At 45.4% G+C, this 72,089-nt stretch overlaps 1 protein-coding gene and 1 pseudogene across 2 annotated transcripts; one reads left to right on the top strand and one right to left on the bottom strand.

Moving 5' to 3' along the window:
- The first annotated feature begins 12,629 nt into the window (after nt 1-12,629).
- On the top strand, nt 12,630-13,705 carry LOC311135895 (prolactin-releasing peptide receptor-like; annotated as a pseudogene). Its single transcript has one exon. The product of its transcript is annotated as a prolactin-releasing peptide receptor-like (transcript).
- A 17,245-nt stretch (nt 13,706-30,950) lies between these two features.
- Nucleotides 30,951-45,329, bottom strand: LOC311136711 (rho GTPase-activating protein 35-like). The gene is made up of 8 exons (XM_084170957.1): nt 44,985-45,329; nt 44,751-44,803; nt 36,770-40,678; nt 36,124-36,265; nt 35,583-35,660; nt 35,138-35,269; nt 34,154-34,259; nt 30,951-33,962 (listed from the first exon to the last, which is right to left on the bottom strand). The coding sequence occupies exons 3-8, from the start codon at nt 40,481-40,483 to the stop codon at nt 33,533-33,535; spliced, it is 4,602 nt and encodes a 1,533-aa protein (XP_084027083.1). The 5' UTR covers nt 40,484-40,678; nt 44,751-44,803; nt 44,985-45,329; the 3' UTR covers nt 30,951-33,532.
- Nucleotides 45,330-72,089: the final 26,760 nt, after the last annotated feature.

Below are 72,089 nucleotides of genomic sequence, written 5' to 3'. Positions count from 1 at the left end.
ATATATATATATATTATGGCTCTATTCAATCCATATAACAGAAATTCAGCACTACAGCGTGATTGACATTTAAAGGCAACGTTCCCGCGTTAGCAGACCGCATTCAAGGTAAACGCTGCATATGTCTGCTCAATCGGAAATGTCCTTTACATTTCTATAGTGAAATCTGCAAAGCTTCAGCGATACAGATTGTATAGAGCCCTTAATTTCACTGTGACCTGCTGCTGCTGACTATCAGGGAGTGAGGCAGGCTGTTGCTGAGTGAGTGAAAACTCAATGCTTTTCAAAAGAAACAAAAATAGCTTGTTAACAAAGAGCAATTTCTCAAGCAATAATTTTTCTAGGACTGTCGGATTGGTCTGAGTGTGGAGGGGTGAACTGAAAACTAGCTGTCATTGGCAGAGAGGTTTGGAACTCTCTTTCTTATTGGTCTATTAACAAATTTACTGCCTGGTGATGTCACCAGACATGCCAAAACTCCATCCCACCAAAACCAGCTGATATTTCAGGCGGTCTTTTCAAACAGCTCTTACACTAAAAGGGCATTATCTTAATTTGTAAAACTTCACAGTATTATTCCAATCTCATAGGGTGGAAATATATATAAAACACAAGAAAATCACGTTTTTGACAGGAAGTGCAGTCACCCTTTAAAACTAACTAATGACATGTTGCACCTCTACCTTGCTACCATGCAGATTAGCCAAGGAGGAGGACAGATGAGAACAGCAGTTCAGTGGAGCACTTAGAACAGCAGCAGCCAGGAGCAACTGGTAGGGAAGAGGATGATTTAGGTGACACAAAACTAAAGAGACACACCAGACAAGACACAGAGACAGCAACAGAAGAGTAGATGATGGAGAGAGACAACAGACAAGACACAGAGACAGCAACAGAAGAGTAGGATAGGATGGAGACACACCAGACAAGACACAGAGACAGCAACAGAAGAGTAGGATAGGATGGAGACACACCAGACAAGACACAGAGACAGCAACAGAAGAGTAGGATAGGATGGAGACACACCAGACAAGACACAGAGACAGCAACAGAAGAGTAGGATAGGATGGAGACACACCAGACAAGACACAGAGACAGCAACAGAAGAATAGGTGATGGAGAGAGACACACCAGACAAGACACAGTGACCGCTACAGAAAAATAGGTGATTGAGACAAACACACCAGATAAGACACAGAGACAGCAACAGAAGAATAGGATATGATGGAGACAGACACCAGAAGAACAGAACAGGCCACAACAGAAGAGGATAGAAAAAGGAGACAGTAACAAAGAACAACCTGAGACAGCAACAGACAAGACACAGACAGCAACAGACAAGACACAGTGAAAGTGACAGAAGAGGCCAGATGGAGAGAGACTGTAGACTGTATCATGCAGTAGATACAGTAGACTGTTTCACTTCTAGCTGCTCTATAGATTCACAAATTATTACAGGTGAAATACAGACAGTGAAAAAGTAAAACATGGTTTTCAAAGAATTTGAAGGAGAGGTACTTTTTGTATTTTATTAGGATTCCCATTAGCTGTTGTAAAAGCAGCAGCTACTCTTCGTGGGGTCCACACAAAACATAAAACATGACATAATACAGAACATTAATAAACAAGAACAGCTCAAGGACAGAAATACATAAATTAAAAAACGGCACACATAGCCTACATATCAATACATACACATTAAATATCTAGGTCAAATAGGGGAGAGGCGTTGTGCCTTGAGATGTTGCTTTATCTGTCTTTTGAAACCAGGTCTGCTGTTCATTTGAGCAATATGAGATGGGAGGGAGTTCCATGCAATAAGGGCTCTATATAATATTGTACGCTTTCTTGAATTTGTTCTGGATTTGGGTACTGTGAAAAGACCCCTGGTGGCATGTCTGGTGGGGTAAGTGTGTGTGTCAGAGCTGTGTATAAATTGACAATGCGAACAATTAGGAATTTTCAACACATTGTTTCTTATAAAAAGAAGAAGTGATGCAGTCAGTCTCTCCTCAACCCTTAGCCAAGAGAGACTGGTATGCATAGTATTTATATTAGCCCTCTGATTACAATGAAGAGCAAGACTTGTCGCTCTGTTCTGGGCCAGCTGCAGCTTAACTAGGTATTTCTTTGCAGCACTTGACCACATGGTTGGACGATAATCAAGATAAGACAAACATAGAGCCTGCAGGACTTGATTTTTGGAGTGTGGTGTCAAAAAAGCAGAGCATCTCTTTATTATGGACATACCTCTCCCCATCTTTACAACCATTGAATCTATATGTTTTGACTATGACAGTTTACAATCTAAGGCAACAGCAAGTAATTTAGTCTCCTCAACTTGTTCAACAGCCACACCATTCATTACCAGATTCAGCTATGGTCTAGAGCTTAGGGAATGATTTGTCCCAAATACAATGCTCTTTGTTTTACAGATGTTCAGGACCAGTTTATTACTGGCCACGCATTACAAAACTGAGTGCAACTCCTTGTTAAGGGTTTCAGTGACTTCATTAGCTGTGGTTGCTGACACGTACAGTTGAAGTCGGAAGTTTACATACACTTAGGTTGGAGTCATTAAAACTCTTTTTTCAACCACTCCACTAATTTCTTGTTAACAAACTATAGTTTTGGCAAGTCGGTTAGGACATCTACTTTGTGCATGACACAAGTCATTTTTCCAACAATTGTTTACAGACAGATTATTTCACTTATAATTCACTGTATCACAATTCCAGTGGGTCAGAAGTTTACATACACTAAGTTGACTGTGCCTTCAAACAGCTTGGAAAATTCCAGAAAATGATGTCATGGCTTTAGAAGCTTCTGATAGACTAATTGACATAATTTGAGTCAATTGGAGGTGTACCTGTGGATGTATTTCAAGGCCTACCTTCAAACTCAATGCCTCTTTGCTTGACATCATGGGAAAATCAAAAGAAATCAGCCAAGACCTCAGAAAAAAAATTGTAGACCTCCAGAAGTCTGGTTCATCCGTGGGAGCAATTTCCAAACACCTGAAGGTACCACGTTCATCTGTACAAACAATAGTACGCAAGTATAAACACCATGGGACCACGCAGCCGTCATACCGCTTAGGAAGGAGATGCGTTCTGTCTCCTAGAGATGAACGTACTTTGGTGCGAAAAGTGCAAATCAATCCCAGAACAACAGCAAAGGACCTTGTGAAGATGCTGGAGGAAACAGGTACAAAAGTATCTATATCCACAGTAAAACGAGTCCTATGTCGACATAACCTGAAAGGCCGCTCAGCAAGGAAGAAGCCACTGCTCTAAAACCGCCATAAAGAAGCCAGACTACGGTTTGCAACTGCACATGGGGACAAAGATCGTACTTTTTGGAGAAATGTCCTCTGGTCTGATGAAACAAAAATAGAACTGTTTGGCCATCGTTATGTTTGGAGGAAAAAGGTGTTGGCTTGTAAACCAAAGAACACCATCTCAACCGTGAAGAACGGGGGTGGCAGCATCATGCTGTGGGGGTGCTTTGCTGCAGGAGGGACTGGTGCACTTCACAAAATAGATGGCATCATGAGGAAGGAAAATGATGTGGATATATTGAAGCAACATCTCAAGACATCAGTCAGGAAGTTAAAGCTTGTTTGCAAATGGGTCTTCCAAATGGACAATGACCCCAAGCATACTTCCAAAGTTGTGGCAAAATGGCTCAAGGACAACAAAGTCAAGGTATTGGAGAGTGCCATCACAAAGCCCTGACCTCAATCCTATAGACATTTTTTGGGCAGAACTGAAAAAGCGTGTGCAAGCAAGGAGGCCTACAAACCTGACTCAGTTACATCAGCTCTGTCATGAGGAACGGGCCAAAATTCACCCAACATATTGTGAGAAGCTTGTGGAAGGCTACCCGAAACGTTTGACCCAAGTTAAACAATTTAAAGGCAATGCTACCAAATACTAATTGAGTGTATGTAAACTTCTGACCCACTGGGAATGTGATGAAAGAAATAAAAGCTGAAATAAATAATTCTCTCTAATATTATTCTGACATTTCACATTCTTAAAATAAAGTGGTGATCCTAACTGAAACGGAAAAACTGAGTTTAAATGTATTTGGCTAAGGTGTATGTAAACTTCAGAATTTAACTGTATATGGTTGAATCATCAGCATACATGGACACATAGGCTTTGTTTAATGCCAGTGGCAGGTCATTGGTAAAAATAGAAATGAGTAGAGGGCCTAGAGAGCTGCCCTGCGGTACACCACACCCTTCATGTTTGACATTAGAGAGGTTTCCATTAAAGAAGACCTGCGGAGTTCTATTAGATAGAAACAGTAGCTCTGAATCCAAAATATGAAGAGGTTGAAAAGCCATAAAACATAGGTTTTCTCAACAACAGATTATGGTCAATAATATCAAAGGCTGCACTGAAATCTAACAGTACAGCTACCACAACCTTTTTATTATCAATTTATTTCAACCAATCATCAGTCAACTGTGACTCGTTTCAGGAAACTAGGCGTATGTTGCGCATCACTACTTCACAGGAGAGGCATTTGAATGTAAACATATATTTTTTAATCAAAATGTGTTTTCTTTTGCAGAAATGCCTTCTGGAACATGTGAACTTTCATGTGCCTTAATAACACATTAACATGAGCTGCTCAGTATGTGTAGGTAATCCTGTTTCTAATGCTGCTTTTTTGAAAGATATCACAAAGAACTGCATAAGTGTTGCTAATGCTCTCCACTTTCTGGAGGACCGAGTTTTGAAATCAGTGGAATGCCAGGTGGAAGCAGAGTATGATAGCTAAGGAGATGGAGAAAATGCTGGTGTTTTATTGCAAATAATGCGGAGGGAGTCAAAAAGAGAACACACAGAAGAAGGCTGTTGTATAAAACACCTGTCTCCGGATTACATCTTCAAACTAAGGGCAACCATGGCATCTGTGACAGAGAGGGAGAAGCGTTCATCCATGTATACGGGTAAGAGAGTTTAGCTAGCTACATTTTCAGATATTATACATTTTTATTTTGTCCGAAAGTCGATTTCATTGTAAGTTAAACTGTACTGTTAGCTAGCTAGCTAACGTTAGCTGGCTGGCTTGCTAGCTAATGTTATGTGTATGATCTGTGTAGTAATATTATTTGTATCTCAGAGCCATTTGGATTGCTAGTTATAGCCTAATGTTAGCTAGCTAGCTAACATTGAACCTAACTAGCCGGTTAGCTTTAGCTACCAGCAGATTCCTGCAGGGTAGTAATGTTATGAGTTGTGATTATGGTTAATTGTTTAGCTAGCTAGCTAGCTACGTGTCTAAACAAAAGACTCCACTATGCAAGTAACCATTTCACTGTACCATTTATACACCTTCTGTATCCTGTGCATGTGACAAATAAACTTAGATTTTATTGGATATAGTGTTTGTTTACCAGAGACGGTAATGTGAAGAACAACATGACCTGCACCAAAGTCAAATTAGGATATAACGTTAAGCCAATGAGACAGTGTCCAAGTTCTAAAATACTCTGGTAGAATGCCCTGCTTTTATTTCGTGACACTCACAACAGTAAGCTATTTTCTGTAATTAACTTGTAAATAATGATCTCGTTGTGAGTTTATTTTCCTGTAATAACGAATACAAATTAGCTAAAGTTAAGACGTTGTCAACTATATGATATGATCATTATTTGAACTGGCTAGCCAGCTAACTTAACAATAGCTAGCTAGCTAACAAGCTAGAAACGAACCAAAACATTGTTTAGAAAGTTGTTTTTAGTTTCCTGGTTTGCTAGATTGACATATACTAAATTCATTTTTAAACGGATGGGTTTATTGGTGTTAAAATACACCAGGTATGCTATTTTGGACCCCCAGGCTGCTGATGTCATGCAGCTTATCGTTTTTGTGTTCATACTTTATCATAACGACATCGACAAGTTTGATGTCGGAAGACAATAAAATGTTCATGATGTCACTGCAACAACTGTCTACAGACATGTCGATAGACGTAGTATAAACTTGCCTTTAGTCTTGACATCTTTGGTTGTTTAGTACACTCACTCTGTATAGCACATGGCCTCACATGTGAGTCCTTAAAGAGATGGGTGGGGCTTAAGAGGATGTGAACGATGCTGAATGGGTGTAGACAAAGAAGAGCTCTTCAGTACGTGTACCAAAACATTCAAGGGCCATTTTCTCAAAAGTGTGGTTACAAGTTTATCAACTTTCAAAGTATAATTACTTTCCCATTGTTTCTCAACTGTAGTGTATTATATACCATTTTCTAGCTCTGAGTCTCTACTTTTATCCAATGTAAAAAACACAATTTCAAATGTTGCTACATACAACCGAATCGAGCCGGTCGGTCACATTTGTGTCAGTGCAGTACATGTTAAGTGCCCTTCTCTATAAGCATGCTGAAAGTCTGTTGTCTGTTGTGAAAAAAGCCTGTGAATTTATTATTAAAACAATTGTTTACTTTTACACTTTTTACAACCAGGACAGGATGAGAGAGGAGGGTAGACAAGAGAGACAGCAACAGATGACACAGAGAAAGCGATGGTGCGAGGCAGAGGAGGGGTAGACTATATCACTTAAATCTGCTCTATGGATTCTAATTACTGCACAGTGTATGTGTGCATGTGTGTGAGAGAGAGAGTGTTTGGGTACTGTGGAATTCTTTAATCAGTTTGGCTCAATGGACAGGTCAGAGTCTATGTTTGAAGTTGGTGAGTGGTATGGAGGTTTTTGGCAATACACTGTAAATGTACAGTGCATTCGGAAAGTATTCAGACCCCTTGACCTTTTCCATATGTTGTTACGTTACAGCCTTATTCTAAAATTGATTTTTTTCCCTCATCAATCTACACACAATACCCCATAATGACAAAGCAAAAACCAGGTTTAGAAATGTTTGCAAATGTATAAAAAATTAATACATGAAATATGACATTTACATAAGTATTCAGACCCTTTACTCAGTACTTTGTTGAAGCACCTTTGGCAACGATTACAGCCTCGACTCTTCTTGAGTATGATGCTACAAGCTTGGCACACCAGTATTTGGGGAGTTTCTCCCATTCTTCTCTGTAGATCTTCTCAAGCTCTGTTAGGTTGAATGGGGAGCGTCGCTGCACAGTTATTTTCAGGTCTCTCCAGAGATGTTCGATCAGGTTCAAGTCCGGGCTCTGGCTGGGCCACTCAAGGACATTCAGAGACTTGTCCAGAAGCCACTCCTGCGTTGTCTTGGCTGTGTGCTTAGGGTCATTTGCTTTATCTTGGCCAGGTCGCAGTTGTAAATGAGAACTTGTTCTCAACTGGCTTACCTGGTTAAATAAAGGTGCTTTTTTTTTTTTCAAATTGTCCTGTTGGAAGGTGAACCTTCACCCCAGTCTGAGGTCCTGAGCGCTCTGGAGCAGGTTTTCATCAATGATCTCTCTGTACTTTGCTCTGTTCATCTTTCCCTCGATCCTGACTAGTCTTCCAGTCCCTGCCGCTGAAAAACATCCCCACAGCATGATGCTGCCACCACCATGCTTCACTGTAGGGATGGTACCAGGTTTCCTCCAGACGTGATGCTTGGCATTCAGGCCAAATACTTCAATCTTGGTTTCATCAGACAAGAGAATCTTGTTTCTCATGGTCTGAGAGTCTTTAGGTGCCTTTTGGCAAACTCCAAGTGGCTTCTGTCTGACCACTCTTCCATAAAGGCCTGAGTGGTGGAGTGCTGCAGAGATGGTTGTTCTTATGGAAGGTTCTCTCATCTCCACAGAGGAACTCTGGAGCTCTGTCAGAGTGACCATTGGGTTCTTGATCACCTCCCTGACCAGGACCTTCTCTCCAGTTTGCTCAGTTTGGCCGGGCGGCCAGCTCTAGGAAGAGTCTTGGTGGTTCCAAACTTCTTCCATTTAAGAATGATGGAGGCCACTGTGTTCTTGGGGACCTTCAATGCTGCAGAAATGTTTTGGTACCCTTCCCCAGATCTGTGCCTTGACACAATCCTGTCTCGGATCTCTACGTACAATTCCTTCGACCTCATGGCATGGTTTTTTCTCTGACATGCACTGTCAGGTGTGGGACCTTATATAGACAGGTGTGTGCCTTTCCAAATCATGTCCAATCAATTGAATTTACCACATGTGGACTCCAATGAAGTTGTAGAAACATCTCAAGGATGATCAGTGGAAACAGGATGCACCTGAGCTCATTTTTGAGTCTCATAGCAAAGGGTCTGAATACTTATGTAAACCTGTTTTCGCTTTGTCATTATGGGGTATTGTGTGTAGATTGATGAGGGAATGTTTTTATTTAATCAATTTTAGAACAAGGCTATAATGTAACAAAATGTGGAAAAAGTCAAGGGGTCTGAATACTTTCCAAATGCACTGTATGTGTTCCAGAGTAATCAAATCAAATCAAATCAAATTGTATTTGTCACATGCGCTGAATACAACTGGTGTAGATGTTATCATGAAATGCTTGCTTACGAACCCTTCCCAACGATGCAGAGTTAAAAAAATAGTAACACAATAGGAATACAGTACAGACGAATGGAGCTATATACAGGGAGTAGCAGTACCAGATCAATGTGCAGTGGTACGAGGTAGATATGTACATGAAGGCAAGGTAAAGTGACTAGGCATCAGGATAGATAATAATAATAAGTCAATAGCAGTGCATTTGCCATAACAAGCGGTGATGAAGCCAGTCGAGATGCTCTCGATGTTGCAGCTGTAGAATGTTTTGAGGATCTGAGGGCCCATGCCAAATCTTTTCAGTCTCCTGAGGGGGAAGAGGTGCTGCCATGCCCTCTTCACGACTGTGCGGGTGTGTGTGGACCATGTTAAGTCCTTAGTGATGTGGACGCCAAGGAACTTGAAGCTCTCGACCCGCTCCGTAACAGCCCTGTCAATATGGATGGGGCGTGCTTTCCCCTCTTTCTCCTATAGTCCACGATCAGCTCCTTGGTCTTACTGACATTGAGGGAGAGTTGTTGTCCTGGCACCACACTGCTAAGTCACTGACCTCCTCCCTGTAGATTGACTCATCAGTAGAGAGTAGAGAGTGTTCCAGAGTAGAGAGACCCACAGTAGCTACTGTAATTGAGTACTGGCAGTGTCTGCTGTGGCAGGTGGGAAGGTGCAAGTTACCTGAAAAATATCTAATCTCTCATGCATTTAGCTGTTGAAATTCCTTCTTTCTTTTGCCAGGGTAGGATGCCCCCGGACCCCCCTACTGGCTTTGGGCTATGCCACGAATGTCTTCAAATCCTAGAAATGCCCCTGATTTGTGCATTACAATTTCAAAAATATTTAATTCAAATTAAATATCTTAATAAAAATTCAAAATTATGTTATTCAAAAACAATTTCTGTTGGCACTGAAATCACTCCGTGCTCTCTCTTCTGACTTCTTAGGCTAGAGTATGTTTGAATGGTGAAGTCAGGTTTGTTTATAGTTAAAGAGATTGTAATTTTGTTTTGCTGAAAACACTCCAAAAACCACTTTATGTTAGTTCCTTGTGTTCCCATCCTAATCCTACTCATACTGAATACTGCTTTGAGTCTGGCTGTGTCCGTCTTCAGGCTTGGACTGAAGGAGTCTGTGAGAGAATTATAGAAAGTACAGAGCCGTGTTTTGCTTCTATGTTTGTGGTGACTTAGCACTCTCTCTCTCTCTCTCAGCTGAAGGTTTACTGTGGTGTGTAGGTCTGTAGGATTAGCCCCGGTCTTTGGCTCTGATTGCCTCTCCTTAATATCACTACAAGGAGACCCAACAGAGAGATCGACAACAGTGGGGAGCTGTGGGGATTTTCACATTTACATTTACGTCATTTAGCAGACGCTCTTATCCAGAGCGACTTACAGTTAATGAGTGCATACATTATTCTAAATTTAAAAAATCATACTGGACCCCCGTGGGAATTGAACCCACAACCCTGGCGTTGCAAACGCCATGCTCTACATCCCTGCCGGCCATTCCCTCCCCTACCCTGCACCAATTGTGCGCCGCCCCATGGGTCTCCCGGTCGCGGCCGGCTACGACAGAGCCTGGATTCGAACCAGGATCTCTAGTGGCACAGCTAGCACTGCGATGCAGTGCCTTAAACCACTGCGCCACTCGGGAGGTATACACAAGCACACATATTGTGTGCTTGTGTGAATTGAGTGTCTGTCTGTGTGTGTGTGTGTGTGTGTGTGTGTGTGTGTGTGTGTGTGTGTGTGTGTGTGTGTGTGTGTGTGTGTGTGTGTGTGTGTGTGTGTGTGTGTGTGTGTGTGTGTGTGTGTGGTGTGTGTGTGGTGTGTGTGTGTGTGTGTGTGTGTGTGTGTGTGTACATACAGCAAACCAGAAAGACAGAAACCTACCATAACCCTCCATACACAGAAAACCAGAAAGACACTGCATGTACAGACTGACAAGGGCATAGAAAATGGATATAGACATGTGCAGGTAATATAAGGTGTGTGTGTGTAGATAGCACACTGATGAGGTTAGACAGAGAGAGCAGTAAGGGGAGAGCACACAGTTCACACACAGACACCCAATCACACACACAGACACCCACTCACACACACAGACACCCACTCAGAGTGGAGGGAGGCAGCTGCTCCAGGTTTGAGAACACTGTGCAGTTCAAAGCAAATTAGGAGAGAGTGAAGGTCCGACAGGTTGAATGGACAGACTGATGGACGGATGGACGGACGGACAGACGAACAGACAGACAGGCAGGCAGGCAGGCAGGCAGGCAGGCGAACAGGCAGGCAGACAGACAGACAGACAGAGAGGAGCAATCAGGGAGAGAGCTGAGAGAGGAGAACACAGAACACTCATCTCTACACTACAGGATCGCAAACCTCTGCACAGGTACTGTACACTCTCCTTTACTGCAAATACTCTAAACTTCTTATTGTCTCTACAGAAAAACCATCTAATTTCATACATTCATACATCTTATTGTCATGTTTTTTGTTTGATTCTGTATTCACTGATAAAAATAATGATAGATGGAACAGAATATACAGAATTCCAGTCACTGGAATGTAGCATACATTGGGAATGTATTTTAAAGTCTATTTATCAATTAAAATAATAATTCTCAGAAATAGCCAGTGGACAGTTCCACCAGCTATATAATCCCAGAATATCAACTTAAAATCAAATCAAATCAAATGTTATTGGCCACATGCACCGAATACAACAGGTGCAGACATTACAGTGAAATGCTTACTTACAGCCCTTAACCAACAGTGCATTTATTTTTAATAAAAAAGTAAAATAAAACAACAACAAAAAAGTGTTGAGAAAAAAAGAGCAGAAGTAAAATAAAATAACTGTAGGGAGGCTATATATACAGGGGAGTACCGGTGCAGAGTCAATGTGCGGGGGCACCGGCTAGTTGAGGTAGTTGAAGTAATATGTACATTTTAGTCATTTAGCAGACGCTCTTATCCAGAGCGACTTACAGTTAGTGAATACATATTTTCGAACCCACAACCCTGGCGTTGCAAACGCCATGCTCTATCAACTGAGCTACATCCCTGCCGGCCATTCCCTCCCCTACCCTGGACGACGCTGGGCCAATTGTGCGCCGCCCATGAGTCTCCCGGTCGCGGCCCGCGGCGACAGAGCCTGGATTCGAACCAGGATCTCTAGTGGCACAGTTAGCACTGCGATGCAGTGCCTTAGACCACTGCGCCACTCAGGAGTATGTACATGTGGGTAGAGTTAAAGTGACTATGCATAAATCATTAACAGAGTAGCAGCAGCGTAAAAAGATGGGGTGAGGGGGCAGTGCAAATAGTCCGGGTAGCCATGATTAGCTGTTCAGGAGTCTTATGGCTTGGGGGTAGAAGCTGTTAAGAAGCCTTTTGGACCTAGACTTGGCACTCCGGTACCGCTTGCCGTGCGGTAGCAGAGAGAACAGTCTATGACTAGGTGTGGCTGGAGTCTTTGACAATTTTGAGGGCCTTCCTCTGACACCGCCTGGTATAGAGGTCCTGGATGGCAGGAAGCTTGGCCCCAGTGATGTACTGGGCCGTACGCACTACCCTCTGTAGTGCCTTGCGGTCGGAGGCCAAGCAGTTGCCATACCAGGCGGTGATGCAACCAGTCAGGATGCTCTCGATGGTGCAGCTGTAGAATTTTTTGAGGATCTGAGGACCCATGCCGAATCTTTTCAGTCTCCTGAGGGGGAGAATGCCAGCAGTTCTGTTGTATGTTTGATTGGACACAGCTGTTGCTCTACCTGGGATAATCAACAGGAATTCAAATTACCATGTTAAAGAAATGGGCATTTGGCCATATTGCACTTGAGTAATGGGACTGTGTACTGCTGTTTTTATCCAATATTGTTGTATCGCTTTCCTAGGAAATTATCTAATGCTGAATAGTAGGATTTCCATAAAAATTGTCAAACAGTTACTATAGTCTAATGGGGGGATATACATACTGTTCTTTGCCAAAAAAAATTTACATGCATATTTCATTTTGTATAATTTCAGAAAGCTTCAACCCACCTTTAGTTTTTTATTATTGTACTGTAACAAAAACAAAGCTCTCTCAAATTGTCAATCAGTGATTGGCTTATAACACTCACACAGCTGTGTGTATCTCCATTCTATTTACAGTCCACCCGTTCTGGTTAGAGATGGAGCCAGTGTTGGAGAGGTCTGTGGGTGGCTCCTCCAATGCCAGCCTGGTAGTTGCTCCTCTGAACCGCAGTGACCCAGTAGAGTTGTTCTCAGGTCTGCAGTTACTGCTGAGCTACCGCCCTCTGTTCATCCCTCTCTACTGCCTCCTGGTGGCCGTGGCCTGCGTGTGCAATGCCCTCCTACTAGCATGCATCCTGGCTGACAAGAAACTCCACAATGCCACCAACTTCTTCATAGGGAACCTGGCTGCAGGCGACCTGCTCATGTGTCTGAGTTGTGTCCCTCTGACCGCCTCCTATGCCTTCGAGCCCGAGGGCTGGCTGTTTGGCCGGCCGCTCTGCCACCTGGTCCCCCTGCTGCAGACCTCCACCGTCTTTGTCTCTGTGCTGACCCTCACAGCCATCGCTGTGGACCGCTATGTGGTGGTGGTTCACCCTGTGAGGAGGTGGATCTCCCTGAGAGGGTGTGGGGCGCTGGCGGTGGGGGTGTGGCTTCTGTCCCTGCTCCTGGCGACTCCCCCTTCCACTCAGACCACCTGCGGCTGCTCTACTCCTGCTTCATCCTGCTCACCTCCTACCTGCTGCCCCTGCTGTCGGTCAGTGTGGCCTACTGCGGCATTTCAGCCCGGCTCCGTCAGCGCTGTCTCCCTGGGGCGCCCTCCCACAGCCTGCATTGCTGGAACAGGACAAAGAGGAAGACCTTCTCTTTGCTGGTGCTGTCTGTGCTCTCCTTCTGCTGGCTGCCTCTGCAGGTGCTTAACCTGCTGCTGGACCTGGACCAGGACTTCCTGCTGGTGGGCAAACGTCACGTCAACCTGCTGCAGGTGTGCTGCCACCTGCTAGCCATGAGCTCCGCCTGCTACAACCCCTTCATCTACGCCTCGCTGCACAGCAAGGTGCGCTTGCGCCTCCGTGACTACTTGAGACCCCTGACAGGGCGGGGCCGCCAGAGCAGCCTGCTCTCCCAGCATGCATTACAGCACAACACTAACACCTGTCTTAGCATGGTGTCTGAGCAGCCAATCAGAGAGTAGCAGGAAGGGCCACAGACCAGCGCTGACAACTCCTTCTAAAAGATGAGACAACACTCACTCTCCACACTCAGAGAGGACAGGGCTCATGATTAGGTGATGTTACGAGAGGTTACAGGTGGTACTGCTGTTGATTGACTTTAGGTTTTCCTCCACACCCATCTCCCTAATGCTCCTCTCCCTGACCCTCTCCCGGGTTCTCACCTCTCAGTAATTCAGATAGCTACACTCTCTCTAGGCGTTCTGTGAAAAGTCTATAGCACCATAGTACTCAGAGTCCTACCTGAGGCCATGCTTGTTTTAATGTCCCCCAGCTCCCCTGAAGGCACACACTACCAATCCCTCAAATGAGACTATGGCCAATGGATGATGAGCGAACAAGGGTGGCACCGAGGTCTCTGTATATGGCTCTCTGTTTCTCTCTTTTTGTCACACTCTCTCTTACTCTCAAATTGTGAGCTGTACAGCACTCATATTCTGCCTCACCTTTGAGTGTGTGTATGCTGATTATCTAGATTGTCACCCTGCATGTTTGTCATAGTTATCTCTCACAGCATACTAGTAGTCTGCGCTCCAGCAGGTATATCTCACTGGTCATCCCCAAAGCCAACACCTCCTTTGGCCACCATTCCTTCCAGTTCTCTGCTGCCAATGACTGGAACGAATTGTAAAAATCTCTGAAGCTGGAGACTCTTATCTCCCTCACTAACTTTAAGCATCAGTTGTCAGAGCACCTTACCGATCACTGCACCTGTACACAGCCCATCTGAAATTAGCCCACCCAACTACCTCATCCCTATATTGTTATTTATTTTGCTCTTTTGCACCCCAGTATCTCTATTTGCACATAATCTCTTGCACATCTAGCATTCCAGTGTTAATACTAATTGTAATTATTTTGCACTATAGCCTATTTATTGCCTTACCTCCATAACTTGCTACATTTGCACACACTGTATATATATTTTCTGTTGTAATTTTTTTGACTTTATGTTTTTTTACCCCATATGTAACTATGTGTTGTTGTTTTTATCGCACTGCTTTGCTTTATCTTGGCCAGGTCGCAGTTGTAAATGAGAACTTGTTCTCAACTGGTTTACCTGGTTAAATAAAGGTTAAATAAAGAAATTCAGTGTGTGTGATGTTGAGTGAAAACACAGGTCAGGTGAGCACCTGGATAACCCTGATATTATGTTGAAACTCCCAGCTGTGTCTCTCAACTTGTATACACAAAGGGTCCTCTCTTTTACTAAACTCAGCAAAAAAAGAAATGTCCTCTCACTGTCAACTGCGTTTATTTTCAGCAAACTTAACATGTGTAAATATTTGTATGAACATAACAAGATTCAACAACTGAGACATAAACTGAACATGTTCCACAGACATGTGACTAACAGAAATTGAATAATGTGTGCCTGAACAAAGGGGGGGGTCAAAATCAAAAGTAACAGTCAGTATCTGGTGTGGCCACCAGCTGCATTAAGTACTGCAGTGCATCTCCTCCTCATGGACTGCACCAGATGTGCCAGTTCTTGCTGTGAGATGTTACTCCACTCTTCCACCAAGGCACCTGCAAGTTCCCGGACATTTCTGGGGGGAATGGCCCTAGACCTCACCCTCCAATCAAACAGGTCCCAGACGTGCTCAATGGGATTGAGATCCGGGCTCTTCACTGGCCATGGCAGAACACTGACATTCCTGTCTTGCAGGAAATCATGCACAGAACGAGCAGTATGGCTGGTGGCATTGTCATGCTGGAGGGTCATGTCAGGATGAGCCTGCAGGAAGGGTACCACATGAGGGAGGAGGATATCTTCCCTGTAATGCACAGCGTTGAGATTGCCTGCAATGACAACAAGCTCAGTCCGATGATGCTGTGACACACCACCCCAGACCATGACAGACCCTCCACCTCCAAATCGATCCCGCTCCAGAGTACAGGCCTCGGTGTAACGCTCATTCCTTCAACGATAAACGCAAATCCGACCATCACCCCAGGTGACACAAAACCGCGACTCGTCAGTGAAGAGCACTTTTTGCCAGTCCTGTCTGGTCCAGCGACGGTGGGTTTGTGCCCATAGGCGACGTTGTTGCCGGTGATGTCTGGTGAGGACCTGCCTTACAACAGGCCTACAAGCCCTCAGTCCAGCCTCTCTCATCCTATTGCGGACAGTCTGAACACTGATGGAGGGATTGTGCGTTCCTGGTGTATCTCGGGCAGTTGTTGTTGCCATCCTGTACCTGTCCTGTAGGTGTGATGTTCGGATGTACCGATCCTGTGCAGGTGTTGTTACATGTGGTCTGCCACTGAGAGGACGATCAGCTGTCCGTCATGTCTCCCTGTAGCGCTGTCTTAGGTGTCTCTCAGTATGGACATTGCAATTTATTGCCCTGGCCACATCTGCAGTCCTCATGCCTCCTTGCAGCATGCCTAAGGCACTTTCACGCAGATGAGCAGGGACACTGGGAATCTTTCTTTTGGTGTTTTTCAGAGTCAGTAGAAAGGCCTCTTTAGTGTCCTACATTTTCATAACTGTGATCTTAATTGCCTACCGTCTGTAAGCTGTTAGTGTCTTAATGACCGTTCCACAGGTGCATGTTCATTCATTGTTTATGGTTCATTGAACAAGCATGGTAAACAGTGTTTAAACCCTTTACAATGAAGATCTGTGAAGTTATTTGGATTTTTACAAATTATCTTTGAAAGACAGGGTCCTGAAAAAGGGACGTTTCTTTTTTTGCTGAGTTTATATTCCCACACCTCACAACTACGCTACCGTATGTACGCACACACAAACACGCACGCACACACTCGCAAGCATGCACACACACACACACACACACACACACATCTGTCTCTCATGTTACCTGCAAGTCTCCATATCCGTTTTCTATGCCGTTGTGATACAGTCTGTACATGCTGTGTCTTTCTGGTTTCCTGTGTCTTGTGGTGCTTTATGGAAGGTTATGGTAGGTTTCAGTCTTTCTGGTTTGCTGTATCGAGTTTTCTTGTGGTACTGTAGAAGGTTCAGTTAGGTTTTGTGTTTGGTGCTCATCCTAACGTTGAGTAATCACCAGCGTTGATATCCCGGGGTCACAGCCCATGCTTTGTTTATCAATCATGACTGATATTAAGTTCAACCGTGTGAACTCTATGTGACATGCTAAATTCTCCCCCTTGTTCCTCTCTGAATAAAGCCTGACAGGGTTGCCTAATGCACCAGCCCCTCACAGGGGTGAGAAAAGGCCCTCTAAAGAACATTCTCATGTCAGAAACTGTGAAAAATTCTCAAAGACGTCAAAGGTCATGTAAGCTGATGAAAGCACAGCTGAAAGTAAAGTGTAGATCTGCAGTGCTCTGCTCCCTCTGCTGACTATCAGTCCCTAGCAGGGATGGACAGTAACAGTGTTAGCCTCCTAAAGTGCCAACCGCAAGATTAACAGAGCGCTGTTATATTTCATGGATTATTGATAAATGGAACGATGTATTCCAGAAAATGTAGGAGGCTGTTTCGAATCTTTATGTAACCTCTTTACATGCCCAATAAGCTCGTCCAGACTACAATATTTACACATAAAAATGCTAAATATGATAGGTCATATGTCTGATTTGGCAAAGATTTAGCTTGGGTTTCCCAACAACTGTGGTTTGATTGTGTACGTCTTTCCATTGTAATGGATGATCATGTGCTACAGACTGAAAAGGTAATCTGCTAACAGCAGGAAACGCTGATAGACATGAATAGAATCCAGGATGCATGTATTGTGTTGTGTACACATTACAATTTTATCCCATAATAATACAGATTATATTTCATGCCAAGCTGCATAGAAGCGCTTTCTGTATTTAGAGTGATAAACAAGGCATGGGTGCATCTGTATTAGTAATTAGCAAGGAAGGAAACAGCGAGGAGAGGAGAGGAATGCACAGACAGATAGAGCTCCTCAGCCTCAACTCAACACAGAGGAGGACCAGACTCATCAGCCCTGAAGGGCCCTCAAGAACCTGGGCAATGGTAAACACGCACGCACACACACAAACATATACATTGCACAAAGGAATAATTACACAGACACACACGCAAAGCATAGACACCACACAAGCATGCTCTAAAGGAGGTGTGTGCATGACATTCTAATCTGAGCCTTACGTCTCTGGACTAAGGACCATTTTAGTTGATAATGTACGTGGTTAACCTGCACAAGCTTTCTCTTCTGCCAACCATCATCACACAAGCATGCTATACTGAACAAAAATATAAACGCAACATGCAAAATTGCCAAAGACTCCAACCACCCTAGTCATAGACTGCTCTCTCTGCTACCGCACGGCAAGCGGTACCGGAGCGCAAAGTCTAGATCCAAAAGGCTTAACAGCTTCTACCCCAAGCCATAAGACTGCTGAACAGCTAATCAAATGTCTACCCGGACTATTTGCGCTGCTGCTACTCACTGTTCATTATCTATGCATAGTCACTTTATGTACATATTACCTCAATTACCTCGAATAACATTGACTCGGTACCGGTACCCCCTGTATAAAGCTTCGTTATTTATATTTTATTGTTACTCTTTAATTTTTTTTACTTTAATTTATTTAGTAAATATTTTAAAACCTTATTTTTCTTAAAACTGTGATGAGTACTGAGGATACGAAGAGGCAGGATGCAGACGCAGGAATCAACAATGTAAAGGTTTACTTAACACTGAGCAAGAGAACAACAAAGAGAGAGTACACGACACTAACAATCACACACACAATATAACACTGAACAGTCCAGGGCTATATATGGGTGGTGATAAGATGATGAGGTGCAGGTGCGCTGGAGGTGATTAGGGTGCGTTGGAATTCCATTCCGGTGTTGCCGAGGTGGTGCGCACAGAACGGTGGCTCAGTAGACCGCCGAATCAGAGTGCCGGAGGGGAGCAACGGGAGGAGACGTGACAGTACCCCCCCGGATGCGCGGCTCCCGCCGCAGGACATCACCAGCCAGAAGGACGACCCCGAGGACGAGGAGCGGGCCGGTCAGGGTAGCGACGGTGGAAGTCACGAATTAGGTTGGGGTCCAGAAAGTCCCAAGCCGGAACCCAGCTCCTCTCCTCAGGACCCTACCCCTCCCAGTCCACCATGTAACGGAGCCGTCCCCCACGGAACCTGGCGTCCAGCACGTCCCTCACCGCATACGCTGGATTCCCGTCAATGTCCAGGGGCGGAGGGGGCGTACCCCGGGGGACGGTATCCACCAGAGGACCAGGAACCACCGGCCTGAGGAGAGACACATGAAAAGTGGGTGAGACACGGTAGTGAGGGGGAAGGAGCAGCCGGTACGATACTTCATTTATCCGCCGGAGGACCTTAAACGGCCCCACAAACCGGGGGCTCAGTTTCTTGTAAGGCAGGCGGAGAGGGAGGTTTTTTGTGGACAGCCAGACACGATCACCAGGCTGGAATACGGGGGCTTCACTGCGGTGGCAGTCGGCTTGGTCCTTCTGCCGACGAATGGCCCTCTGGAGATGGACATGGGCGGCGTCCCAGACCTGTCCGGCCCTGCGGAACCACTTGTCAACAGCAGGCGCATCGGTCTGGCTGGGTGTCCAAGGGGCCAGGGCCGGCTGGTACCCCAGGACGCACTGGAAGGGAGTGAGCCCTGTGGAGGAGTGAACGAGGGAGTTCTGGGCATATTCTGCCCAGGGTAGAAACCTCACCCACTCACCCTACCGGTCCTGAAAGAAACCTCCCCAGCTCCTGGTTCATGCGCTCCACCTGCCCATTCGACTGAGGCCTATACTCAGAAGTGAGGCTGCCGTGGCCCTGATCTTCTCCTGGAAAGCCTTCCACACTCGGGAGGTGAATTGGGGGCCACGGTCCGAGACGATGTCCTCCGGAGGTCCATAATGCCGGAAGACCTGTTGGAACAGGACCTCAGAAACCTGGAGAGCAGAAGGAAGACCGTGATTTGGAGAACCGATCTACGACCACCAGGACTGTGGTGAAGCCGTCAGAACGTGGGAGGTCGGTGACAAAGTCTATGGACAGGTGTGACCAAGGTGAACCTCTCCTTCAGCCTCTTGAAGGCAGCGTCAGCCTCAGTGTTCGAGGCCAGCTTCTGAGGCCCACCCTTAAGGAGAGAGGTGAGCGGGGCAGCTATTGAGCTGAAGGACCTGATGAAACGGCGGTAGAAATTTGCGAAGCCCAGGAAGCTCTGTAGGCCCTTGATGGTGGTTGGGACTGGCCATGACCTGACAGCGTCTGTCTTCACTCTTTCCATGAACACCACCTGAGGACTGATCCTGTATCCCAGGAAGGAGATGGCCTGTTGGTGGAATTCACATTTCTCCTCCTTCACCAACAGACTGTGTTCCCGGAGGCAGAGTAGGACCGCTCTGACGTCCCTGACGTGCTCCTCGAACGTAGCCGAGTAGATCAGGATATCGTCGATGCACACCACCACCTGTCTACTCAGCATGTCTCGGAACACGTAATTGACGAAGGACTGGAACACGGAAGGTGCGTTAGCGAGGCCGTAGGGCATGACGCAGTATTCATAGTGGCCTAAGGTAGTGCTGAATGCCGTCTTCCACTCGTCTCCTTCCCGGATTCTGATCAGGTTGTAGGCACTCCTCAGGTCCAACTTGGTAAAGTACGGGGTCCCTCGCAGCTGCTCGATGGCCGACGGAACCAGAGGGAGGGGGTACCGGTACTTGGTGGTGACTGCGTTCAGCCCCCGGTAGTCAATGCACAGTCTCAGTCCTCCGTCTTTTTTGGTCACGAAGAAGAAGCTGGCAGAGGCAGGAGAGGTAGAGCGTCTGATGATCCCCTGTTTCAGGGTTTCCGCCACATACTTCTCCATGGCCTCAGTCTCCGCTATGGAGAGGGAGTAAATGTGAATCATCAAGGGGTGTTGTCCCTTCAGCAGGTCAATGGTGCAGTCCCAGGGCCTGTGAGGAGGGAGACACTTAGTCTTGGAGGCAGAGAAGACATCGGAGAGATCTGCATACTCACTTGTATGTTGGGCTGGAGGGCGGACTCCGGAATCTCCACTGACGTGGAACAACAAACCACCGGCAGGCAGGTCCTCCGGCATGAGGGGGACCAGGCTGTGGTCCTCTTGGTGATCCAATTGATGGTGGGGTTGTGTAGTCTGAGCCAGGGCAATCCCAAGACAATCTGGTGAAGGGGTGACATGACGATGTGGAAGGACAGCTCCTCGTGGTGCTCCGGTAGTGTGGGAATGGTGATGGTGATAGGGAGAGTGACGTGCGTAATGGTGCCTGATCCAAGTGGTTTATTGTCCAGCGAGGTGACGTGTAGCGGAGAAGGCAGTGGCACGGTGGGCAACCCCCATTCAGAGACCAGCTCCCTATCTATAAGGTCCCCGCTGATCCGGAATCTATCAATGCCGTGGAAAGCGAAGAGAAAGAAGAACCATTCACTGTTAGGGGAACTAAAAACAATGGTTTGGTGACAGGTGATGACGGAACACTCCCGGAGCGGCAACGGGAGTCATACCGCCTAGATAGGGAGCCGCCAGGAGATCTGTGGTCCGTGGTGGTGTAGGGGGTGCTGCCCACCTGCATAGGTGAGGACTCAGAGGCAGGGCGGCTTCCATAGCTCAGATGGGGTGAGCGTCGAGGCTCCGGGAGGTGTTGGGAACGCCGTCGGTCTCTCAACATGTCGTCAGGACGAATGGATGTGGCGTTGAGGGTATCAAGGTCCATCTTGTCGTCCCGACATGCGAGTTCCATTGTGATGTCGACCCGTAAGCCTCTCCTTTAGGCTGTGTGCAGAGCATGCTCATTCCAGCCGGAAGATGCCACCACCGTGCGAAAGCTCAGGGTGTACTCGCACGCGGCCCCCACTCCGTGTTGTAGCCGGAGGAGACGCTCACCCCGTCCTTTCCCTCCGTGGGATAATCGAACACCGCCCTAAACCGAGCGAGGAAGGTGGAGTAGGGAAGCGTCGCGGCCTCACCTCCTTCCCAGACTGCCGTGGCCCAATCCAGCGCCTTTCTCTTCAGTAGCGAAATCACCAGCGCCATCCTGGCTTGGTCCAATGGAGATGCCCCACACTGATGTGCCAGATACAGTGAAACCTGTAGCAGGAAGCCTCTACATTTAGTCGTTTTCCCGTCATAGCGCTCCGGCAGGGCGAGGGGTCCCTCAGACGTTGGTGATAGCCCGGGAGGATGTGGACTGGGTGCACTCGCCGCTCCCTGAGGAGCTGCACATTTTAGAGTGGCCTTTTATTGTCCTCAGCACAAGGTGCACCTATGTAATGATCATGCTGTTTAATCAGCTTCTTGATATGCCACACCTGTCAGATAGATGGATTATCTTGGCAAAGGAGAAATGCTCACCAACAGAGATGTAAACAAATTCGTGCAAAACATTTGAGAGAAATAAGCTCTTGTGCAAATGGAACATTTCTGGGATCTTTTATTTAAGTTCATGAAACATGGGACCAACACTTTACATGTTGCGTTTATATTTTTGTTCAGTGTAATTAAAGAGACTGGATCTACGCTACTATTGTATCAATATACTGGTCTGTCTGTCTGGAGCTCAACTGTCTCTCCTCCCTAGGGTTGATGTCCGCGCCGTTTTATTCTTATTTTAATCGCAGTTTAATTCATAAGAATCTGTCTGATTAAGCTAGAGACTTCCGGGTTTTTGCATGGGCTGCATCTCAATCGTCACAATGTGGCTGAGATACAGCGCTGTTTGTCAGAACAGGATGATCCCCTATAACCAGTCTTCTCCTGAAAACGTCTGTAAAGTCTGAACGGTTTGCGCTACAAACTAATGTGACCCCACTATGGAAAGCTGAGACTCTCACTGATGTTTGGCTCTATGAGGCCCACAAGGTTCACAGGACTCGTCTGAAGTCAGTCCCTTCGGCGTGCCAACTGAATTTATTTTCTTAGCTTCAAACTAATATGACCCCACGATGATAAGCTGAGATTCTCACGAAAACTAACATGTCGTCCGTTTAGCTCTACAACGCCAACAAGCTTCACAGGACTCGTGAGATGGTCACCCGTTACTGTGCTGTAAAAAAACGAATGAAAATGAATAGACTTGAATAGGCTTTCTTGGAACCAAGGTTACACATTTTTTTTGTCCCAGATGCTTTCCTATATCTCTCAGATGCATTCCAGACACCTCAAACCATACTTCCTTCTGATCTTTTTTTTGCCATGTATGAATTTGTTATTCAAAGCGTTTCTATGGGCTAATAGCAGTAAGGCCAAATGTAAAAAAAAAAAAAAAAAAAAAATGTAATGGTTCATCAGATAATATTTGTATATATTTTTGTGGGATACCTCCAGGGGTCCTAAAACTCAAAATCAAATAGCTAAATGGTCCATCTTATGTTATGAGTATATTAAAACAATGCCATATGTTAGCTTAGTAGATATTGCCGTCTAAAGGCTTAGACTCTTATTAAACTTATTCAACTTCAACTTGACACACCTGACATTGTTTGTAACATTAGTTGAAGCATTGTGGAAGACTGTTCCAAGTAATTTAATCCATAGGAGCCTAAAGATGTCCCAGTAAAGCACTGTAAGCAATCATGAAGAATCTGTCAAGTAAATATGTTACCTCAGGATTCACTGATGTCAATGTGATTCAGTGTAACATCTTAGGTGGTGGTGCGGCAACACAGCTATGTAGCCACCAGGTGGCATCAGATAATTCAAACCTGATGAGAGTAGTACTTACACTAAACAGTCACGCTTCAAAAGTTGTAGACGTATACAGTGAATTCTCGATGTGTTTCAATGGCACCTTCACTAGTCCCTAATTATTTAACCCACACATTAGGAGCTCCAGCAGAGTTCCACCTTAGCTTTGTAACTGACATGGTCTTTACATCAGTCAAGTGGAAAAGGCTATATGGACACTCCTGACCTGAAAACCAATATTTAATTTCAGAATTGGTTAAAAATAGGTTAAGGTTCGGGTTAGGGTAAGGTTTAGGTTCAGGATTAAGTTAAGGTTAGGGTTAAGGTAAGGGTCAGTTTGAGTTTTTGGTTAGTCGTTTTGCAGGTCAGCAGTGTCCTTACAGTCTCTCCCCAACAGAGTGGAAGTGGATCTGACATTCACTGGACCTTTCTTTCCTGGGGCTAAAGGTCCCGAAGCTTCTGCTCATGTGCAGGATTCTCTACTTATGCACAGTCTCTGCTCTACTCGTGGATGACAGGCTACTCTGGCGAATGGTGCTCGTTTCATAAAGTTAGATCAAAGTTGAATCAATTTCTGCAAGACCACATAATGATAGTATTGTACCAAATATAATAGCATAGTATAATGTATGTAAGACAAAAAACACCAACTCATTTCTTATGAGATTTTAGGATGATTGTTTGAATGATCGCATTTTTCTCTCATGTGGCCACAAGTCAACAACGCGTGCCACTAGGCAAAATACAGTGCCTTCAGAAACTATTCACACCCCTTGACTTTTTCCCAAAAAATGTTTGTTACAAAGTGGGATTAAAATTGTTTTAATTGTCATTTTTTGAGTACGATCTATACAAAATACTCTGTAATGTCAAAGTGGAAGAAAAATTCTAACATTTGTAAAAACTTTTTTAAAAAATAAAACACTAATATATCTTGATTAAATAAGTATTCTTTGGGGGTAAGTCTCTAAGAGATTTCCACACCTGGATTGTGCAACATTTGTCCATTATTCTTTTCAAAATTCTTCAAGCTCTTTCAAATTGGTTGTTGATCATTGCAGATTTAAGTGAAAACTGAAACTCGGCCACTCAGGAACATTCACTGTCTTCTTGGTAAGCAACTTTAGTGTAGATTTGGCCTTCTGTTTTAGGTTATTGTCCTGTTGAAAGGTGAATTCATCTCCCAGTGTCTGGTGGAAAGCAAATTGAACCAGGTTTTCTTCTTGGATTTTGCCTGTGCTTAGCTCCATTCGGTTTCTTTTTTATCCTGAAAAACTCCCCAGTCCTGAACGATTATAAGCATACTCATAACATGATGCAGCAACCACTATGCTTGAAAATATGCAGCGTGGTACTCAGTAATGTGTTGTATTGGTTTTGCCCCAAGCATACAGTGAGGGAAAAAAGTATTTGATCCCCTGCTGATTTTGTAAGTTTGCCCACTGACAAAGAAATGAACAGTCTATCATTGTAATGGTAGGTTTATTTGAACAGTGAGAGACAGAATAACAACAACAAAATCCAGAAAAACGCATGTCAAAAATTTTATAAATTGATTTGCATTTTAATGAGGGAAATAAGTATTTGACCCCCTCTCAATCAGAAAGATTTCTGGCTCCCAGGTGTCTTTTATACAGGTAACAAGATGAGATTAGGAGCACACTCTTAAAGGGAGTGCTCCTAATCTCAGCTTGTTACCTGTATAAAAGACACCTGTCCACAGAAACAATCAATCATTCAGATTCCAAACTCTCCACCATGGCCAAGACCAAAGAGCTCTCCAAGGATGTCAGGGACAAGATTGTAGACCTACACAAGGCAGGAATGGGCTACAAGACCATTGCCAAGCAGCTTGGTGAGAAGGTGACAACAGAAACACAAAATAACTGTCAATCTCCTGGGGTGCCATGCAAGATCTCACCTCGTGGAGTTGCAATGATCATGAGAACGGTGAGGAATCAGCCCAGAACTACACGGGAGGATCTTGTCAATGATCTCAAGGCAGCTGGGACCATAGTCACCAAGAAAACAATTAGTAACACACTACGCCGTGAAGGACTGAAATCCTGCAGCGCCCACAAGGTCCCCCTGCTCAAGAAAGCACATATACAGGCCCGTCTGAAGTTTGCCAATGAACATCTGAATGATTCAGAGGAGAACTGGGTGAAAGTGTTGTGGTCAGATGAGACCAAAATCGAGCTCTTTGGCATCAACTCAACCCGCCATGTTTGGAGGAGGAGGAATGCTGCCTATGACCCCAAGAACACCATCCCCACCGTCAAACATGGAGGTGGAAACATTATGCTTTGGGGGTGTTTTTCTGCTAAGGGGACAGGACAACTTAACTGCATCAAAGGGACGATGGACGGGGCCATGTACCGTCAAATCTTGGGTGAGAACGTCCTTCCCTCAGCCAGGGCATTGAAAATGGGTCGTGGATGGGTATTCCAGCATGACAATGACCCAAAACACACGGCCAAGGCAACAAAGGAGTGGTTCAAGAAGAAGCACATTAAGGTCCTGGAGTGGCCTAGCCAGTCTCCAGACCTTAATCCCATAGAAAATCTGTGGAGGGAGCTGAAGGTTTGAGTTGCCAAATGTCAGCCTCAAAACCTTAATGACTTGGAGAAGATCTGCAAAGAGGAGTGGGACAAAATCCCTCCTGAGATGTGTGCAAACCTGGTGGCCAACTACAAGAAACGTCTGACCTCTGTGATTGCCAACAAGGGTTTTGCCACCAAGTACTAAGTCATGTTTTGCAGAGGGGTCAAATACTTATTTCCCTCATTCAAATGCAAATCAATTTATAACATTTTTGACATGCATTTTTCTGGATTGTTTTGTTGATATTCTGTCTCTCACTGTTCAAATAAACCTACCATTAAAATTATAGACTGATCATGTCTTTGTCAGTGGGCAAACGTACAAAATCAGCAGGGGATCAAAAACTTTTTTGCCTCACTGTAACACTTTGTATTCAGGACAAAAATTGCTTTGCCACATTTTTTGCAGTATTACTTAAGTGCCTTGTTGCAAACAGGATGCATGTTTTGGAATATTTGTATTCTGTACAGGCTTCATTCTTTTCACTGTCAATTAGGTTAGTATTGTGGATGAACTACAATGTTGTTGATCCATCCTCAGTTTCATATCACAGCTATTAAACTCTGTAACCTTTTTAAAGTCACCATTGGCCTCATGGTGAAATCCCTGAGAGGTTTCCTTTCTCTCCGGCAACTGAGTTAGCGCAGTGGTCTAAGGCACTGCATCGCAGTGCTAGCTGTGCCACTAGAGATCCTGGTTCGAATCCAGGCTCTGTCGTAGCCGGCCGTGACCGGGAGACCCATGGGGCAGCGCACAATTGGCCCAGCGTCGTCCAGGGTAGGGGAGGGAATGGCCGGCAGGGATGTTGGTAGAGCATGGTGTTTGCAACGCCAGGGTTGTGGGTTCGATTCCCGTGGGGGGCCAGTATGAAAAATAAAATACAAATATGTATGTACTCACTAACTGTAAGTCGCTCTGGATAAGAGCGTCTGCTAAATGACTAAAATGTAAATGTTAGGAAGGATGCCTGTATCTTTGTAGTGACTGAGTGTATTGATACACCATCAAAAATGTCATTAATAACTTCACCATGCTCGATGGGATATTCAATGTCTGCTTTACCCATCTACCAATAGGTGCCCTTCTTTGCGAGGCATTGGAAAACCTCCATAGTCTTTGTGGTTGAATCTGTGTTTGAAATTCATTGCTCGACTGAAGCACCATACAGATAATTGTATGTGTGGGGTACAGAGATTATATTATTGCACACAGAGTGAGTCCATGCAACTTGATTCTTCTCCTGGACTTATTTAGGCTTGACTCAAGACATTTCAGCTTTTCATTTTTTATTAATTTGTAAAAAATAAAAATAATTCCACTTTGACATTATGGGGTATTTTGTGTAGGTCAGTGACAAAATATATACATTTAATCCATTTTAAATTCAGGCTGTAAAACAACAAAATGTGGAAAAAGTCAAGTGGTGTGAATCCTTTCTGAAGGCACTGTATGTACTTTGAAACAAAACACAGGTTTGTTAACACCATCTTCTCACAAATTCGCTCACTGTACATAATTCGAAACAACACTGTACATAACTAAGAACATCTAAATGCATACTCCCATGCAACTGAATGAGATCACATGGTTGGCATGCAGATGCTGCATGGACGTTTCACCGGTAGAATGATCATTTATGATTGATAGTAAGAAATGTGAATGGAGGGTGACCACAAAAATGTGTGCGTAGAGGTAAAGAAACACATGCGCAGAACATGATACAGATCTTTCCAGGGGGGTGAGACCAATAGTTTATATATACACTAGATGTATACTCTAGATGAAGCAACTGCGCCTCGAAATATTTTGTCATCTATATAAATAAATGTATTAATGTCTGCATTTGTTTTTGCCACCTTTATTATATTACAGACAGCTAAATGCATACTTTAAATGATATGTGAGCTAAACATTTTAAAATATACAGTATCTCACAAAAGTGAGTACACCCCTCACATTTTTGTAAATATTTGAGTATATCTTTTCATGTGACAACACTGAAGAAATGACACTTTGCTACAATGTAAAGTAGTGAGTGTACAGCTTGTATAACAGTGTAAATTTGCTGTCCCCTCAAAATAACACAACACACAGCCATTAATGTCTAAATCGCTGGCAACAAAAGTGAGTACACCCCTAAGTGAAAATGTCAAAATTGGGCCCAAAGTGTCAATATTGTGTGTGGCCACCATCATTTTCCAGCACTGCCTTAACCCTCTTGGGCATGGAGTTCACCAGTGCTTCACAGGTTGCCTCTGGAGTCCTCTTCCGCTCCTCCATGACGACATCACGGAGCTGGTGGATGTTAGAGACCTTGCACTCCTCCACCTTCCGTTTGAGGATGCCCCACAGATGCTCAATAGGGTTTAGGTCTGGAGACATGCTTGGTCAGTCCATCACCTTTACCCTCAGCTTCTTTAGCAAGGCAGTGGTCGTCTTGGAGGTGTGTTTGAGGTCGTTATCATGTTGGAATACTGCCCTGCGGCCCAGTCTCCGAATGGAGGGGATCATGCTCTGCTTCAGTATGTCACAGTACATGTTGGCATTCACGGTTCCCTCAATGAACTGTAGCTCCCCAGTGCCGGCAGCACTCATGCAGCCCCAGACCATGACACTCCCACCACCATGCTTGACTGTAGGCAAGACACACTTGTCTTTGTACTCCTCACCTGGTTGTCGCCACACACGCTTGACACCATCTGAACCAAATAAGTTTATTGGTCTCATCAGACCACAGGACATGGTTCCAGTAATCCATGTCCTTCGTCTGCTTGTCTTCAGCAAACTGTTTGCGGGCTTTCTTGTGCATCATCTTTAGAAGAGGCTTCCTTCTGGGACGACAGCCATGCAGACCAATTTGATGCAGTGTGCGGCGTATGGTCTGAGCACTGACAGGCTGACCCCCCACCCCTTCAACCTCTGCAGCAATGCTGGCAGCACTCATACGTCTATTTCCCAAAGACAACCTCTGGATATGACGCTAAGCACGTGCACTCAACTTCTTTGGTCGACCATGGCGAGGCCTGTTCTGAGTGGAACCTGTCCTGTTAAACCGCCGTATGGTCTTGGCCACCGTGCTGCAGCTCAGTTTCAGGGTCTTGGCAATCTTCTTATAGCCCAGGCCATCTTTATGTAGAGCAACACTTACTTTTTTCAGATCCTCAGAGAGTTCTTTGCCATGAGGTGCCATGTTGAACTTCCAGTGACCAGTATGAGGGAGTGTGAGAGCGATGACACCAAATTTAACACACCTGCTCCCCATTCACACCTGAGACCTTGTAACACTAACGAGTCACATGACACCGGGGAGGGAAAATGGCTAATTGGGCCCAATTTACTTCAATACATGTACACTGAACAAAAATATAAATGCAACATGTAAAGTGTTGGTCCCATGTTTCATGAACTAAAATAAAAGATCCCGGAAATTTTACCATACACACAAAAAGCTTATTTCTCTCAAATTTTGTGCACAAATTTGTTTAAATCCATGTTAGTGATCATTTCTTCTTTGCCAAGACAATCCATTCACCTGACAGGTGTGGCATATCAAGAAGCTGATTAAACAGCATGATCATTACACAGGTGCACCTTGTGCTGAGGACAATAAAAGGCCACTCTAAAATGTGCAGTCTTGTCACATAACACAATGCCACAGATGTCTCAAGTTTTGAGGGAGCGTGCAATTGACTGTTGCCAGATAATTGAATGTTAATTTCTCTACCATAAGCTGCCTCCAACATCGTTTTAGAGAATTTGGCAGTATGTCCAACCAGCCTCACAACCATGTATTTACCACATGTATGGCGTTGTGTGGGCGAGCGGTTTGCTGATGTCAACGTTGTGAACAAATCAAATACATTTATATTTGTCACATGCACCGAACACAACAGGTGTAGACCTTACCGTGAAATGCTTACTTACAAGCCCTTAACCAACAATGCAGTTGTGAACAGAGTGCCCCATGGTGGCGGTGAGGTTATGGTATGGGCAGGCATAATTTACGGACAACAAACACAATTGCATTTTATCGATGGCAATTTGAATGCAGAGATACCGTGAAGAGATCCTGAGGCCCATTGTCATGCCATTCATCTGCTGCCATCACCTCATGTTTCAGCATGATAATGCACAGCCCCATGTCGCAAGGATCTGTACACAATTCCTGGAAGCTGAAAATGTCCCAGTTCTTCCATGGCCTGCATACTCACCAGACATGTCACCCATTGAGCATGTTTGGGAGGCTCTGGATTGACGTGTACAACAGCGTGTTCCAGTTCCCGCCAATATCTAGCAACTTCGCACAGCCATTGAAGAGGAGTGGGACAACATTCCACAGGCCACAATCAACAGCTTGATCAACTCTATGTGAAGGAGATGTGTCGCGCTGCATAAGGCAAATGGTGGTCACACCAGATACTGACTAGTTTTCTGATCCACGTCAATTGACTGATTTCCTTATATGAACTATAACTCAGTAAAATCTTTGAAATTGTTGCATTTATATTTTTGTTCAGTATACATTTGTCCTTGAAACATTTAATTGAATACTGTAGAATTCCATTCATTCCTAAGGACTGCTTCTTCTGGGGAGTGCCAATATGGCTGACCGGTGGTTTCAAAAACCCTCTCATTGGCCAATACATAGCATCAGCAATCCAGGGTTTATATGCATCATTGGACGGGACAGGGCGTAACGGGCAGCCAGTTACCTACGGATCCGCGGCCTCACATCAGAGGGGATATTACTGAAATAACCATAGTTTGAGATTTAAGTGCAATATCTTATAGTGAAATAACATTTACTTTATTGTAATTGCACAAATTATATAACTATCCTGTCAGTCAACATTGCATTACATCAGAATAACTGCTATATAGGCAAACAATTGAATAAGCAATGTGTCAGACACATCACTTCCCTAATCATGCAGCCAAATGTACAGTAAGATCTTACTTGACGTTCACTCACATGGAATCACAGGAGGTCTGAGGACAATTTTACAATATTTAATTTATTCACTATTATACAGATCACATAAGGCCTTCATCTTCATACACCATTCTCAGTCAGACAAATGGTTTGCTGTTGATGAATAGTACTTCATCTTTCACTTGCTATTTCACTTTTGTATTATTTTGTTCTCACACTTTCATGTTTTAAAATAATGAGTTGTTCAACCTTCTCCCTTGGTGTGTTCTTAAATCATGCACTAAACTGAAGAGGCCTTAAACCATTCACAAAATTTAAAAAATTGACTTTCAAATCATTTAAAATGCACACAAAAATTTTTTTTCTACCATTGACTAAAGGCCAAAGTGTTAGGCCCCCTAACATACAAATAAACAACCATTTTAGTATAGTATGCTCTCGCCTTTTCTTCTTCATTGAACAGCAGATCTGTCAAAGTTGTGTCAGAAATGAAGTGAGCCAAAGTCACATTCTACTGGGACAATTTGTTTTTCCTATCTATCTCCCATCTGGTCTGTTAATAATGCGTGTGGTAATAATGTACTGTACTGGGGGAGGAGTTACTTGCAGCGTTAGTCTATTGATCACAGAGACGACTGCCTCACAGAGACGACTGCCTCCCACAGCAGGAAAACACCAAGGATAAGTACCAGTGAGTGATCCCAAGTATTGAGTAGAATTGACCCTCAATACAACCAATAGCTTTGACTGATCTGTTCTGAGCAGGCAGCATGAGAACAATCCAACATGGCCGACAGAGTACAGCCATGCCTCCTGGCCAATCATCAGTCATCCCCAGAAGGTGCCTGTGGCAATGCTTTCATCTTATATTGATAGAAGAATACAGAATATAGCAGGAGTATTCATTAAATTACTTTACCTTGACTGCTTGTTTGTTTTTCTACGAGAGAGAGAGGACAGTTAAACACCAACATAAACCCCATAGAACACTGGAGCTAGTTACTCTATGCTTTGTTGACATTCCTGGGCATGAGTCCATACATCTCTATAGGATATCCTATACTGTTATTACTACACTGTAGTTCGTTGCAGTGTTTTCTGTATGCACACCTTGCCTCAGTTTAAGGTCCTTATTATTAGATGAGTACAAAAGAGCTCAACTGGCTAGACACCCATAGCAACACATCCGGCATCATTTTGCAATAGGGCAGTGGTTTCCATGGCCACCAGATAACACAGTGGAACAGATACAGTAAATATAGAGGCCTTGTCTGGTATAACTAATGTATTTCTAACCTCTCCCTCATTATGCTACTGTCTGATGTTTCTGTCAATAATTCCCATAATCAATCTTCAATGTTCAATCATCAACCCCTAACTGATGGAGTGGATCTGAAGTCATCTAAACCAAGAGCATTCCTCTCCTAGATCCTAAAGGGTCTGATTAACTGACCCTGGCTCAAACTTACTTTCCTAAACAACACCAGCCGACTTCCATATTCACAACCATCAGTAAAGCAACAGCAGTCCTAAAAAGAGAAGGGGAACTCCATGCTAGTCAAACCTGCATTCTCAGAACAAACTATTTCTGACTTGACTAAGATGAAAGAGGAATGTGTAATCAGTATTATTGTTTGCTTTTCCATGGGGTTATAAAGTGAGCCCTGTATCCTCTAAAATAACACTTTTATAATGACAGGGTCATGTTACCGAGCCTCTCTCTACTACTGCCACGCCCACCCAGCCATTCAAACAAACTACAAGTAAATTGATCAAGGTTGCATTTCATGGAACTTCACACTAGAATTCAAAAGTGCAGATAAGTATGTGGATACAAAAACAAGGGTTTGGATGTAAACAACGTTTTGATCTGCAAAGGCCCCTTCAGAGGCAATGGGTATGGCTGTTTGAGCTGTGAACTCAACACACTAAAACATTCTGGCCCAACAACCCCCTTTTGGAAAAAAATAAAATGAAAACATTCTGACGATTAAAGTGCACCCCTGGATGTCCCCCCCTCTCCCAAACTGCCACCCCCCCAACCCCACTGAACCCCCCAACCCCGTAGCAGGGGTCCTTCAGGCAGACAGGGAGGCTCCCCAAACGGCGGCATGTTACCGCCCACAGCCTTCAGAGGCACAGTTCATACATCCAGTGGCTACTTTCATTAACAAACAGAAAGAAACATGTAAAACTATTATACACAAATAAAAACATAGTGATGGGCACAAATCATATCTTCCAACTTGACATGGAGGCTTGGACTTTTTCATCATGGTGTATCATTAGGATTAAAATGGTTAGTTGGCAGAGAGATGCTAACTGTAACAATGACACCCACTCTGTTCTTTCCCCCGGCCCTCCTGTTGGTGAGTCCTAGAGTCAGATTCCAGGTTATCAGGGGCTATAGGGGGGTGGAGGGGAGGAGTCAGCATTGTGATCTGCACTGGCACACAGGTGGCAGGGAAGGGTCAGCTGGATGCTGTTCACTAGTGGTAAGTTGGGTAAGTGGCAAGTTTGTTTGTCAAACGCTCCTCGTCTCCTCTCTCTCTTTACCCATGTTATTATCGATGACCGAACAAGGTAGTGTCATAGTGTGTGTGTTGGTGTCTGTGTAAGTGACTAAGGTCCAGCATCATCAAATCAGGGGTGCAGCATGTGCTCCCTTCTCAGTGTCTCTTGCTCGGTGGAGGCGCAGTGGGGGTGTTGGTGGAGGGGGGGCAGGAGGGACTGCAGGGGCGACTGGGGGGTCGTGGGGGGCGACTGCTGCAGGGGGCTGAATTGTGTGGCGGTGGGGGGAGGGGAGGAGCGGTAGCAGGAATAGGCAGAGCCCCCAGTGAGGGTGGTGGTGGGGGAGGCAGGGAGGCCAGCCAGGCCAGTGGGGGTGTCCAGGAGGGGCTGGTTGTAGAAGAAGAAAGCACACTGGTGGATGAAAGTCTCAATGATTGTCTGGTAGGTCCGTGTGGCTGTCAGGGCATCCATGGTGGTGAAGTCTGGCCGCATCAGAGTGGGCCAGAAACAGATGGACAGATTCTCACTGGTCATCAGGTTCTGTCTGCTCAGCTGGCTTACCCTGAGAGAGACAACACAATACACTCCCATCAACAACAATATGACAACAGCTACTAGTGTAATAACATTATTACACAGGTATAAGAGCTCATTAATGATACATGTTACAAAACATGCAAATGGTTTCAGTCACAATGCAGTCAGGGCCAAGGTCATAGAATGAAACAGTTGGCCAGTCTGATCTGCACTCACTTGTGTAAGTGGCTCATGACAAATCTGAAAACGTCATAGTTCTCCCTGGGGAACTTCCTCAGCACATCCTTCATGGTGTACAGCTTTTGTTCCCTGTCGTTGATTTCTGTGCACACACACAGGGAGGGAGGGAGGGAGTCAGTGCTATGACTCATATGTTTTCAACAATGTTACTCCATATGCAGCACTACATACATACAGTATACATATACACACATACAGTTACAATATATGATGTACATGTTTTCTGAGAACAAAACAGACATATCCTTATTCCACCCCTCTACGAGAACCTGATACTGTCTAAATCACAAGCGTCACTCACTGAACAACCACTCATCACCACCCTAGCCAGCTAGCTCCATGTCTTACTGAACCCTCCAGTACCCCAGTACCCATCCCTAACCCCAGCCAGCTAGATCTTACTGAACCCTCCAAAACCCCAGGACTCCTCCCTAACCCCAGCCAGCTCCATATCTTACTGAACCCTCCAAAACCCCAGTACCCATCCCTAACCCCAGCCAGCTAGATCTTACTGAACCCTCCAGAACCCCAGGACTCCTCCCTAACCCCAGCCAGCTCCATGTCTTACTGAACCCTTCAGAACCCCAGGACTCCTCCCTAACCCCAGCCAGCTCCATATCTTACTGAACCCTTCAGAACCCCAGGACTCCTCCCTAACCCCAGCCAGCTCCATATCTTACTGAACCCTCCAGAACCCCAGGACTCCTCCCTAACCCCAGCCAGCTCCATGTCTTACTGAACCCTCCAGAACCCCAGGACTCCTCCCTAACCCCAGCCAGCTCCATGTCTTACTGAACCCTCCAGAACCCCAGGACTCCTCCCTAACCCCAGCCAGCTCCATGTCTTACTGAACCCTCCAGAACCCCAGGACTCCTCCCTAACCCCAGCCAGCTCCATGTCTTACTGAACCCTCCAGAAGCCCGGTGCCCTTCCCTAAACATAGCCAACTCCATGTCTTACTGAAGGCCTCGAGCAACTCCACCTGCAGGATGCAGGGCACCAAGGGCTCCGGCAGCTCAGAGAAGAAGGCCTTCAGAGCCCCAGCCACCGTGTTGATGGCAAAGTCCTTCTCCACTAGGTCCAGCCCATGGTCTGTGGTAGAGGGAGGTGAAGGTTAGAAGGAGAGAAAAGGGGAGAAAAACCGGTAGGAGAAGGAGAGAAAGGGGCAGAGAGAAGGATAGGAATAGTGTGTCAGAGGTAGTCGGCTTTGTCACTGTTCTAAATATATTTTGTTGTAGGCCATAATTTCCTCTACAGCTCATGTGTCAATATATTGATTAGCCACATAACTAACAAGGGTTAGTCCAGGGCTTAGGGACAGACAGTGTGGTGAGTATTACAGTTGATCCATCCATGAGTCTGATACATTGTTTTAGAGCATACAGCACTAGGTACAGTAACTCACCCTGGTCAAACTGCCTCTGCATGCTCTCCATCTCACACTTGTTCCCGCTCACCCTGTACAGCCCCTCTGTGTTGAGACCTGCAGAGAGACGGAGATTGAAACCAGGAAGAATGCTTCATTAGATCGACTCCACCATCCGCATTACGTCATTATCCATTTCCAGTAAAGTCAATGAGGGCACTGCTGAAGTACAGCACTTGATCACTGGCTACAATTGCTCTAGTGTAGTTAGTTCTTCTTGGCTTATTAAATGTAAATAGAGTTGCATTCACATTACATTTTTGTCATTTAGCAGATGCCTTCATCCAGAACGGCTTACAGTAAGCATATTGAAATTAAACAACCTCATAAAAGGGATTATTGTAAGTAAAACATTCACAGTGCAACACAGATTTACCTCAGAATGATCAATGATAAGATTATGCCTACGTTTTGCACAGCATCCAGGTCAAATAGCATAATGAACCAGGCAAATACACACACACACACACACATATAAACAAACACAGGGGAGAAGAGGAGACAGAAAATGGTGACCTACCTGTGGTCTCAATGAAGTGGACACACTTGTCGATAAAAAGTGGGATAGGTCTGTCTGGGGACACCACGTTGACCAGGGGCACCCCAAAGTAGTTGCTCTCCAGGGGCTTGGGAATAGAGGGCCGAGGCTTTGGTCTGGTTTTCTGCACAGAAACAGTAATGTTGACATTGTTAATGACCAAGTCTATATTATTTAAAAAATGCATTATGTCAACACCATGTTCAATTCAGCTGAAAACTGGCAAACTAAATTTGCCTTCATGTATTCAGCATCAACAGCTGCCGCATCAAGTGTCTTAGTCACTCTGAAATACAGGCTTAAATTCTACCCACACACTTTAGAATTTCACATAGCTTACTTTCTATGAATAGCATATTAGCATGGAGGAATAGTTTTGATTAAAACAATCAAGCAATTACGCATCAAAAAAGTTATTTAGAAAGTAAAGAGTAAAAAAAAAAAAAAAAAAAAAATGTTTACATGGGAAATCATATTAACCATGTTGTCATTACTTAACCACGTTTATCGTATCAACGCTAGCCATCCATTTACCTAAACTTGAAAGAGAATAGTCATTCAAACTTGAAAATAATAGTGTTAACCCATTAGCAGTTAAGAGGAGAATACTAAGTGAAGAAATACGTACCTTGGCAGTTCGCCGTAGGCTCTTCAGAATGTTCCTCTTCTTGGGGTCCTCTCCCTCCTCGTTGATGATGTCTCCTTTCAGGGTTCCGAACTCGTCATCCTTGATCTTTGGCAGGGCCCCCATCTCGTCGTCGCTGCCAATGAAGCTAGTGCGGAAGCTGCTGAACTTACCCAGGCGTTTGGAGCGGTCACGGTACAGCCGGGGCTTCACCCCCGCCGCCGAGAACTTCCTGCGGCGCTCCAGGGAACTGCTATCTGCCTCACTGTCCGAGCCGTTCCCGTTAGAGTGCATCCTGTTGGCGTTGCGGATGGTGATTATCTTGCCCTGCGTGCTGTCGTGTGGCACAGAGTAGATGATCTCCTCGTTGCTGGGCCGGGGCTTAGACACAGCATCCATGGGCTCTGCATAGTCTGAGGGGTCGTATCCTCCGTCCCCACCTGGCACCCATGTCACAGCAGAGGGCAGGGAGCGACGGTGGCCCATGGTGTCTGTGTTGTAGGGGTTTCGGCCCACCTTCCGGAAGTCAAAGGTCACAGTGGGCTTGGGCCTCACCTGGGGAGGGACCTTGCTGTTGAGTTTGTTCTCAAAAGAGCTGATATCAGAGATGACAGCGACATCGCTGGAGTCCAGGTCAGGCAGGTTGAAGCCCCCACCATGGGAGGTGAGTGTGCCATCGAAGTAGGGTGGGGAGGGCTCCACGTCATCCACATCAGAGTCTAGGAACATGTTGCCGGGGCTGGGTGAGCTACAGCGAGGGGAGTAGGCAGTCTCAATAGTGCAGGCCTCAGCCACGTTATCATACATGTGTGTTGCCTCCACAATGTTGCGTTTCTCCACCACCTCCATCAAGAAGGGCTGGAACATCTCTATCCTGTGCAGGCCGCCCACCACCCCTCCGGACCCACACACCACAATGTTGAACCTGCCCTCTATCTCTTGGGCCAGCTCCTCTCCCTGGACCAGCTGCTCTCTGGCAGACTCACTCTCTGTGAGCTCCACCTGGCTCTCCCCTACTGCCAGCAGCTGAACAGGGATGATGTCCTGGATCTCACACAGGAAGGCACATAGGGTCTCCAAGGAGGCCTTGCGGCGGGCTGAGTACACAACAATGTAGCCATGCACTAAACTGCTCTTCCTCAGGGAGAAGGAAGCATGGTAGGAAAGCAGGGAGAGTTCAATCACCTGTTTGTGAGGCCCCACCGTCTGCTCCAGTATCACTGAGGTCCCACTATTGGATGTTGGCCTGCAGTGCTGAGGCAGTAGGAAGGGAGAGAGGAGCTGTTCCACGTCGTAGTTGTCTCCACACATCAAGCACATGACGATGCGGATGTCTGCCTCTTGGCTGGGCTGGTGAGGAGGGCCTGGAGGTTTAGGAGGCAGAGGTGGGGAGCTGCTACTGAAAGATGAGCTCCTCCTAGAGTCCAGGAGACCCCTCAATACTTGATTGATCTGACTGTCATTCACATTGTGCCCATAGCCCACACCAGGAGAGGCTGGGTCTAGGAAGCTACACTGCAGTCTCCTTGCTACCTGCTGTCCCTGTGTTATCAGGCCTAAAGCAGTTTCTCCCCCAATATCTGCATACGTCCCTACACCTCTTTTAGTAACCAAGAGCAGAGACGTTAAAAGCTGAGCTATATGGCCGTCCCTTCTACCGATGGTTGACTCCCGCAACCTTTCAATGCTTTCTACGACGTAAGTTAGGGACTCTTTTGAGTTGTACAGACACAGGCATCCATGGGGTGTGAAGGTGGGAGTGTGAAAGGAGTTTACAGGAAGTCGTACGTTTCCCTCGATAGGTCGCAGGGTCAGCTCATACATTTTCCCATCCAGCACATACCGGTCGTCATTGGTACAGAGAGCCCTGATCTCATTGGCAAACTCCCTGGCCAGTCCGTCTTTGCCCAATATCACAAGGTTGATTCGGTCAGCTTTAATATCCCCAAAATGGGACTTCACATTGAAGAATGGGTAGCATGTTGGGAAGCGTGAGGCGAGGAGCTGCTCCATCTTGAAATCTCCACACTGTGGGCTGCTGGGGCAGGTCTCCTTGGTGGGGTGGTAGACAAAGTGGATATGCTTCAACACCAGAGCATCTCTCTCAGCTGGAAGCTTCTGCAGGGCCTTAAACCTCTGCTCCTCCCCTAAAACCTCCTGGATGGCCCCCATCTTCTCCTTGCTGGGCTTAGCATCCACCTCCAGCTCATAGAAGAGCTCAGAGTACTCCAGCAGCAGCTCCTGGAAGTCCTCTTTAGCGTGGTCTATTATCTCTTTCTGGTGGCGGTTGTAGAGGTCCAGGTACTCTGATTCCTCCAACCATTGGTAGAAGTCTTCATTCATGATGAAGCTGCGGGCCTCTTCCCAGGGCTTGCCTGGCGTGACAAAGGGAGAACAGGCCAGCTTGTGCATGAACTCCTGCCTCATCTCTGCCCGCTTGCACTCGTTCCTCAGGTGGTCCAGGTGGGTGTTGAAAATGTTCTCGGCTGGGGCCGTCTCCAGCAGGTCTGAGGGGATGCGCTCATCCTCCATGTTGTCTATGTGAGACGTGTCCTCCCATGGAGAGTCCTCCAAAACCACAAACCAGTGGGCAAAGTGCTGCTTGGACTCCAGGACCTTCTGAACCCCAGACCAGCTCAGCTGGTCGATCTCATCCAGGTCAGGCACCAGGGATCTAAGTGCTAGAGGAAGAGTGCTCAGATAGATTTTCCGACGTCTCTCAATGTGCTCCTGTTTTAGACGGTACACATGCTGCTGGAAGAGCTTCTTGCATTTCGCTGTACCCTCTAGAAAGACGTATTCCTTGAACTCTGAAGAGCTGTGCATGCGTAGACTGGTGTTAAGCCAGGTCTCGTTGTGGTTCTTCACTACACGGTTGACTAGCCATTCGTATCGGTCTTTAGCCAGGGCTATCTGCTGACTCTGGAGCTTGAGGGCCTCAAAGTAAGGAATGATCTTGGGCTTGCCCCTGCTCTTATCAATGAGTTGCACCAAAGCAATGAAGGCTAGGTCAACATTGATGTTAGAGCGCGCAGACGTCTCCACCACTGGAAGACTCTTTTTAGTGATGGCAAAGGTGTGAGAATCTTTGATGTAGCGTTCAACTCCCTCATCGCACTTGGTTAAGACTAGCACAATGGGCTTCTTTGTTTTGCTCAGCTGACCGTAAAGGTTTGTGACAAACTTCAACTGGTCGTCAAAGTTGCGGTTCATCCCCCTACTGACGTCCACACAGAGCATGAACCCGTCAGCCTGTATCTTGCCCTCAGGCATCTGCTTCTGCTCAAAGTCCTGCTCCAGCCCCAGCTGGTCCGTGCAGAAGTACATCAGCTTCTCTGCAGAGGCCAGCTTGGTGGAGGCCGCCCTCTTGATGTAGGGCTGCATGGCAGTGCTGCGGTGTGGCTGGAACGTCTGGTCATCAATGAACTCTGTTTGCTCCACCACATGCATCCTGCACTCCGGCCCCTCCTCCACCACCCGCCCCACCTCCCCCCAGAACAGGAAGTGGTCATTGTTAACCACTCTGCCCCCAAAGTCACTTGTGCTCAGCACTGATGTGTGGTCCAGATAGAAGTCATCAGCGCTGGGGCGCACAAAGCGGTTACACAGGCAGGACTTGCCCACGCCACACTGGCCCTTCTCTTTCTCAGTCCCTGACAAACCCACAACAATAAGGTTGTATGTGGGGGACTTAGCATCTTGCTTTTTTGCCATCATTATCGTCTGCTGACACTCATCCTGCCATCATCAGGCACTTGATCGGAGAGTACACCTGGATGTGTGTCCATAGAGTGGCAGATGTACAGTAGGGATGAAGTTCAGTTGGTGTTTCCTGTAGTGTGCTTCAACAGCAGTGTTGGGGTGTAGCAAAGGCGGAGGCTTCTCTCATTCATTCCTAATGTAGATATGAGCCTGTCAGAACAAAAAGAAGAGCACAAAAATCTAATAATTAGCTAAACAAAATGTTAATTTATGTTTAAAAAGGTACAAATATTAGTTTTTAACCTTATTTCTGCTCTCATCAAAAAAAGAACAGTCAAACACCTTCACAAGAATGACAGTGGTTAAAAGAAGACAAGACTAAGAATAATTTCCCTTCAACTTAATGAGAGAACACTGAGTAGGGGGGCATGAATTTCTCATTTCTAATCCTATCTCAATCTGGGCTGGCCTTTTAATAGAACACCTCAAAAAGCACAAGAAAGAGGATTGACACACACATTCTCAGATTGTTCTGAAATCGTTTCTGTTGTTAGAAACAGATAACATTAGCATTCCTGCAACATTATTTTGTGTAAATATAAATTGACCATTAAAATGTATATAGGATTCATATAATAGTCAATAACTAAAGTACCTTACATTGGACTTGGACCAAACTTTTTTTCTAACGAGTTACACATGAGGAATCCAAAAGAATGGTCAAAAGCCACTCACGGACCCCCCCATGCCAATCCCACCCCAACAACGAGTATATAGTATCAGTTCTCGGTGTCTGACAAGTAGTATGGCGCTGTGGCTCTGAGTATTGTTTCCTCATTCTATGTCATCTATTCCTAGTGAATGTGGTGATTGTTTTTGGTGATTATTATTATTTTATTGTTTCAAATGCTAACTTCGTAGGATTTGAGGCACAAATCCAAGACAAGTCAATAGTACCTACATACCAGTCAAAAGTTTGGACACCTACTCATTCAAGGGTTTTTCTTTATTTTTACATTGTAGAATAATAGTGAAGACATCAAAACTATGAAATAACACATATGGAATCATGTAGTAACCAAAGAAGTGTTAAACAAATCAAAATATATTTTATATTTGAGTTTCTTCAAATAGCCACCCTTTGCCTTGATGACAGCTTTGCACACTCTTTGCATTCTCTCAACCAGCTTCATGAGGTAGTCACCTGGAACGCATTTCAATTAACAGGTGTGACTTCTTAAAAGTTAATTTGTGGAATTTCTTTCCTTCTTAATGTGTTTGAGCCAATCAGTTGTGTTGTGACAAGGTAGGGAGGGGTATACAGAAGATAGCCCTATTTGGTAAAAGACCAAGTCCATATTATGGCAAGAACAGCTCAAATAAGCAAAGAGAAACGACAGTCCATTACTTTAAGACATGAAGGTCAGTCAATATGGAAAATTTCAAGGACTTAGAAAGTTTCTTCAAGTGCAGTCGCAAAAACCATAAAGCGCTATGATGAAACTGGCTCTCATGAGGACTGCCACAGGAATGGAAGACCCAGAGTTACCTCTGCTGCAGAGGATAAGTTCATTAGAGTTACCAGCCTCAGAAATTGCAGCCTAAATAAATGCTTCACAGAGTTCAAGTCACAGACACATCTCAACATCAACTGTTCAGAGGGGACTGTGTGAATTAGGCCTTCATGGTCGATTTGCTGCAAAGAAACCACTACTAAAGGACACCAATAAGAAGAAGAGGCCTGCTTGGGCCAAGAAACACGAGCAATGGACATTAGACCGGTGGAAATGTGTCATTTGGTCTGGAGTCCAAATTTGAGATTTTTGGTTACAACTGCAATGTCTTTGTGAGACGTGGTGTGGGTGAACAGATGATCTCCGCATGTGTAATTCCCACCGTAAAGCATGGAGGAGGTGGTGTTATGGTGTGGGGGTGCCCACAGGGGACCAGTATGAAAAAATGTATGCACTCACTAACTGTAAGTCGCTCTGGATAAGAGCGTCTGCTAAATGACTAAAATGTAAAAATGTGCTTTGCTGGTGACACTGTCTGTGATTTATTTAGAATTCAAGGCACACTTAACCAGCATGGCTACCACAGCATTCTGCAGCGATACGCCATCCCATCTGGTTTGGGCTTAGTGAGACTATCATTTGTTTTTCAACAGGACAATGACCCAACACACCTCCAGGCTGTGTAAGGGCTATTTTACCAAGAAGGAGAGTGATGGAGTGCTGCATCAGATGACCTGGCCTCCACAATCCCCCGACCTCAACCAAATTGAGATGGTTTGGGATGAGTCGGACCACAGAGTGAAGGAAAAGCAGCCAACAAGTGCTCAGCATATGTGGGAACTCCTTCAAGACTGTTGGAAAAGCATTCCAGGTGAAGCTGGTTGAGAGAATGCCAAGTGTGTGCAAAGCTGTCATCAAGGCAAAGGGTGGCTATTTGGTTGGAATGGAGTAAATGGAATCAGAAACATGTTTTTCTTGTGTTTGATACCATTCCATTTACTCCACTCCAGCCATAGATCTCCGTTCCAGCCATTATTATGAGCCGTCCTCCCCTCAACAGCCTCCACTGCTGTATACTCGTTGTTGGGTTGAGATTAGCGTTGGGTGTGGGGGGTTCGTGGGTGGCTTTTGACCATTTCTTTGGATTCCTCATGTCTTACTCATTGTTAGAAAAATATTTGGTCCAAATAAGATGTAAGGTACTATATTTATTAAATATGATATGAATCCTATAAATTAAAACGGCAAATTGGCTTACAATCAATTAGCTTAATTTCTTAGAGATCAAATCATATCTCAACAAAATAATTTTGCAGGGATGCTTATCTTATCCGTTTCTAACTACAGAAATGATTTTGGGCTCTTTCTGCCTACTCATGACTTGGCAGGTTTTGGAGTGTGAGCAGGGAGGAAGAGGAGGGGAGTGAAGGGGAGGAAGAGGAGAAGCACTCTTCACACTAATTGGAATCCCATCCTACCTATCGCTAGCCAAGAGCATTGAGGGGATGGATGGTCTGTGTGTCTCATAACTATGTAAGATATGTCCTCATCTCTGGTGGCCAAGGATCTCTTCAGACAAAGGGCTGGGCAGTGGTATTGGTTTCCTTGCCAACCTTTAGCTGGTCACTACTAAGGATCTATGCTCTTGACTATGGCCTTGATCCTGAATATCATGATCATGGATGAATGACAACACACATTTAGGTAAACATCAACCTCTTTAGACAGCAACAAAAATATAAACCCATCAGTTTGAACTGTTCTTATTGTAATAGCCTCCTAATTGCTGTGTTTATACTGTTGCCAAACAAAGAAAAACAACAGAAGAAAGATCTTCCCAGCATACAGACAATCACTAATTAGCAAATCCAGTCTACTACATGTACACAGTAACCAATCATCATCACCAGTGTTAGAATCAGGTAAGGTTTGGGGTACTCTTGTCTGTCAAGTTGCCAAGCAGTATATTTGACAGAGAGGAAGGGTCCATACTGGAGATGCTCCATAACTACAACCAATGCACAAACAGGAAAAGCAAATTATGACAAGAGGATGCACAAAGTACAACCAGAAAACTAATCACACTGTATTATTGTGATAAAATGACTAATGTAAATAGACTATTGATGTACTTACTGTATCAATATTGACATGAAATGTGGAAACAAACTGGTAGGCTACTGCCATTTAATAAAACTGTTTTCATTATTATTGTTCACAAAAAGGAGGCATCGCCATATATTCTAAACCTATATAAAATCCTGCATTTAAAACATGTCTAAATAGCCCATCAAAGGCACAGTAGGCAGTCCATCATGGAGCTCAGCTGTGCAAGGCCTGACACAACCAGATTGAACAGGCAAATTCTTTGGAAATGAAAACAAGCAAGTCTCTACCCTACCCTCTGATTGTAAAGATACATCCTTTTCTACATTCAGAAGGACAAACATAATTGCGCCATATTGTTCGAAATTGTAAATATATAGTGGGTTGGTTACAACTCCGTATGCATATTTTAATGGGTAAACAACGGTTTTGGAATGAATTTTCATGGAAAGCACTGGCCACGACAGGCCTCTTGTCCACAGAATGAAATTGCCGACTCGTAACTAAACCCATTCACCTCGTATTTCAAAATCCACTTGCACTTTTTAATCACCCTATTCACTCAAAGATACATTTGTAACAGACTGATCATGAGAATTTTAGCTGGAACACTGGTTTCAGTCTGTGTTTCAGATTAAAATGGGGAGAAAGTGAATACATACCATCGCATTCTCCCTGAATCTGTCAGGCCAGCGCTTGCCGCAGCCCTCGCCGCCTGATATACATGGATATAAGAAACACAAATGTGGCTCGTTTGATTCCAAAACAGACACAACTAACTATACGTAGGTTGTTATTGTTAGCTTGACAGATTCATTGTAAGTCTATATCCCCATTTCGATTATTTTCAATTCCATTGATATGTCCGTTTTCTTTGTGATAGTAAAACTACTAACGTAAAAACAATGATCTTCCTGTTATTTATTTTTTTCTCCTCGGCGAATAAAAGCTTGTGTCACCGTCTTCTCCTTGGTTCACCACGTTGCTTTTGACCAATTATTATGTCCATTGTTGTGCCAACATTATGCTGGATCGATCATGCACGGGACACCGGTCGAGGTTGCTTTAATTGCGGTACAATGTTTATTCTAAACTGTTTTAATGCAACAAATTGGTAACGTCCTTATCAATTTCACAAGAGATTGCGTGTGTGTGAAAGTGTTTTTCCCCCAGCTTCCCAATAATGGCGGCGGCCCTCCTCCCGGAGCTAATTCTCCTCTCCTTTTCTCGGAAAAAGGGGAGCTACGGAGACAGCCGCCGCGGAGACTCACCCAGCGGCGCACACACACAACTGCAGCACGTCGCTATTTACAAAGGCGAGACGCTGCTGTCATGCCGACACGCGCAATCACTGCTACAAAGGTGACTTTAGCCAACGTACGTCAAGGATGATATTGGCTGTGATATATCTGTGTCAGGACCACTTAGGCTGCATTCCTTCTTTTCACAAACTAACCACTAGATTTTTAATAGAGCTCTATTTTGTCTGCACAAAATGACATCACCTGCTTTGGTAGGGTCTTTGTCTTATTCTACTATTATTGTGTCCTACTCTAAATTCACCCAATACGTCATAGTAATAATTGTTCAAATGATTATTAGGCGCATCCCTGTTCTGAGATGGGTCACAAAAAGTCAAAAAATAGATTTAAATACTTTCAAGTAGAAGTGAAAGGATAGGCCGATTAACATTGTCTAAAAATAATATTTCCTATTCAACATTGGACAATGTACTGTATCTTGGGGTTTCCACTAGCTTCTATACTATAGCCACAAAGTCAGATTCCACAGCCACAAAGTCAGATTCCACAGCCACAAAGTCAAAATTGGCTAAACAAAAATAGCTTTTTGGTCTTAATTAAGGTTAGGCATAAGGTTAGCAGCGTGGTTAAGATTAGGGTTATGTTTAAAATCAAATTTTAAGAAGATAAATTGTAGAAAGGGGCGGGGTTTATGGCTTTGTGGGTAAATAACTGGTTTTAATGTTTATGGTATAGAAGCTAGTGACGACCCTATCTTGGGGGCTTCTATAATTCTGATGCCGTAAAGGCTATTGCCGCCCCCTGGTGTAGCCTACTGTTGTGTACGTATATTTGTACAAATAAAAACAGTTTTTACACGTCTATGCACGGGGTCAGTGCTACTGCAATATATATGTAATAATTTAGCCCGAATACCTGTTGAATATATGCAATAGATACATTTGAAGTTCAGCCAGAGCTCCACACGCCACACCAAAATTATATATTGGATAACTGATGACGTACTTTCAAAACATTTGCCCGCGGGGAGGCAAGCTTTGGAAAGACAGCACAGGACACCATGGTGACATTTCGTCTCCTGACACTTTTCTAGTGCGGTTTGAGTGGATTACGGAGCTCCTGTGTGATTTCATAAATAACGGGAACATAAATTAAATATACAACTTTAAGGTAAGCATTAATTGAAGCATTTTCTTATCTTTGGCTATAGCATTGCTTCAATTAGCTGAAATATTACATTTATGGATAAGGTAACAAGGCTACTCAAAGGAGGAACTCATCATGGTATTTTATAGCTGAGTGCAACCTTTGTAGCTAACGTTAGCTTTAAAATAATAGTTAACAAAATTACCCTTTATATCTGTCCAAACTTGTATCGCATATGCTTCAGAATTGCCACATTGTGAGAAATGTATTATTAATAATCAGTAGGGTAAATGCTTATTACTAAAATCAGACTCAAAATGTCTTGATATAGCCTAGCTAATAATTAAACATTATAAAACCAACACACTTTTGCTCTTGTTTTTCCTTTGCAAATTGTATAATTTTGCCGATAGGGTAAGCAATTTTCACTTGACATATATTGAATACAAGATTGTGTTTATTTGCAATAATACAAATATATCTAACGAACTGCTATATTCTCCCACTGGCATTTTTTTGTTTTTGTTATTTCAAGCAAATATTGAATTTATAGCAATTTCCACAGCGTATTACGTTTTGCAATCATGCTTAGGTTATAGTTTTGACAGGTGAGGAACAATGTTCCCTCTAATTTTTGGGGGCACTGATATATATGATATAGCCTACAGTAGCCTATATGTGGTGTTCAATGCAGGCCTTCATTGCATGAGACTTTTAAAAACGTTTTTACATTATGAAGGGCTTGATATTAATGAATACTGTTTTACTTGGTCTGTAACACCATGGGTCAAATAGGTGTCTGTGAATTGCATTGTATTGTGTTGTATGATGCAAGTAACCACTTTACGAAATAAAATGTATTATTATTACCATACAGAGAATTAGACAATGTAGGTTACCCCTCTGCCTATTGGCTTATTTGCATATTCAAGCCTTGTCTCAAAATACAACACTCCCCATTTAATTAAGAAGTAAGCTTTTTACCTGACTGGCCTTTCAAAGACAGCTTGAAATCTAGCCTACATGTTTTGTGCTCTTGTAGGAAGCAGTAACTCCCCATTGCATACCTATAGTTATCTATAACTGGGCTAATAACTCGCTAACTAGTAAAGAATATCAACAAATGTGCACACGTGCGGGACTGCGCTCTGATCTAAACTGATCTGGAAAATACTGTAATGACCCAGCTGGGTCATAAAGTAAAAGAGAGACGGGCACCAGGTGTACAGGCAGAACACAGGTTTATTCCTGAATGGGCTATTGTTCAGGCCACAGCCCACGCCGCTAAACCTCGAACATACACAAATATAACATGTCAAGTCACGGGTCCCGAACAGAAGAGAGAGAGATGAGACCGTAACCCCTATTTAAGCATTCCAAAACCCCGCGGGATTACCCATCATACCCCCCCAACCTTTCCATCTGTCCTGGCATATTTAACCCCTGCTAGCACCCATGAGAACGATAACACACCCACGAACACAGAACACAATACCGGGTCGTTACAATACATTCACTCGCGGGTGATTGATTGAAAGACCGCTCGTGGGCTACATCCTCCAATAGAATTCTACTCCGTTGCGCTCTGGCAATGCCTATAACAAAATCACAGACTCAATCTTGCAAAGTTAGATTTGTTTTGGTTTGTTGCATTGAAAAGGTGCTGATATAATGTTGATTCGATCACAGAAACACGTTGATCTATATAGTGCAAACTAATGGGTCGAACTCAGTTAAATTTAATCTCTTGAGTCTCTGCGCCGCATGGCATTTCTTCTGTGCGTCAGTCCTGGAGGAGGTGCGTGGCCGCGCCGACGCGCGCAGTTTAGAGGGAACATTGGTGAGGAACAAATGTTATGCAATGGAGCAGAAGTTATTGCTACCATCATTTTTAGATCGCCTTATGTACAAACCTGTCAATTGTTTTCATTAATTCTAAACTGTTGTCTCTGCTGTATATTGCTATATAAACTATAGTTCTGGCCTCTGTCTTCAGCAGATGGTCATCTCTTCACACGAAACATTTAAAGTATGTGATGTTTTTGTAACCCCCCCCCCCCCCCCCCATCTCCTTTTAACCACTTAAAACGTGTTGTAAGATAACATTTCAACATTTTATTCCAATGTCCCTTCAAGCCTTATGGACATGGAGGAGGTATGTGGGGATCTGTGGTCTCTGTGTGTAAGCAGCAGTGGTGGGAAAAGTACCCAATTGTCAAGATACCTTAATAGAAAATGACTGAAGTAAAAGTGAAAGTCACCCAGTAAAATACTACTTGAGTAAAAGTCTAAAAGTATTTGGTTTTAAATATACTTAAGTATCAAAAGTAAATGTAATTGCAAAAATATACTTAAGTATCAAAAGTAAAAGTAAAAGTATCAATCATTTCAAATTCCTTATATTAGCAAACCAGACGGCACAATTTTCTTGTTTTTAAAATGTACGGTTAGCCAAGGACACACTCCAACACATAATTTACAAACAAAGCATTTGTGTTTAGTGAGTCCGCCAGATCAGATGCAGTAGGGATGACCAGGGATTTTCTCTTGATAAGTGTGTGAATTGGACAATTTTCCTGTCCTGCTAAACATTCAAAAAGTACTTCTGGGTGTCAGAGTAAATGTATGGAGTAAAAAGTATATTATTTTCTTTAGGAATGTAGTGGGGCGGCAGGTAGCTTAGTGGGTAAGAGCGTTGTGCCAGTAACCGAAAGGTTGCTGGTTCTAATCCCCGAGCCGACTAGGTGAAAAATCTGTCGATGTGCGCTTAAGCAAGGCACTTAACCCTAATTGCTCCTGTAAGTCGCTCTGGATAAGAGCGTCTGCTAAATATGTAAAATGTAGTGAAGTAAAAGTAAAAGTAGTCATAAAAAGTAAAGTACAGATACCAAAAAAAACTACTTAAGTAGCACTTTAAAGTATTTTTACTTAAGTACTTTACACCATTGGTAACCAGCTGGGTGTGGACTAGGGTTGAATGGTGGGAACCCGGTTACCGAGATTTACCGGGATTTACTGCCAAAACCACACCCTTTTCCCGGGATAAATAACTGCGAGAAACCGGTAAATTTTAATAAATTATTTATATGAACAGCATTGCGTGAAATGGAACTATTACATTAAATCTGGCTTTTCTATGGCCTCTGCATGATGAATCAATGCTCAGGGTGGGGACAGACCATCTCAGTATGGAGCGCAGTTCACAATGCATTTAGACCTAGCATCTCATTATGGTAACTTTTTTTCTTGTGACAAGGTAGGCCTACATTTGCTGCAGCATAGCCTATGCATAGCCTATGCAACAGTAATATAAAGACAGAATGCGCGTCTAATTTACCCATCTCCATATAGATAATCCTGTTCTAGATTGATATATAGCCCAATATATAGATGTCTTAGCCTACCTCTTTCAGGTAATAAATTCAATGCAGTATTAGCCTTATATTTAGCTAATTAATTATGGGTTATGCATAATAAGCTTCTAACTTATAGCCTCTGTCTCTTGCGCAATACGCAAGCACCTGTGCTCCGCTGGCCTCTCCTTAAAAAACTCTCCTTAGCTCTTGGAGTCCCATGCAGGAAAAGCTAGACTAGAATAGCTTGCTGGACATTATTTCTTTAGCATTTCTTTATACCAATAGACTATTTGAAGAGGGACGGAAGCTCTTTTCTTGCTGAATGTTAAATACAGCAGCCAATAGAACTCACGGGTAGTTTGAAAGAAGAGCGAACCCGCGATGGCGGTAGGCTGTAACAGTTATTTATTCAGACCAATAACCATTCAATCTTTGTGAAGAGAAGTGAAACCCTTCTGCATCAAATTCTAGTCCTTTAATTCAAAGATGTCATTAGAATTTCAAAGATAAGGACAACGAAACGTATTTCATTTAACTGTTGAAAGCGAGGAAGGAATGAAGCAACAATAGAGAGAGAAAGAGGAGGTAGGCTAATAACATTAGGGGAAATATTATGAAAGGTAAATATGCGTCCATCTACTAATTAGCCTATACAAATAGGCCCTATTATATTTCAAAATTAAAATCAAATTTGCTAGCCTATACTTGTAACTTTGTAGGCCGCATGTGCTGCACCAGAATCACATGTTCTCTTTTGCTTTATCATGGTTTGAACGATGTGCGTAATTCCAAGCCATATAATACAGTATAATACAATACAGTACAGTAAATAAAGTTCACACTCAAAAAGATTAGCCTACTGGAGCTAGTTTAATTCATTTACCCAAGAGAGCATATAGCTAGCTACAGTGCCTTGCAAAATAATTCATCCCCCTTGGCGTTTTACCTATTTTGTTGCATTACAACCTGTAATTTAAATGGATTTTTATTTGGATTTCATGTAATGGACATTCACAAAATAGTCTAAATTGGTGAAGTGAAATGAAAAAAAATAACTTGTTTCAAAAAATTCTAAAAAATAAATAACGGAAAAGTGGTGCGTGCATATGTATTCACCCCCTTTGCTATGAAGCCCCTAAATAAGATCTGGTGCAACCAATTACCTTCAGAAGTCACATAATTAGTTAAATAAAGTCCACCTGTGTGCAATCTAAGTGTCACATGATCTGTCACATGATCTCAGTATATATACACCTGTTCTGAAAGGCCCCAGAGTCTGCAACACCACTAAGCAAGGGGCACCACCAAGCAAGCGGCACCATGAAGACCAAGGAGCTCTCCAAACAGGTGAGGAACAAAGTTGTGGAGAAGTACAGATCAGGGTTGGGTTATAAAAAAATATCAGAAACTTTGAACATCCCACGGAGCACCATTAAATCCATTATTTAAAAATGGAAAGAATATGGCACCACAACAAAGCTGCCAAGAGAGGGCCGCGCACCAAAACTCACGGACCAGGCAAGGAGGCCATTAATCAGAGAGGCAACAAAGAGACCAAAGATAACCCTGAAGGAGCTGCAAAGCTCCACAGCGGAGATTGGAGTATCTGTCCATAGGACCACTTTAAGCCGTATACTCCACAGAGCTGGGCTTTACGGAAGAGTGGCCATAAAAAAGCCATTGCTTAAAGAAAAAAATAAGCAAACACGTTTGGTGTTCGCCAAAAGGCATGTGGGAGACTCCCCAAACATATGGAAGAAGGTACTCTGGTCAGATGAGACTAAAATTGAGCTTTTTGACCATCAAGGAAAAGGCTATGTCTGGCGCAAACCCAACACCTCTCATCACCCCGAGAACACCATCCCCACAGTGAAGCATGGTGGTGGCAGCATCATGCTGTGGGGATGTTTTTATCAGCAGGGACTGGGAAACTGGTCAGAATTGAAGGAATGATGGATGGCGCTAAATACAGGGAAATTCTTGAGGGAAACCTGTTTCAGTCTTCCAGAGATTTGAGACTGGGACGGAGGGTCACCTTCCAGCAGGACAATGACCCTAAGCATACTACTAAAGCAACACTCGAGTGGTTTAAGGGGAAACATTTAAATGTCTTGGAATGGCCTAGTCAAAGCCCAGACCTCAATCCAATTGAGAATATGTGGTATGACTTAAAGATTGCTGTACACCAGCGGAACCCATCCAACTTAAAGGAGCTGGAGCAGTTTTGCCTTGAAGAATGGGCAAAAATCCCAGTGGCTAGATGTGCCAAGCTTATAGAGACATACCCCAAGAGACTTGCAGCTGTAATTGCTGCGAAAGGTGGCTTTACAAAGTATTGACTTTGGGGGGGTGAATAGTTTTGCACGCTCAAGTTTTCAGTTTCACAAAAAAAAATTATTTAGCATCTTCAAAGTGGTAGGCATGTTGTGTAAATCAATTGATACAAACCCCCCAAAATCCATTGTAATTCCAGGTTGTAAGGCAACAAAATAGGAAAAATGCCAAGGGGCTGAATACTTTTGCAAGTCACTGTACATCTATGGGCTTTTATGTTTTTCTGTCGTGCATAATGTGCAGTAGCCTATATCATATATGTATTGGATCATGGCACAATAATTTGGGCTTTTTGGGTTTGGGCTCATGAAATGTCGTTAACGTAGGGCTCATAAAATGTATTTAATGTATGGCTCATCAGGCTCAGGTAGCATCAGGTTTGAATTTTCATGCTGACCAAAGCTCTAATCAAATCCAGACATATTTATATGCTTTATAATGCTTTTGAACGACACTTCTGGTTTTGGCGGGAAATACCGAGTTACCTGGGAGAAAAGTGATTTATTCCTGGGATGGGACATTTGTAAAATACCGGGAAAATATTCAACCCTAGTGTGGACTGTGCTAGCCTCCTCTGTTAGATCATCTTGACCTTGGAATGAGCCTCCTCACTGGAAGATGATATGATGTTTTCTCTTTGTGTGGTGCATCATTATCTGACATATTTCAGTCAGCTGTGGAATGTCACCAAAAATGCAACTGTAATGCCGAGGTCAAGCTCCCTATAAAATGATCCAGCTTCTTATTAGCTTATTAAATATGACCATGCCCTCTGTTGTGTGAACTAAAGTTACTAAACTGCAGTGCATAGGGTCACTCAGTTGCTTGTTGGCTCTAGGCCTACAGTGCATCTGTTGTTGTTGTGTTGTTTGTTGCTTGTGTTTGCATGAGCCATGTCGTATTTTTAGGCATACCACACAATGTCTGTATTGATGCACAGGTACCTGATCTGAGCTCTCTTCCTCCTCTCCTCTCTGCCACTTCCTGTTTTAAGGCAAACCATGGTGGTTTCCCGAAACCACAACCCCACAATGCGACTTATATAAAGAGTTTGCATAATTTAGGCTAAATCTACATAAGTCTGATGGAAGCACATACAGTGAGGGGGAAAAAGTATTTGATCCCCTGCTGATTTTGTACGTTTGCCCACTGACAAAGAAATGATCAGTCTATAATTTTAATGGTAAGTTTATTTGAACAGTGAGAGACAGAATAACAACAAAAAAATCCAGAAAAACGCATGTCAAAAATGTTATAAATTGATTTGCATTTTAATGAGGGAATAAGTATTTGACCCCTCTGCAAAACATGACTTAGTACTTGGTGGCAAAACCCTTGTTGGCAATCACAGAGGTCAGACGTTTCTTGTAGTTGGCCACCAGGTTTGCACACATCTCAGGAGGGATTTTGTCCCACTCCTCTTTGCAGATCTTCTCCAAGTCATTAAGGTTTCGAGGCTGACGTTTGGCAACTCAAACCTTCAGCTCCCTCCACAGATTTTCTATGGGATTAAGGTCTGGAGACTGGCTAGGCCACTCCAGGACCTTAATGTGCTTCTTATTGAGCCACTCCTTTGTTGCCTTGGCCGTGTGTTTTGGGTCATTGTCATGCTGGAATACCCATCCACGACCCATTTTCAATGCCCTGGCTGAGGGAAGGAGGTTCTCACCCAAGATTTGACGGTACATGGCCCCGTCCATCGTCCCTTTGATGCGGTGAAGTTGTCCTGTCCCCTTAGCAGAAAAACACCCCCAAAGCATAATGTTTCCACCTCCATGTTTGACGGTGGGGACGGTGTTCTTGGGGTCATAGGCAGCATTCCTCCTCCTCCAAACATGGCGAGTTGAGTTGATGCCAAAGAGCTCTATTTTGGTCTCATCTGACCACAACACTTTCACCCAGTTCTCCTCTGAATCATTCAGATGTTCATTGGCAAACTTCAGACGGGCATGTATATGTGCTTTCTTGAGCAGGGGGAACTTGTGGGCCCTGCAGGATTTCAGTCCTTCACGGCATAGTGTGTTACCAATTGTTTTCTTGGTGACTATGGTCCCTGCTGCCTTGAGATCATTGACAAGATCCTCCCGTGTAGTTCTGGGCTGATTCCTCACCGTTCTTATGATCATTGCAACTCCACGAGGTGAGATCTTGCATGGAGCCCCAGGCCGAGGGAGATTGACAGTTCTTTTGTGTTTCTTCCATTTGCGAATAATCGCACAAACTGTTGTCACCTTCTCACCAAGCTGCTTGGCGATGGTCTTGTAGCCCATTCCAGCCTTGTGTAGGTCTACAATCCTCGGAGAGATCTTTGGTCTTGGCCATGGTGGAGAGTTTGGAATCTGATTGATTGATTGCTTCTGTGGACAGGTGTCTTTTATACAGGTAACAAACTGAGATTAGGAGCACTCCCTTTAAGAGTGTGCTCCTAATCTCAGCTCGTTACCTGTATAAAATACACCTGGGAGCCAGAAATCTTTCTGATTGAGAGGGGGTCAAATACTTATTTCCCTCATTAAAATGCAAATCAATTTATAACATTTTTGACATGAGTTTTTCTGGATTTTGTTGTTGTTATTCTGTCTCTCACTGTCAATAAACCTACCATTAAAGTTTTAGACTGATCATTTCTTTGTCAGTGGGCAAACGTACTAAATCAGCAGGGGATCAAATACTTTTTTTCCCTCACTGTATATGAAGTGTTGCACTGAGGGTCCCTGGAGTACAATCCCATGGACAGGGAAAGTGAATGACACTCAGGGAAATTAGGGCTGGGCCAAATGGCCAAAATATCATATCACAGTATTATTGACGGTCTGACAGAATTGTCTGTTTTTGAGTAATAAAAGTTCTAAATTTGCTTTATGAGTAGTGCATGACCCTAGGGTGGCAACAAAGTGATTTCAATGGTTCATTCTCCATTCTGATTGTTTTATACTGTTCAATTCAACTTGAAGCAAAAATTATTTCCTGCATTTTCATAAATTTCTGCATTTCCTGCACTCATTTGAGACAATTTCCACACTGCCACATAGGGCTGCACGATATGGGCAAATCATCTAGGCCTTATTTTTAACAAAATGTTGCAATTGCGATTTTATTTGCGATATAGATCAAAAACCTTGGGTGAACTGTTGGAATCATGGAAATATAATGTTTATTCTAATTCAATAGTTGGAATGTTGTGGCATACCACGGACAAGCCACCAGGGGGAGACTCATCGAGGCCTGGTGACAGACAGAGTCTACATCACTCGAGTAATCAAGGGGCTGAATGCTCATCAGCCGTACGGGGCCCATAAAGCTGCCAGGAGGGCAGCACACGGGAGGGTTGGAGGTAGTGAGAGGTTGCTACCGGATAGACGTCCTCACGGTCTGCTAGAACCGAGGGGCTCGGTGTTCTACCCCAGAGGAGACAGCATTCCCCGGAGCCCAGAAGACGGTAACTCCAGGAGACCGGTTTCTTTTCTTTTCTTTTCTTTATTGTTTTAAATAAACACCCTTGACACTGAGGCATCACACTTGTGTCCGTGTCTGATCTGTTTAAACGTCTTGATCAAACCGCCTGGTCTGCCACAAGTGGTGGAGAACATGGGCAAGTCTGACATCGTGGTCAGACCAGGGTTGACGTTTACGCAGTATCAGCATGGACGAGTTGATAGCTCAGTTCATTCGGGCCAAACAAGCGCAAAAGGACATTCAGGAACGCTGGAAGAACAGCGTCTACAGAATGTCTGCCTGCTTGAGGACCTCAGGAAGCTGCGGTGAGAAACGCAGACCGAATCGTATCCCAATCAGTTTTTAATCAAGCTAACGGAGGATGACAACACCGAGACCTACACTACCAGTCAAAAGTTTGGACACACCTACTCATTCAAGGGTTTTTCTTTATTTTTACTATTTTTTTCATTGTAGAATAATAGTGAAGACATCAAAACTATGAAATAACACATGGAATCATGTAGTAACCAAAAAAGGGTTCAACAATTCAAAATATATGTTATATTTGAGATTCTTCAAATAGCCACCCTTTGCCTTGATGACAGCTTTGCACACTCTTGGCATTCTCTCAACCAGCTTCATGAGGTAGTCACCTGGAATGCATTTCAATTAACAGGTGTGCCTTCTTAAAAGCTAATTTGTGGAATTTATTTTCTTCTTAATGCGTTTGAGCCAATCAGTTGTGTTGTGACAAGGCAGGGGGGGGGGGGGGGGGGGGTATACAGACGATAGCCCTATTTGGTAAAAGACCAAGTCCATATTATGGCAAGAACACCTAAAAAAAAAAAACGTTGAAAGTTTCTTCAAGTTCATTCACAAAAATCATCAAGCGCTATGATGAAACTGGCTTTCCTGAGGAACGCCACAGGAATGGAAGACCCAGAGTTACCTCTGCTGCAGAGGCTAAGTTCATTAGAGTTACCAGCCTCAGAAATTGCAGCCCAAATAAATGCTTCAGAGTTCAAGTAACAGACACATCTCAACATCAATTGTTCAGAGGAGACTGTGCGAATCAGGCCTTCATGGTCGAATTGCTGCAAAGAAACCATTACTAAAGGACACCAATAAGAAGAAGAGACTTGCTTGGGCCAAGAAACATGAGGAATGGACATTAGACTGGTGGAAATGTGTCCTTTGGTCTGGAGTCCAAATTGGAGATTTTTGGTTACAACCGCTGTGTCTTTGTGAGACGCGGTGTGTGTGAACGGATGATCTCCGCATGTGTATTTCCCACCGTAAAGCATGGAGGAGGAGGTGTTATGGTGTGGGGGTGCTTTGCTAGTGACACTGTCTGTGATTTATTTAGAATTCAAGGCACACTTAACCAGCATGGCTACCACAGCATTCTGCAGCGATATGCCATCCCATCTGTTGTGGGCTTAGTGGGACTATCATTTATTTTTCAACAGGACAATGACCCAAAACACACCTCCAGGCTGTGTAAGGGCTATTTTACCAAGAAGGAGAGTGATGGAGTGCTGCATTAGATGACCTGGCCTCCACAATCCCCCGACTTCAACCCAATTGAGATGGTTTGGGATGAGTCGGACGGCAGAGTGAAGGAAAAGCAGCCAACAAGTGCTAAGCATATGTGGGAACTCCTTCAAGACTGTTGGAAAAGCATTCCAGGTGAAGCTGGTTGAGAGAATGCCAAGAGTGTGCAAAGCGGTCATCAAGGCCAAGGGTGGCTATTTGAAGAATTTCAAATATAAAATATATTTTGATTTGTTGAACACTTTTTTGGTTACTACATGATTCCATATGTGTTATTTCATAGTTTTGATGTCTTCACTATTATTGTTCAATGTAGAAAATAGTACAAATAAAGAAAAACTCTTGAATGAGTAGGTGTGTCCAAAATTTTGACTGGTACTGTACCTCTGCACATTCGAACGGACAGCACTCCGTGAAGGATAGCCGAAGGTGAAATGGGTGAGTCTGCTGGACCCGTGCCTGTCCGGAGACGTCCAAAGGCGTATTATGACCTCAACACTGAACAGGCGGCTAACTACGCCTGTCTCAAGAGGGAGGTACTCAGCCGCTACGGGTACAGCCTGGCACGTCGGGCCCAACTGGTCCACAACTGGAGGTTCGTTGCCGACGCTTCCCCCCGAGCCCAGATGAGCGACCTACTGCGCATCACCAGGGCATGGCTCATAACCGACGTAGCCACCCTCCCTGTTATCGACAAAGTGGTCATGGATCGCTTCTTACGGGCGCTACCTCACGACATGAAGAGGGCGGCGAGCCTACGCACGCCCCAGACCTTGGAGGACCTCTTGGGAGCAGTGGAGACGCACCAGAATACCGAGGCCCTGCTGAAGTGGACACAGGCCGAGTCTGAGAGCCGTCGGAGGGAACAGAAGGATGACCCCACCACCGTACTCCCCAATCTGACAGTCAGCCGGGCTAAAGGACTGCAGACCCGTGGAGAGACAGCTGGGAGAGAGTCTACCCGCCGCCGCCGCTGCCGCCAGGTGGATGAAGACCAAAGGAGGTGTTTTGAGTGTGGTGCCCAGGAACACCTCGCATGGAATTGTCCGGGTCGGGAGTAGTTGATGCCATCAGCGGGCCCCGGAGACAAGCTGGGCCACTCAGTAAACTACGTCACCTCCTGTTGGGCCCACAGCGAACTACCAGCACCCATGGTCCCGGTGAAAGTCGACGGTCATGACACCCACGCTCTGTTGGATTACAGGAGTGTGGTAACGGTTGTACAAGTGCGCCTGCTGGCCCATCCGAGCGACCGTGGTGAGGAGATGTCTGTCTCAGGCCACCATCGTGACGCCACAAGGGAGCTGCCAGATGGTGGTGGGTGCCATATCTGAGTTGCAGGTACCCCTCCTCGTGGGACGAGATTGTCTGCTGTTCGCGGCACTGTGGAGGCACGAGCTGGGAAAAAGAGTACGAGCCGGTGACCGACGAGAGCGGGGATGGACCGTCGCCTGCGCGGCCCGGAAGCAAGCGGTTGCCAACCCTGTGTCTACAGCCTATGCTCCCCCTCCTCGATTTCAAGGGGCCCGCCGAGACACTTGCCCTGAGCCCCCTGAGGACACAGTTTGGGACTGCCCAGTGGGAGGATCCGCACTTGAAAGCCACCGCTGCCCAAGCGATAACGGTGGATGGCCAGCTTCTTCCGGGGGTGATAACTGGCGATACCCCCATTTCCAAATAAAAAATAACCTGTTGTATCAGGTGTCGCATGAACAGGGGGAATTTTGAGAGGTGCTGTTGCTGCCCTGCCGGTACGTCGGAACCGTGCTTCAGCTGGCCCACATCCATTTGTTGAGGGCGCACCTGGGAAAGGAGAAGACCCGGGAACAGATCACCGCCCGATTCCACTGGCCAGGGATGAGGCGGGCCGTGGAAGACTATTGCCGCAGCTGCCCGGAGTGTCAAATCACCGCCTCAAAAGCACACTTCCGAAACCCGCTGGTTCCCCTACCGATCATCAGCGTGCTGTTTGAACGCATCGCCATGGACATAGTGGGCCCCCTGGTAAAAACACAGGTACATCCTGGTTGCAGTGGGGGAAAAAAGTATTTAGTCAGCCACCAATTGTGCAAGTTCTCCCAAAGATGAGAGAGGCCTGTAATTTTCATCATAGGTACACGTCAACTATGACAGACAAATTGAGGAAAAAAAATCCAGAAAATCACATTGTAGGATTTTTAATGAATTTATTTGCAAATTATGGTGGAAAATAAGTATTTGGTCACCTACAAACAAGCAAGATTTCTGGCTCTCACAGACCTGTAACTTCTTCTTTAAGAGGCTCCTCTGTCCTCCACTCGTTACCTGTATTAATGGCACCTGTTTGAACTTGTTATCAGTATAAAAGACACCTGTCCACAACCTCAAACAGTCACACTCCAAACTCCACTATGGCCAAGACCAAAGAGCTGTCAAAGGACACCAGAAACAAAATTGTAGACCTGCACCAGGCTGGGAAGACTGAATCTGCAATAGGTAAGCAGCTTGGTTTGAAGAAATCAACTGTGGGAGCAATTATTAGGAAATGGAAGACATACAAGACCACTGATAATCTCCCTCGATCTGGGGCTCCACGCAAGATCTCACCCCGTGGGGTCAAAATGATCACAAGAACGGTGAGCAAAAATCCCAGAACCACACGTGAATGACCTGCAGAGAGCTGGGACCAAAGTAACAAAGCCTACCATCAGTAACACACTACGCCGCCAGGGACTCAAATCCTGCAGTGCCAGACGTGTCCCCCTGCTTAAGCCAGTACATGTCCAGGCCCGTCTGAAGTTTGCTAGAGTGCATTTGGATGATCAAGAAGAGGATTGGGAGAATGTCATATGGTCAGATGAAACCAAAATAGAACTTTTTGGTAAAAACTCAACTCGTCGTGTTTGGAGGACAAAGAATGCTGAGTTGCATCCAAAGAACACCATACCTACTGTGAAGCATGGGGGTGGAAACATCAGGCTTTGGGGCTGTTTTTCTGCAAAGGGACCAGGACGACTGATCCGTGTAAAGGAAAGAATGAATGGGGCCATGTATTGTGAGATTTTGAGTGAAAACCTCCTTCCATCAGCAAGGGCATTGAAGATGAAACGTGGCTGGGTCTTTCAGCATGACAATGATCCCAAACACACCGCCCGGGCAACGAAGGAGTGGCTTCGTAAGAAGCATTTCAAGGTCCTGGAGTGGCCTAGCCAGTCTCCAGATCTCAACCCCATAGAAAATCTTTGGAGGGAGTTGAAAGTCCGTGTTGCCCAGCGACAGCCCCAAAACATCACTGCTCTAGAGGAGATCTGCATGGAGGAATGGGCCAAAATACCAGCAACAGTGTGTGAAAACCTTGTGAAGACTTACAGAAAACGTTTGACCTGTGTCATTGCCAACAAAGGGTATATAACAAAGTATTGAGAAATTGTTGTTATTGACCAAATACTTATTTTCCACCATAATTTGCAAATAAATTCATTAAAAATCCTACAATGTGATTTTCTGGATATTTTTTCCTCATTTTTTACATTTACATTTTAGTCATTTAGCAGACGCTCTTATTCAGAGCGACTTACAGTTAGTGAATACATTTTTTTTTTTTATACTGGCCCCCCGTGGGAATCGAACCCACAACCCTGGCGTTGCAAACGCCATGCTCTATCAACTGAGCTACATCCCTGCCGGCCATTCCCTCCCCTACCCTGGACGACGCTGGGCCAATTGTGCGCCGCCCATGAGTCTCCCGGTCGCGGCAGAGCCTGGATTCGAACCAGGATCTCTAGTGGCACAGTTAGCACTGCGATGCAGTGCCTTAGACCACTGCGCCACTCATAGTTGACGTGTACCTATGATGAAAATTACAGGCCTCTCTCATCTTTTTAAGTGGGAGAACTTGCACAATTGGTGGCTGACTAAATACATTTTTTCCCCACTGTATAGTAGATTATGCCACCTGATATCCCGATTCCATTCCCCTATGGGCGGCAGTCTCCAAGGGAATCACCCGGGAGGTGTTCCACCTATTCAGCCGAACGAGATCCTGACTGACCAAGGTATCGAGTTCATGTCCCGACTAATGAAAGATTTGTGTGCTGTCCTACAGATAAAGCAGATCCGGACCTCCGTCTTTCACCTGCAGACGGATGGGCTCATCGAACAGTTCAATAAGACGCTCAAACAAATCCTGCGGAAGGTCATCGAGCGGGACTGGAAGAACTGGGACCAGCTACTACCCAACTTGATGTTCTCGATCCGAGAAGTGCCCCAGGCCTCCACTGGGTTTTCCCCTTTTGAACTATTCCGCGAGGAGACCACGCGGCCTACTGGATCTTGCCAAGGAGGTGTGGGAAGCCCAGCCGACCCCCTTACGCAGCATGGTGGAACACGTAGAGACGATGAGGGAGTGGATGACAGCCATATGGCCAGTGGTAAGGGAACATATGGAGAAGGCCCAGTGCGCCCAAGCCAAGGTCTACAATCGGGGTACCCAGCCCTGAGAGTTCCATGTGGGTGACAAGGTGCTAGTTTTAATCCCCACCGCAGAAAGTAAGTTCTTGGCACAACATTGCACGGGCCGTACAAGGTGGCGGTGAAGCTGGGACCCGTAAATTACCGCGTACGGCAGCCGGGGAGACGGAAACCCCAACAGATTTACCACGTGAACCTATTGAAGATGTGGCACGTGAGGACAGCCTTGGCCGTGTTGTGGTCAAAACCCGGAATATATCGACGGGACCAGGGGTGGTCGCAAGCAATGAGGACCTCGGACCGGCCCAGAAGCAAGCGCTACGGGAGCTGATCGATCGGAACAGCGCCGTGTTTTCCGAGAAGCCGAGCCGAATGACCGTCATTGAACACCACGTCCGCACCCGGCCCGGAGAAACGGTACGAAAGAGGCCATACCGGATGCCTGAAGGAAAGCCGTGAAGCAGGTGCTGGAGGCTATGCTGAGGATGGGAGTCATTGAGGTTTCCCACAGCGCATGGTGCAGCTCCATCGTGTTGGTGCCCAAACTGCACAGTAGTCTGAGTTTCTGCAATGACTTCCGGGGGGTGAACGACATCAGTTTGTTTGACGCCCACCCCATGCCGAGGTTGGACGAGCTCATCGACCGGTTGGGAAAGGCCCGGTACATCAGCACCCTGGACCTGACCAAGGGATATTGGCAGGTACCCTTGGCAGCCTCCTCCCGGAAGAAGACAGCATTCTCGACACTGGACGGCTTATACCAATACCGGGTCCTCCCGTTCGGTCTCCATGGAGCCCCGCCCACGTTCCAGCGCCTGATGGACCGAGTCCTCCGACCCCACCAACATTACGCAGCGGCCTATTTGGATGACATCATCATCCACAGCCAAGGTTGTGAAGAGCACCTGACGCGCCTCCAGGCGGTACTGGATGCGCTCAGGCAAGCCGGGTTGACAGCGAATCCCAAGAAATGCAAGCTGGGGTTCGAGGAGGTGGAGTACCTGGGGTATTTGATCGGACAGGGGAATATCAAGCCCCAGGAGAGGAAGGTCCAGGCGGTTCGTGACTGGCCCGTTCCCCCGCACCAAGACACAGGTGAAGTCCTTCCTGGGGCTGGCGGGATACTATAGCCGGTTTATCCCCAACTTTGCGGCTATAGCCTCTCCCCTTACCGATCTGACCAGGGCCCGCCTCCCGAAGAACAGTGAAGTTGTTGGATGAGGCCGAAGCGGCGTTCAGCCACCTGAAGGAAGCGCTGTGCTCCCATCCGATTCTCGTGATGCCCGATTTCCAGGCACCGATGCTGGTGCAGACAGATGCCTGCGACACGGGACTAGGGGACATCCTGTCCCAGGTACACGATGGGGAGGAACACCCCACCAGGGGGAGACTCGTCGAGGCCTGGTGACAGACAGAGTCTATATCACGCGGTGGTGGCTCCCTCTGCTGGACGTGCCAGGTATCGACGGGTCCTCCGGCCAGTACTAATTGGGGCTGATTGAGGCTGGTGAGTAATCAAGGGGCTGAATGCTCACCAGCCATACGGGGCCCATAAGGCTGCCAGGAGGGCAGCACACGGGAGGGTTGGAGGTAGTGAGAGGTTGCTACCGGATAGACGTCCTCACGGTCTGCTAGAACCGAGGGGCTCGGTGTTCTACCCCAGAGGAGACAGCATTCCCCGGAGCCCAGAAGGCGGTAACCCGGAAGAGGTCTCCTGGAGGAGACAGGTTTATTTTCTTTTTCTTTATTGTTTTAAATAAACACCCTTGAAACTGAGGCATCACACTTGTGTCTGTGTCTGATCTGTGTAAACGTCTTGATCAAACCCCCTAGTATGCCACAATATAAATGGTAGTGGGCATATTGAATACAGGGTTGTTTGACATGACAACAAATGAAAATGCCAGGGAGGAGTTATTGCAACAGGGTAGGAACCAAAGTGCTGGTCAGTGTTTCCTAGGGGACCCTATAATATTTGGCTACATTAAATGTTTCTTCATGTAGCCAACATATTCATGCTTCACCTATTCTTCTTTGTTATAAGATACTGTTGCACAAACAACATGCTGATTTAGGCCTACACCATCACTGGTATCAGGCTGTATTAGTTAGCTACGTTTCCTCTGACATTTATTAGCTAGCTAACATGATTGAGCTAAAACTTGCTATGAAAAGACTGTTTGCAGATGTAGGAAACACAAACTAATAGTGTAATTATAGAATGCTTGTGGATTTATATTAAGAAGCAAAGTGGAAGCAGCATCATTGTCATCAACATTGTTGCATGTGCTGTATTGACAATGCAGACTTAATGGAAGTGTCTTGTGGTCAAGCAACAACAAATGCGCTCTTTGAGTGACAGGGGGCGGGGCTAAGTCTGTGTGGAAAGCTTCATGGATAGAGAGAGCGAGAGAGTGGAGAGGGATGACTCAAGTAGCGGTTTAAACTACAAAAATTTACTTTACACATGGCATATCACATTTAACTAACCATACATTCAAATACCATTATAGAAGGTAAAGTGAAAACCCAAACCGGTCCATGCATCAATACCAGTATATAGTCAAATATGGTATACCACCCAGCCCTAAACATAGGCCTTTGTAGGGAGTGTGTGAGGTTTCAGAGGAACAGCTCCAGTGTTTTGTCAGGGAGAGGGGGCCTGAGACAGCTGAGGGTGAGTGGAGGTAAGGAGGGGGAGTAAAGGAGAGGGAGAAAGAGAAGATGGGGGCTGTGGGAATCCAACACAGATGGACAGCAAGCAGGAGAAGATGTGTGATACTGTAGACTCATAGACTAGACCAGTGGTTCCCAACCAGGTGTACTAGGACCCCTGGGGTTCCTTGGCCTATCCACAGGGGGTACTTGAGAACACTCATGAGACCATAGGTTTACTGGTAAAATGCACATTCAGGGGTACTCCGGGAAGAGCAAAATTCAGTTGGTGGTACAGTAAGCGAAAAAGGTTGGGAACCAGTGGACAAGACAGAGCCACATACATAGGTTGCTGTTTACACAACCTCACAATTTTCTATTAATACACCTGGAACTTTTCTCTGGACAAAGCACTTCTCTCACAGAACACTGTTTAAGCGTCAGTGCTTTATAATACAATAACAGACTGGGTGAAATGGAGTATAGGTGGCAGCATAAAGGGGGATAGAAAGGGAGAGAGAAAAAAAGAGGAGTCTAGCAAGTGTTGGCATGTAGATAACGATGAGTTTACTGCTCTGTGCCAGGGATTATACCTGATACTCATTAGCCTACCTCTTTTACGCTGTCACCACACATGCATTGTGTGTGTGTGTGTGTACCTGTGTGTATGTGTTTGTGTTACTGATGTAACACTGCCGTCCGTCTGGTCTTCCTATGAATATTTGATGTATAAACTGTGTGTGTGTGTGCATGTGTGAGGGTGAGTGCATACCTGTGTGTGCGTACATACCTGCATGTGTTTGAATGTGCATGTGTGCACGTGCTTGTGTGTGTGTGGGAATGACATCCAGTGTGATAATCCCCCTGGCCTCGCTCAGTGTTCCCCGCCCCAAATGATTGTTATCATTCCTCCATGACTCATCATGCCAGTGATGGAAAATGCACCAGTTAAAACACAATGAGGGGAAAGAGCATAACAGACTATAGGCATAGGCCTAAAGCCTATCAATGCTGTTGCATCTAGCTTTTGTCAGAATGTCTAGTCGTTGGAGATATAGGCTAGGCTACAGCATCATGCACAATGTTGCTGTTTTTGAGTTGTCAATGCAATTAACTGTCATTTCATAAATTAGAGTCAGTCGGTCAACAGTCTATGCTACTATGATAAGGACTGAACATGGTAGGGAGGATAGGCCTAGATGAAGATCATGAAGTTATTTAGGCTCTATTGGGTTATGTCAAAAAGTGTTGGGGTGCCTTTCAAAACAAGTATTTTAAAGCATTTGTAAAACACATCCAAAATAGTTGTTTATTGTTATTGAGTGAAAAGGGGGTGGAGAGCATAGCATGCACTGTGGGTCCCTTAGGATGGGTCTGGGTGGAGAGATATTGGATCTCACTGTTCTGCACACTGCCCTTAAGTGACTCTGTTCAGATGGGGAGAGAGAGAGGCTCCGTCTGGAAAACATTATTCAAATTCCACAAGGCTGGATATCTGATGATGTTGGCAAAGAGAGAGAGGGGACTATGGAGGGGTGTTGGGTTTTTAAATGATAGTAACTGGAATCAGAACAGAGGTGGAGGCGGACAATAGCGATTGCTGTCCTCAAACTGAGACCAGTGACCTTGGCCTTACCAACCCTGTCAGGGGGTGAAGCCACTGTAGGGTGAAAGAGACTGTCAAATAAGTGTACTGCTGCTCCACTCTGTGTGTACTGTACATGAGGGGTTAGGGGATATAGTTTTCACTAACACACACTCACAAAATGTGTGAACATATAGCCGTAGCCTACAAACATATGGACTGTTTCTTTTCATGGACGGGAAGAGAGCCAAGGAGAGGTTTAGGGATGAAATTAATCTTTTTGGTGTGACAGTTCTATTGCTGTCATCTCCAATGAATATGTCTCAGCTTGTGGGAGAAGAGAAGACAAGAAGGAGGGAGGGAAGGAGGGAGGGAAATAATGCACTCAGGGCTCGTCATGTGACTTCTGCTTGTAACTTTTTCTTTATAGTTTCAGAGCGATTACATGTTTTGTTAATGTCCATGGGCTGTTAGCATATTTTTCCAAACCTTTTGAACTCTTCCTTCTCTCTGCCCTCTATTCTTTGGTTCTGCTCAGACAGAATACTTTCCCTCGTCTTTTCTCTCTTTTCTTTTTTGGAAGTTGCTCTGGTCCAAATGTGTGACGCGTGATTGGAGTTACAGCCTGTGTTTCAGATCGGTGATTTAAGGACTTGCGGACTAATGAAGGAGAGGATGTTTTCTTGACCTGTCAATGGGACTACCGGGCTGAAGGTGTAAACAAGTTGAACTGCTGGTATTTAGGCTTGACGCTGTGTGTTTTGTCCTCATATGGTAGCAGGGCGGACAGAGAGAACAGAGAGAGAGAGGGAGAGCGTGGTGAGGGTGTGTACGTGTGTGTTTGGAAGAGAGAAACAGACTGACAGAAACAGAGAAGGTATACTGTACTGTGTGCGAGAGAGAGAAGAAGGAGAGAGTAACTGTAATCTGGATCTATTGCACATGGACAGAGAGAGTTAGATGAGCTACTAACTAGAACACGTAGGGAGTCTTCCTGACGTGGAGGGAGGACCACTGACTCCAGAGGCACCAAGGACCAGAGAGGGAGATCAGCAAACACTAAGCTAGGACAGGATGAGGTACCGAGGCAGGGTAAGATCCTTATCCCCTCTCTACATGCTGAAACATGTCATTGATGTCTGTTTGTGTGTGTGTGTGTGTGTGTGTGTGTGTGTTGCAGAACACACAGAGCAGATGTGTACAGAACATACTATGTGTATGTGAACTACACTACCAGTCGAAAGCTTGGACACACCTACTCATTCAAAGGTTTTTCTTTATTTTTACTATTTTTTATGTTGTAGAATAATAGTGAAGACATCAAAACTATTAAATAACACATATGGAATCATGTAGTAACTAAAAAAGTGTTAAACAAATCAAAATATATTTTATATTTGTCACGCCCTGACATAGTGATTTCTAGTTGGTTTGGTCAGGGTGTGAATATCTATGTGTAGATCTAGTATGTTTAGATCTATGTTGGCCGGGTGTGGTTCCCAATCAGAGGCAGCTGTTGATCGTTGTCTCTGATTGGGGATCATACTTAGGCAGCCATTTTGCCTACCTTTAGTTGTGGGATCTTGTTTCTGTGTGTTTGGCTTGTTTGATGTATAGCCTTTAGAACTTCACGTTCAGTTGCTTTGTTATTTTGTCGAGTGTTTCTTATTAACATTAAACATGTACGTATACCATGCTGCACCTTGGTCCAATCCTTTACTCAACGAACGTGACAGAAGATCCCACCACCAAGGGACCAAGCAGCGTGAACAGGAAGAGCAGACAACATGGACATGGGAGGATATTTTGGACGGTAAGGGATCCTGGACTTGGGAAGAGATCCAGGCAGGTATGGATCGCCTTCCTTGGGAGCAGACGGCGACAGCGAGAAAGGATAAACGGCGAATCCGAAGTGCACAACGACGAAGGAGGCCCGAGAGGCAACCCCAAGACAATTTTTTGGGAGGGCACACGGGGTGGTCGACGAAGCAGCAGGAGGCCGTGAAAAGGCTGACTGTGGAGGAGGAGGAGGCCGCTATAGTAGAGGCCCTCCAAGACCTGCAGCTCAGCAGTCTGAGAGAGGAGACCACCACATTGCGGGGGCTGTTAGCTCAGAGGGAGCAGGAGTTCTCCCTTCAGAGGGAGGCGCTACAGGAGGCTCACAGGAAGAAGGAGTCAGTGGATGCACTGAGAGAGGAGTTGGCCAGGCAACAGGAGAAGCTGAGAGAGGAGTTAACCCTTCAGCAGCAGAGAGCTCAGTACTTAGAGCAGAGGCTGGCGAAGCCAGGTTGCAGAGCAGAGCCAACTCCCCGCACTCGCTTTGAGGAGCGTGTGAACGTGCAGGCACCAGGCTATGCGCCGGCGTTGCGCACTGTGCCGCCAGGGCGCCTTCACAGACCCGTGGTGCGTGTCCCCAGTCCGGTACGGCCCGTGCCTGCTCCTCGCACCAAACCAGTGGTGCGTGTCTCCAGTCCGGTACGGCCCGTGCCTGCTCCTCGCACCAAACCAGTGGTGCGTGTCTCCAGCCATGTACGGCCCGTGCCAGCTCCTCGCACTAAACCAGTGGTGTGTGTCACCAGCCCGGTGCGCCCCATACCTGCTTCCCGCACCAAACCAGTGGTGCGTGTCTCCAGTCCTGTACGGCCCGTTCCTGCTCCACGCACCAAACCAGTGGTGCGTGTCTCCAGCCATGTACGGCCCGTTCCTGCTCCACGCACCAAACCAGTGGTGCGTGTCGCCAGCCCGGTATGCCCCGTACCTGCTTCCCGCACCAAACCAGTGGTGCGTGTCTCCAGTCCTGTACGGCCCGTGCCTGCTCCTCGCACCAGACTAGTGGTGCGTGTCTCCAGTCCGGTACGGCCCATACCTGCTCCTCGCACCAAACCAGTGGTGCGTGTCTCCAGCCATGTACGGCCCGTGCCAGCTCCTCGCACTAAACCAGTGGTGTGTGTCACCAGCCCGGTGCGCCCCATACCTGCTTCCCGCACCAAACCAGTGGTGCGTGTCTCCAGTCCTGTACGGCCCGTTCCTGCTCCACGCACCAAACCAGTGGTGCGTGTCTCCAGCCATGTACGGCCCGTTCCTGCTCCACGCACCAAACCAGTGGTGCGTGTCGCCAGCCCGGTATGCCCCGTACCTGCTTCCCGCACCAAACCAGTGGTGCGTGTCTCCAGTCCTGTACGGCCCGTGCCTGCTCCTCGCACCAGACTAGTGGTGCGTGTCCCCAGCCCGGTACGGTCCAGTCCAGGGTCAGAGCAGTCCGTTCCACCGGTGCCTAGTCCAGCTCCGGTCAGCTGCTCCACTCCAGTGCCAGAGCAGTCCGCTCCACCGGTGCCTAGTCCAGCTCCGGTTAGCTGCTCCAGTCCAATGCCAGAGCAGTCCGCTCCACCGGTGCCTGGTCCAGCCCCGGTCAGCTGCTCCAGTCCAGAGCCAGAGCAGTCCGCTCCACCAGGGTCCAGTTCAGCTCCGGTCAGCGGCTCCACTCCAGTGCCAGAGTAGTCCGCTCCACCGGTGCCTAGTCCGTGTTCGGTCGTCTACTCTCCCACACCAGGTTCCAGACAGGACTTGGTGCATTGCGGGAGGACTGCAGAGCCAGAACCAGACATCAACCCCTCTTCAGGGTCGGGGCCTCCCACACCAGGGTCCAGACAGGGCTTGGTGCATCACGGGAGGATTGCCGGTCCAGGCCCAGACGTCAGCCCTTCTCCAGCGTCCAGACAGGGCTTGGTGCATCGTGGGAGGACTGAGAGGGGAAGCATCGCGCCGGGGTCCAAACCGGACCAGGTGTGCAATGGGGAGCCAGAAAAGGAGACGACAGTAAGGGTGACGTCGCGCCCGGAGCCGGAGCCGCCACCGAGTCAGTTTTGCGACCGGAGTCCGCACCTTTGTGTTGGGGGGTTACTGTCACGCCCTGACATAGTGATCTCTAGTTGGTTTGGTCAGGGTGTGAATATCTATGTGTAGATCTAGTATGTTTAGATCTATGTTGGCCGGGTGTGGTTCCCAATGAGAGGCAGCTGTCGATCGTTGTCTCTGATTGGGGTTCATACTTAGGCAGCCATTTTGCATGCCTTTAGTTGTGGGATCTTGTTTCTGTGTGTTTGGCTTGTTTGATGTATAGCCTTTAGAACTTCACGTTCAGTTGCTTTGTTATTTTGTCGAGTGTTTCTTATTAACATTAAACATGTACACATACCACGCTGCACCTTGGTCCAATCCTTTACTCAACAAACGTGACAATATTTGAGATTCTTCAAATAGCCACCCTTTGCCTTGATGACAGCTTTGCACACGCTTCACATTCTCTCAACCAGCTTCATGAGGTAGTCACCTGGAATGCATTTCAATTAACAGGTTTGCCTTGTTAAAAGATAATTTGTGGAATTTATTTCCTTCTTAATGCGTTGGAGCCAATCAGTTGTGTTGTGACAAGGTAGGGGGGTGTACAGAAGATAGCACTATTTGGTAAAAGACCAAGTCCATATAATGGCAAGAACAGCTCAAATAAGCAAAGAGAAATGACAGTCCATCATTACTTTAAGACATGAAGGTCAGTCAATATGGAAAATGTCAAGAACTTTGAAAGTTTCTTCAAGTGCAGTCGCAAAAACCATAAAGCGCTATGATGAAACTGGCTTTCATGAGGACCGCCACAGGAATGGAAGACCGAGAGTTACCTCTGTTGCAGAGTATAAGTTCATTAGAGTTACAAGCCTCAGAAATTGCGGCACAAATAAATGCTTCACAGAGTTCAAGTCACAGACACATCTCAACATCAACTGTTCAGAGGGGACAGTGTGAATCAGGCCGTCATGGTCAAATTGCTGCAAAGAAACCACTACTAAAGGACACCAATAATAAGAAGAGACCTGCTTGGGCCAAGAAACACGAGCAATGGACATTAGACCGGTGGAAATTTGTCCTTTGGTCTGGTGTCCAAATTGAGATTTTTGGTTCAACCGCTGTGTCTTTGTGTGACACGTGTGGGTGAACGGATTATATCCGCATGTGTAGTTCCCACCGTAAAGGAAGGAGGAGGAGGTGTTATGGTGTGGGGGTGCTTTGCTAGTGACACTGTTTGTGATATATTTAGAATCCCGAGTGGCGCAGTGGTCTAAGGCACTGCATCGCAGTGCTAACTGTGCCACTAGAGATCCTGGTTCGAATCCAGGCTCTGTCGTAGCCGGCCGCGACCGGGAGACTCATGGGCGGCGCACAATTGGCCCAGCGTCGTCCAGGGTAGGGGAGGGAATGGCCGGCAGGGATGTAGCTCAGTTGATAGAGCATGGCGTTTGCAACGCCAGGGTTGTGGGTTCGATTCCCACGGGGGGCCAGTATAAAAAAAAAAAAAAATGTATTCACTAACTGTAAGTCGCTCTGGATAAGAGCGTCTGCTAAATGACTAAAATGTAAATGTAAATTCAAGGTACACTTAACCAGCATGGCTACCAAAGCATTCTGCAGCGATACGCCATCCCATCTGGTTTGGGCTTAGTGGGACTATCATTTGTTTTTCAACAGGACAATGACCCAACACACCTCCAGGCTGTGCAAGGGCTATTTTACCGAGAAGGAGAGTGATGGAGTGCTGCATCAGATGACCTGGCCTCCACAATCCCCCGACCTCAACACAATTGAGATGCCTTGGGATGAGTCGGACGGCAGAGTGGAGGAAAAGAAGCAAACAAGTGCTCAGCATACAGTGGGGAAAAAAAGTATTTAGTCAGCCACCAATTGTGCAAGTTCTCCCACTTTAAAAGATGAGTGAGGCCTGTAATTTTCATCATAGGTACACGTCAACTATGACAGACAAAATGAGATAAAATGTCTCCAGAAAATCACATTGTAGGATTTTTAATGAATTTATTTGCAAATTATGGTGGAAAATAAGTATTTGGTCAATAACAAAAGTTTCTCAATACTTTGTTATATACCCTTTGTTGGCAATGACACAGGTCAAACGTTTTCTGTAAGTCTTCACAAGGTTTTCACCCAATGTTGCTGGTATTTTGGCCCATTCCTCCATGCAGATCTCCTCTGGGTGGCTATTTGAAGAATCTCAAATCTCAAATATATTTTGATTTATTTAACACTTCTTTGGTTACTATATGATTCCATATGTGTTATTTCATAGTTTTTGTGATGCGCAGGAGGGTAAATCACAGAATACAGAGTTTATTCCGTAATCCAGCCTAACCAGTCCAGTGCGCAAAACAGGCGCAC

This window comes from Coregonus lavaretus (genome assembly GCF_964263955.1).
Source record: "Coregonus lavaretus genome assembly, chromosome: 10".
NCBI lineage: Eukaryota > Metazoa > Chordata > Actinopteri > Salmoniformes > Salmonidae > Coregonus > Coregonus lavaretus.
Note: the sequence above shows the minus strand (reverse complement) of the source record. Positions and strands in the feature narration are given on the sequence as shown.

What these genes read in the sequence shown, in the direction of transcription:
- LOC311136711 (XM_084170957.1), bottom strand. Translation starts at nt 40,483, where the DNA reads ATGATGGCAAAAAAGCAAGATGCTAAGTCCCCCACATACAACCTTATT. An exon ending in GCAGAGGCAGTTTGACCAGG is followed by an intron (nt 35,270 to 35,582) that starts GTGAGTTACTGT and finishes CCTCTACCACAG; the next exon opens with ACCATGGGCTGGACCTAGTG. An exon ending in GGAGTTGCTCGAGGCCTTCA is followed by an intron (nt 34,260 to 35,137) that starts GTAAGACATGGA and finishes GTGTGTGCACAG; the next exon opens with AAATCAACGACAGGGAACAA.